This window comes from Trifolium pratense, linkage group LG4 (genome assembly GCF_020283565.1).
Source record: "Trifolium pratense cultivar HEN17-A07 linkage group LG4, ARS_RC_1.1, whole genome shotgun sequence".
Classification (NCBI taxonomy): domain Eukaryota; kingdom Viridiplantae; phylum Streptophyta; class Magnoliopsida; order Fabales; family Fabaceae; genus Trifolium; species Trifolium pratense.
Window position 1 is genome coordinate 52,700,861 of NC_060062.1, and position 60,948 is coordinate 52,761,808.

The following is a 60,948-nucleotide window of genomic DNA, read 5'->3' on the forward strand; positions in this document are numbered from 1 at the left end:
AACTTCGACGTGATAAACAACACTCATTAATATATTTATTTTTTAATGTCACACTTATTATATATATATATATATATATATATATATATATATATATATATATATATATATATATATATATATATATATATATATATTTGTTTTAAATGAATATTTTTGCGAGTATGCGAAGGCTAATCGCTCGAACTTTGTAGATTTAAAGTCGCGGCAAACTCTCCTAACATGGTCGCATGCCCAAATTCTAATTTGAACTTAAAATCTTGATAAGTTTTCTTTTTTAAAGTGTCAATCTTTTATCTTTTAATAGTAAAAGGAAGGTTGAATTGCTCACAAGCAAGTATTGTGATGATGTGGCACTCTATAAGAAAAGTTTACAATCTTTATTAAAACCTTTTCATATTTCATATAATAGAGTTACTCTAATAATAAATAATAAACAATAATAATATATTAAAAAAAAAAAACTAACACAATTTATTGTTGTTGAATTGAGACAAAAATGAATTGCAAGCAATGAAAGGTGGAATGATGCATCATGTTATTGTTTTAATTGCATTGCAATATATTATTAAAATATATATTGTATGTTACAATTCCATATTAATGCAATTGAAAACAAAGAATTCTTGGAGACACTAATACTGAATATGTAAATTTAGCTAATTATCAAACACAAACTCTATATAAAGTTAACCCAAAAGATAATTATCACCACCACCATATCAGGAAGTCTACCTTCTATGTTTTAACAAAATTTTAATTTATCTATCTCATGGCAAAAACTCTATGGTTTCTTTGTCTAACATCTCCATGAGAAAAAGTTATGCATCTTCACCTTCCATATCTTAAAGTTACACATTATAGTGTCTTGAATTGATTTAAAAGCTATTGTGTGAATATATATATATATATAGTTACATCATAAGTATATTGGTTTTTGTCCTTGGTAGGTGATGGTGTCTAACCTCATAGAATATCAGGTATGTCTACATGTGATTGATTAAGAAATTGATATACATATATCTGATAGTTGCCTATTAATATGTTTGTAAATTGGAATTTTTCTATTACTCTGAGTTTATAACATCTCTAATCATTTTTTATATTTCTTTTTTAGGTTGGATATTTTTTTAAATATCAACCGGTGTTTTGTTCGATGATTAATTAAACTTTGAGTTGAATCGATCAATATGAATATGACTATTTTTTCATGTGAAGGAAGAGAACAGGATAAAACATACTTCAATTTTTGCTTACGTTGCATCCTTGCTCCTTATAAAGCCTATGAAATGGCACCTCGTGTAAGGATGTGTATTTAACTCTAATGGCAGTTTGTAAACCATCATTTTTTTTAATTGATATAATGTTTGTAATTAGACAACTTTTCTTTTTCATTTATTATTTTATTAGTCTAATGTTTTAGCTTATTTGTTTCTTATTTTCTTTTTCATTTATTATTTTATATAAGGTAGAAGATTTGTATAAAAAATTGTTGATTAATGGGAATATAATTAATTTTTTTTATGTGAATAAGTTGAAGAGGATAAAAGAGACTTCTATTTATTGATTTTGAAGTGCCTTAAAATTTATATAGGTCGAGAGTATATTGATGTTGGAGGCATTCAATTAAAAGAGGACAATCCAAATAATTTATAAATATAAATATGTGTCTCATTTTTAAATACTATATTGTCTTCAATGTGTAGGTGATCTACTTGATCTCGATCAAGAGAAATAGAGAAACAAAAACAAAGTAGAAATTAAAATAAGTTTTTTTTTTTGTAGTTGACACTCAAGTCATGCGGTTCTTATAATTGTAATACATGCAAGAAGTTATATTGATTCAACTTAACTTAGAGGTTGTTCAAATATATAATCTTCATGCATTTATCGTATAACACTTGCCTAAATCTGGATGGTTCAATATGAATATATATGAATTTTAATAGACGGTCATATTTTAATCTACGCATGTCATCTTATTCTTACAACCATAAAATGAATCGATGAAAAGAATTGTGCTAAAAACATGTTAGTTTAGAAATTGTGCTAAATACTTTTTCCTCCCACTTAGAATTGTACTAAAAACTTTCTAAATTAAATTAAAAAAAAGACAAAAATTATTAAATAAAAATTGTTGATGCTCATTTGTCAAAATAAATTTTAGATATTATTAAAACCGTAGATGTTAAAATATATTTACATATATTTAAAAAATATAATCACACATATATTTAAACATATTTACACAACTAAAATTCACCGATAATTCAAAAATTATTAATTTAATTTACATAATCACCTACTTTTTGGATAAATTAAGTACATATTCTAAAAGAATGTTTACGTTACGGCTGAAAATAAAATAGTGAAATATTTATAAGAATCAGATGACATTTTTTTAAGCAAATATGAAGATGCCACATGTTAAATCTTATTCATCTATAAGACTTTCTTTACATTAACCAAATAACTAAACCTAAATTCAAATATATAAAATCTTCGTCTAAACTTATATATTGACAACAACAAATATTCAAGTTTATATAATATAATAAGAAAAATAAAATAAATGTTCAATAAAATATTAAATAAGAGGGACAAAAACTAACAATAATTTTGAAGAGACACAAACCTCACCAAGAAAAAGAAAAACAAACCAAAAACAAAAGGACCAAGCAAAAAAAAAAATGTGAACCAAACAATAGACTAAAAAATTGGGACTAATAAAGTTGGAATAAAATTTCACTAAGCGAATAAGTGAGAATAAACTCCAAGAAAAAGAGAGATGAATAAGTAAATAAGCTATTTGAAACCTTAAATTGCATAAAACGTAGTAAGCAAATACGCTATTTGATACATAATTTTCAAAAAATGAGATCACGTGGAACAAATAGTCAAAGCCACCATATATGAATCATATTCTATAATCAAAACTCATTTTAACATTTCTCATGAGAAATATTGTCTACAAGTATAATTAGGTATGCCTCCAACTCTTATTGAAAATAATAAAATAAGGGATACATCAAAAATAAAAAACAAAATGACATTTGACTATAAAATTGTAACTCATATAAAGAAAACTAAAATCTTATATGATTACACTAATAAAATAAAAAATGATATATCATTTCAAACTTATGAAATATTATAAGACATCTATTACATTAAAATATAAACAAACTACGATATAAATTAATAAAAAATCTAATATTTCTAAACAATTTTTTTTTACTCATATACTAATATTAAATATAATCATATTTTAAAATAATATCTATTATTTAACTATATGTGATTATAGTTATCGCAATTATTATTTTTTATTTAAAAAAATATTTTAATTATATATTTTAATCAAACCCGTGCAACGCACGGGTTTGCCCCTAGTGTTAATAGTTAGTAATTAATATTATTAATTTTTATTGTAGATGGAAATTAAATTCCTGACTTTCTTATTTGCTTCCGCCACTAAGCCATCTTATAACTCATCAGCCTAAGATTTTGATGTTAAAAGAGACATATTTTATTTTAGCTAAGAGTGTTCTTGTCCCGTAAATATGCTTAAATGGTAGCTAGCTACCATGAATATTATTAGAGTGGTCGGGATTCGAATTTCAGATTCCACATTTTTTCATATTTAAATGTGTGAAAGTCTAGTCACTAAACTACTTGATAAAATAAAATAAAAAATAAAAAAAGTGTTCTTGGACGACAAGGGGTGAATATCAATTTATACTAGTAATTTTTTAATTAACAATAGCATGCTAGTGAACAAAAAATTAAGAAAAGACTTTTAGTCTAGTGGTTTGAACTTTGAACAAAACAAAGGATGCACAAAACTAATAATATTCACTTTTGATTCGAGATCGAAAGTTAGAGTCTTAGGTCATCTTTTCGGGTCAGGTTGATGGTGTGTTGACTGTGGAGTGTGTACTATATGGTGTCTGTTTTTAGCTTTATCATTGGTGTTCCGCTTATTTACGGCGCCTTTGCTTTGTAGTTCCGTTTTTCCCGGTCTTTATTCGTCTTGTACAGAGACCGATTATTATTAATAATATTTTGCCGTTCAAAAAAAATGCACAAAACAAAAGTATAGAGACAAAATAATCTTGAATTGTGGCAAAAGGAAAGTGAGTCTCTCTCTTATGTGGCAAATGTGGTGTGGAGGAAAATTATATTCTATGTTCAAGCAAATGGAATTCACAAAAAGAGGTGTGATTCATTTGGCTTCCTTTCCAAAAGTCATACAAACATTTTTTAAATTCATAAAAGGGATATAAATTAATAAACTATTGGGCCAAATGAATCGTGTATAAAGTTTGGTCAAAACATTAGAAAAGAAAGTGACCTTAGAAAAAGATATCGTTAAGTCAAGCAACCGACGAAACATAGAATCCTTCAACCGAAAGCAAACCACCTAACGACCAACCAACTGCCTACAACATAAAATATATAGAATAATCATGCTTTTGTATTTATAAAGATTTAATTTATATGTAAATATCAATAATGAATTGGTCCAAGTAGTAAGGGTTATGATTACCTTACCCATGTCATCATAGGTTCAATTTTTGGTTTATGCATGCGTATGGAGAAAGTTTGGTTGAAGGGAAGAACCCACTATGTGTGCTCTACAAGTTTTTCGACGAAGATTAGTCATCACTAACGATAGTAAAAACTTCGTACCAGTACTTGTAAATTCAATCAAATTACATCATGTATTAGAAACTAACTTATAAAAGTGACACTATTATGCGATTGTTCGATGGAATGTATTTAATCTGATTTTAAATATAAGAAAAGTATCTCTTTTAAATGAAGAAAAAAAATTAATGTATTTGATTATTGAATGAACTTAAAAAAATCCAAAGGAGTATTTTTTTTTTTTATAAGAAATCCAAAGGAGTATATATAGAAAAAATTCGGTATTAGAATATTGAAAAAAAAATTCTATTAAAAACGAAAATAATTGTTTTTTTATGGTTTATATCTAAAAATCATTTTCAAAGATTATCCGCGTCCCTCCCGTGTTACAATATACTAATATTAATAAAAAAAAAAAATTATCCAGTCTTTTTCATAAATAAAATATACACTTGCACAAACTATTTATATATTCAGGCACTATCTATAAATTATTGTATAGTAATCTATTGGATAATATCATGGTTAACTTATCTTCTTTTTTTGACGTCATGATTATTTCTTTATATGCATGCAAATCATCTCAACGTTAACTCAGTAACTATTTTCTTTATTTACTAAATCTCAACTCAATATCTTTTGTTAATGTCACACATCACAATATATATGATTAATTGTTTCTTATCTTGTTTATTTTCCCTTTTCTGTTAATAATTTTTTATCCTCTTAATAAACTAAAACATTCATGCCTGTAATTATAGATATTAATGTTTTGAGAAGATTAAGATTTTTTTTTGTCAGGTGAGATCATTAAAATTTATTTAAAGACTTGATATTGTTCGTAAATAATTGAGTTGAGGAAGAAAAAAAAAGCACAATCGCAACACAAAATTGTAATGTTGACGGCCTGTTTGGTGCGCAGGATAACATAGTGACAGGATATGATATAAAACAGGATAAGGATAGGATAGGATAACAACAGGATAACAGTTATACTCAGTTATCATATCCTATGTTTGGTGCACACAGGATAACAAACATGATAACTATTATATTTTGTTTTTAATACATACTTTCTCATAATAATATGATAAGATATATAACATATTTAATTGACAAAATTACTCTTGTAAAACAATTATTATTTTTTAAAAATTATTTTGTTATACTTTGAATTTTATAAATAAAAAATATAAATAAGTAATCAAATAACTTTATATAATTTAAAAATAAAAATAATCAAGTTTAATTTTTTATATGAATCATGATCAAATAAATAACTCAATAATATATACATGTTAGATAAGCCAAATAAATATATGATATATCTCATACGTAAATAATAAAACTACTATTGCAAAAGAATTATATTTAATTTTTTATAAAATTTAAGTTAATATCCCTATTTGTCAATTTTTTATTAATCATTTTACTTGTAATTTTAGTAAAATTTTGATTTTTTAGAATATATAAATTATAAAATTATCCCTGTGAGAAAATCACATATATATTTAAAAATTAATTATTTTATTATTTATATTTTATTAATTTTATTTTATGTATTTTAAAATATATTTTATAAAATAAATCAGTAATTTTTTTTTCTTCTTATCCTATCCTGCTGGTAACCCAGCTCAAATTCAGGATAAGAATTATAACTAGAGAGACAGGATAGGATAAGCTTCAGGATTAACTTATCATATCCTGCTGTATCACCAAACACTGGATTGCGGCAGGATATGATACAGTTATCATATCCTGTCTCTTATCCTGTGCATCAAACGGGCCCTGAAATTTTAAAATTGGAGAAAAAATATGACTGTTGTCTAAATTGACAATCAGATAATTATTACTATATGTGAAATTTTTTACAACACATACACTTCTATCAACTTCTCCATCGTCCCTAATACAACCACACACTCTTACAAAGCAAATTAAATATTTAAATTAAGTTAGATATGAACTTAAAGTACTACTGTTGATGCATCTAAAAACAAAAAATCTAGCATTGGTCTCCCCTTTGCTTTATCGTACTAAACAATGCGAGACTTCTTCAATTAATAGCTAATTTTTAACCTCATTTATTTAAGAGATTAAGCAATGTATAACTTGACAATCAACCCCAACAATCTCCATCATGATTGTAAGAGTTTCATCTTCCGCTTGCATTGTCTATACCGACAAACATAACCTACCATAAAGATCAGTACTTCATTAGGATCTAAATCATTCCTAGAATTTCTTCATGTCGAAACTTTGTTGAAAGATTATCGTGCAACCATGTTGGTTTTCAAGAAGTTCTTCAACTATCGACACATCTAACCACACACCTTGCATCAATGCCAATAAATGTCTGTGTGTTGTTTTGAATATGATAGCAATAACTTGTCATTTTGCATGGTATATCGGAAATAAGGACACACTTTCTTTTCTAGATAAGATCACAATCATCTCCCAAAACATGGGAGACGTTACTAGCACTTGCCTCATAGTGTTTTTCAAATACTGCTCACTTTGACAATTTCTCTTTGCATGCCCGGACACACAAAAATCTTTACATCGATCTTCTTCCCATTAGTCCCACTTCTAGTTAGCAACATCGAGATTGATGAAGTGTTTTCATCACTTTTCATCTTCCTTTCTTCATAAATAACTTTAGTTGCAACTTGTTTTCAAAACTCAAACTTTCCTTCTCATGCATTAAAACGGGTTTAAGATCAACATAAGAAGATGGAAGAGACAAAATGAGTCTTAATGCTTTATCTTCATTATCAATCTCAACTTTAATAGACTTCAATTCATAAACAATATTATTCAAAGTACTAAGATTATAAGATATTTTCGTGCCCTCATCCACGCGCAAATTGTGGAATTGTTCCTTCAGCAACAACCGATTTGAGATGTTTCTCTAATATAATAGATTCTGCACATTCGCAAGAACATTTTTTTGTCAAATATAGACGAATTGCACTTGCAGCTCTTAAATCTAGTTCCTCCCACTTGCCGACCTCCAAGTTGGAAGTATTTCCTTTCAGTGTGTGTAATCCTGATATTATCAGAACATCTTGACTTGTACTTTTCCACAAGTCAAAATTGATTCTTCCATCAAACTTCTCTATGTCAAACTTCATAGCGCTTAAATAAGACATAGGAGCTCATGTAAATTGTAAATTGTGCACTAGATAAGTTCCCAAAAAAGAGAGGTAGGTCACAATAGACACGTTTAAATACCAAGTCTTTCTTTAGTCATAACCTCCCTAAACAACATGATATTTAGGGGTTCGAACCTCCCTAAACAAAGGGCCGAAGTTCGAACCCTGACCACATACATTTAATTAACAAACATAATTTTCGGTTCATTTGGTTCATGAACCAAACTCAACAAATCAATTGGCACATCAAATTTCAAACTTTATTCAACTTTTCTCGGTGCATTTCCAACCTACATACTATCATTCATAATTCACATGATTACTTAAAAGAATTATTTGCAATGACATTATAACCTTCCAATTATTTTATCTTTGTATAGTCAAAGTCAATTCTTTCGATTTTTAATAATAAAGATTTGCACTTAATTTTCTCATGAGATATTCTCACCGGAGAAAATCCTTGTCCCATTTTAAGACAATTTTTAATAATTCATCATGTGAGTCGCAAATAACATGAATTATCGATGGTTTCATTTTCACCTTGAGATACATGCTGATGGTTTCATTTTCACCTTGAGATTAAAAAAAGCCCAACCTTTATATCAAATTCTATGGTAGAAAATGATGCTTTAATAAGAATTTGACCATGAGAAATCTTATTAAGTATTGTAAAAGTATACGGTCATTTGGAAAGTCCCTCCGAGGAGGACTCCCATACAATTCTTGCGAGAGCTGGAGAAGCCACTATGGGTAAAGCATCGTATCCATATAAAAGTTTGCCACCTACGATCCGCCATCCATTCCAAGTTTAGGAACCTAGGGAATAGTATCCCGATCAAACAGTTGACCAAGGGGATGAGCGAAAAAGAGAGTCTACTGGACAGGGTTCCACTAGCGGAGACTCTTAGAACAGCTGGAGTCAGAAGTCCCCAAGCAAGCGTGTTATGGGGGACCGTCCAACACATTTGGCAAGGATTGATATATATATATATATATATATATATATATATATATATATATATATATATATATATATATATATATATATATATATATATATATATGGGGATTGTTAATTTACATCCACCAAAAAATATTAAGGTGTAAATTAGCCGTGCATGCCTTTTCTAATTGGGGGTTAGTTAGGTAAAATTTATTAAATGATTGACACTCACTTGCTAATTTACAACCCAAACAATTATAAATATTTACAACCCAAATAAACACATGACAACCTAGGAAATCAAAAAAGGACAAATAATCTATTTTCTAATTTTATTTACTCAAGAAACCACTGAAATTTTCTAAATTAAAACAAAAAACCACTTAATTTTGTTTGTACTAGTAACGTCACTTATTCTTAAGTATCGTTTGACCCAACGTTTTTTAGGTGTATAAGCTATTTTAATCATGAAGCTATAAATAATAGCTTTAAAACTAAAATTAAAGTTGTTTGATAAATCTTACTTTTAAAAAAAAATTAAAAGTTTTTTTTTATTATTATTATTATTATTAATAGCATTAAAAGATATGTTTGACAATATATTATAATTTTTTTTAAAATATAGAAGCTATTTTTTTTTTACAAGAGTTTTTTAAAATTGTTGTTTGACCTAGATTCTTACTTCTAAGGAAAAATAAGAGGAAAAAAAATTAGGTCAAACGCTACATTATATAATTATATAAGAGTAAAATTTAGCCAATTAAGTTTTTCCATTTTATTTTTTGCTTATAATAAAGCACCGAATTTTACAATAGTTTGTTAAGTGTTGTATTGATGTGGCCTGTGTCGTGTTTTTTCTTCACAAGAAGTTTGTTTCATGTTTATAATTGTATGTTACAAACATAAAGATATTTATTAATTAGTGGGTCTAAATTAGAAAGGTAGGTGTACATTATTTAATAAATTTACTAAATTAACCCTCAATTCGTTAGTTTTAAATTATAAAGCGTAATGATTTTTTAGTCTAATTAGAAAATGCGCGCCCCTATAAGTTTTATTAATTTACACCTTCATGTTTTTAAGTGAGTGTAAATTAGCAAGCCCCTATAAGTGTGTATGTATATTATTTATTTTTATTCATTTATACAGTGTATTCAAGCTTAATTAACATCAAATGATCAGTGAACTTAAAATTTTAGTCTACAACTTTGGAAAATAATTTATCTCTCCATAAACTTTTGACATGTAATTTTTTTATGTAGATAATTTTTGTAACTATAGAAAACATTTTTTCTGTAAAAAATATAGGGTCATATCATATGCAAATATATGTTTTTTTAAGAGCATATGCGAATATATATTAACATAGAAATAAGTGAAATTATTACTATTGATGGTGGAATTTATTGAATTATATGAGCACCTTAATTTATCGTCAAACTTCACAATTTTGTACCCAATTTTTTTTTAAGAAAATTAGAAAACTTCATATATAATTGTGATATAATCATAGTCACATCAAAGTTTTTTTTGGATAAACCTGTTATAATCACAAGAAATCAACTCACGCAAAATGCTCCATCTCGCCCCTTTTGAGCTAAACTATATGTATTGAGATATTATCTTTCAGAAACTTTTAGAAAAACCATTGGGACAACTAGCTAATTTATAGGGACATCAATCCTACTTATAGGGCCACTATGTCTCATACAAATGCTGTTGTGAAAGATCATTGTATTCGTAAACTCATTATACATTTATATATAACAATAAAAAATACTTGGATAAAATTCATAAAATCGAAATTATGTTATATTACGAAATACTTTTTATAGACTACATTGAAAGTTTTATTCGTATCTTTTAAAATTTATTTTGGAATTGTATATTTGAAATATTTGGAATTGAATTAAATAGTGGAAGTTTCTAGTGAAAATTTATTTAGTTTAATGTGAAAAATGAAAGGTGTCTCAAAGAATTAGGGTTGAAAATTAGGTAACGGGTTGAAAAAAATATTATAGAAAAAAATTACAAAACTAATAAACAAATTTTCCTTTAATCGACGAAGATTAGTTAACTAAGAATTTTCAAATGTAAAATTTTCCAACATGTGCGGTGCAAAAATTATGCTTATTATAAACGCAAAACAATATTTTTTGCAGCCAAATGTTGATTGACACGCATAAATTAAGAATGTGGGTTGACTTATTATAGGCGCAAATAAATAAAAAATAGCAACCAAACATTGATTGATACGCATAGATTAAGATTAATTGATAGCAAAATTAAGAATGTGGGCTAGCTTATTATAGACGCAAATAAAAAAAAATTAGCAACCAAACATTAATTGATACGCATAGATTAAAATTAATTGATAGCAAAATTAAGAATATGGATCACTCAATAAAAGAGGGAAAAAATGATAATGATGTGAAATAAATTTTTGTCATATATGTGAGGGTTAAGAGATGAGATTCCTAATGTTAATCACAATTGAAGAACATGCTTTAGTGGTCGAAAGACTTTATCGTACGCAAGGGAGGCAGGTTTGATTCCCATTTTAGAGAACTTTGTATTTTTTTTTTAATATAAAGTTGCTCTAAAAAGAGAGAGAAAAGAATTAGGTTTATGGTTAGCATTTCGGAACAAACTTAGAATATAAGAGATGATAAGAATTAATAATATATAGTAAGAATTAAAATATCCGGTTAAAAAAATAACTTTTGTGATTTCTCGTCTATTCTAATAGTATATATATCAACTTGTAACGTTACTATATATTATTAATCCATCTATATATTCTAATACAAATAGTATCTCTTATAGTAACGTTACAATATATATTATTAATCTTTATTTTTAATAGTAATTTCTTATTAGGTCTAGTGGTTAAGAGATGAGATTCATAAATTTAATCACAATTGAAGCAAATGCTCTAATGGTTAAAAGACTTTGTTGTAAGCAAGGGTGGTGGGTTTGATTCTCATGTTTGACAAATTTGTATTTTTTTTAATATAAAGCTGCATTAAAAAGAGCAGAAAAAAAAATAGGTTTAGGGCTAGCTTAGCGGAACAAACTTAGAATATAACAGATAAGAGATATTGTCAACTTCAATTTAGGTAAGCATATATATACACCGTTATATCCGACGTGAAAGAGTGGTTTAAGTGATGCATTATGTAGAGTTTCTCTCTATTCTTATTTTTTGAGCAACATTCTTCTTTTTTTTAACCCTTGTTTAAGGTTAATTTTTTTTACATAAAATCATCTCTCTAATTTTTTTATTTTTTTTTAAGAAATCATATCTCTAAATTGTTTTTTTTTCCTTTCATTTCAATTAAATAAGTTATTTTCACATATATTTAGCCTTTTTCTTTGTGATTTTGTCATTTTAGTACGACGTTGTTTTATATTCCCTTCTTGGTACAATGTTTATTTGGTTCAGACTCACAGATTATATTCGATCCGGTGCATATCCATGATTTTGACGTTGTCAACGTTGAAGACTCGGTGACATGGATATTCTGAGCACCACAATCTCGTCATATTTGTACTTTGTCACATTAGTAAGCATTTTGCAGTTTTATGCTAATAATGTGTGTGACGTGAGTTTGTTCGCATATTTTCATCGTTTTCAATTTTTAATGATTTTTGTATTATTTGATATATTCAACCAATTTGAATGAATGCCCCATTTTAATCCAAAAAAAAAAGTGGTGCATAATGCACAAGTCATGAATAGTATTATAACGAATACAAATTTTGCAAAACTCACCGTCGAATTGAAAGTTTATATCATATAGACCATCCATAATTTTTTTTAAAAAAATTAAAATATTTTATATATTATTTAGACTCATCAAAATTAAGAGTATTCAATAAAAATCCATAAACAGTTAATTTTAATGGTTCTCAATAACATATCGATTATATTTTTGGAGTATTTTTTAAAATTTTAAATTGTATTTCTTTTCTTCTGAGTTATCATATTTGATACTAAGTTTCCATCGCGGTTAACGATGACTAATCTCCTTCAAGGGATCTGTGAGTCACACAAGGTGGATTCTTTCCTCCCAACTGAATTTTCTCCATATGCATAAGCTAAAAATCAAACATATGACCACATACATAAGGGAATCAAGACTCTTATAACTTGAACCAATTTATTGTTGGTATTTTAAATATTATTTAATTTTTATGAATTTTCATAAAAACTAAGTAATACTATTTTATTTTACTAAAAAAACTAAATACAGTATTATTTAAAATCCTTAAAAAATACTCCAAAAATATTTGTTAGCATTTCGCTATCGATAGTTTGGATGTTGGTGACACGCATGAAAGAAGAGGGAAAGGCAAAGGAATGCGGGTGCGAAAGGCATGTTTGAATTGAAAAGTCTATTTGGCAAGTAAAAAAAAACTAGCTTTTAGCTTTTGTTTTATCACTTTATGTCTTATAAGCTAAAAGAACTGTTTGGTAACAGTCTTTTCAGAAAGAGCTTTTAGTTTATTTTACTGACTTATAGCTTCTTTTTCATAAGCTATTTCAAGTAGCTTCTGAGCTTATAGCTTATAACTTTTCATTTTTTCTTCCTCTTTTACCCTTATTATTTTAACTAAAATCCATATTTACCCTTTATAATTTATTACTCCCTCCATCCCAAAACTTTAGTACTTTTAGAGTTTTGCACGGAGATTAAGAAATGATAAAGATTGATAAGTTAAGTCATTTTTACCCTTACTTTATTAAGAAAGATAAAATATATTTAATTAATGTTTTAGCTTTAGTGAGGGTACAAATGGTAAAATATCACTAATTGTGTATTGATTTCTTAAAATGACTAAAAATTTGGGACAAACTAAAATGATAAAAAGACCAAAAATTTGGAACGAATGAAGTATCATTAGAATTTAAAATAAAATAAGTAAATATTTGAGCCGAATAGTATTGTAGATAGAGAGGAAGCAACACGTAACTCTAGGGTACCCATTCAAGGACAAAGACACGGTTATTGTCGGTTATGGCAGTTTCCTATCATGTGATGTGGGTCCCTTTTCCCTATTTTGACCTCCACAATTCTAGTTTGTTTTTTTTTTCTTTCCATTTTTGTATCTATTGCTAGCTTTCATTACTTCCTACGTCATAAAATAAATGACAAATTTTTGACATATTGTACTATTTATATGATTTTTTTAACCTTATTTTTCTGCTAGTATAGGTAAATATTAGCATATGAGATGTTGTTTGATTAGTCTCGGTTGTATTTTCAAAATGTATAACTTTTTATAATTTTTAATAATACATAACTAAAAATATTAACGATTAAATATGTGCATTAACAAACGTAAACGTGGTCAAACATATCATTTATTTTGGGACGGATGGAGTAAGAAAATGATTTATTTTTTTATACTTAAAGGGCTCGTTTAGTGCACATGATAAGAGACATAATATGATAATTGTATCATATCTTGTCTCAATCCAGTGTTTGGTGAGACAGCAAGATATGATAAGTTAATCCTGAAGCTTATACTATTCAGTCTCTCAAGTTAAAATTTTTATCCTGAATTTGAGCTGGGTTACCAGCAGGATAGGATAAAAAAATAATTTACTGATTTATTTAGTTTATCTAACATGTATAATTGAGTTACTTATTTGATCATGATTCATATAAAAAATTAAAATTGATTATTTTCTCATGATTTTTATTTAAAATTATATAGAATTATTTGATTACTTATTTATATTTTTTATTTTAAAATTCAAAGTATTACAAAATAATTTTAAAAAAATTATTATTATTTTATAAGGGTAATTTTGTAATTTAAATATGTTATATATCTTATCATATTATTGTGAGCAAATATGTATTAAAAACATGAGATAATATAGTTTATCATGTTTGTTATCCTGTGTATATCAAACACATGATATGATAACTAAGGATAACTGTTATCATGTTGATATCTTATCTTATCCTTATCTTGTTTTATATCCTATCATATTACTATCCTATCATGCGCACTGATGACAACCAATTATATGATATTTTTAGTAGTAAATTAGAGTAGTTTTAATAGTAATTGAAGCCCAAAAGCAAGCAAATACCGGGAAAAGTGAAGTTACAAGACCCAGAAGCAAGAAAAGTGGAAAAAGCAGCAAAAAATGGCAAAAATGTAATAAGGCAGCGCAACCATCGTACCCACGACGAGTCTCAGCGTGGCGCGATGAGAAGACGGTTTAATTGAAGAAAATCTGCATAAAATCTTTTCAATCGTGGCATGATGGCTTGTCATTGTGGCACGATGATGACTTGAGAAATACGTAGAAAATCATGAAGAAATCTTCCATCGCACAACGATAGGATCCATCGTGGCCACGATGAGGCGAAAATACACGTCATCCTGGCCACGTTGGGTGCGATGGACGCGCAGAAAAAGCTCAAACCCAGCTGAAAAACTATAAATAGAGTCTCCTTCCTCCACTATTATCTTGTTCAATATTGACTCCAGAGTTAGGAGAACTCTAAGGAGGAGGCAAGGAGGCCAAGGAACTCCAAGGCCAATAAAGTTCTTTTCTTTTTGCTTTTGTAATTTATTTTTCCTAGGTTAGGTGGAGTCGAGGAACTCCCTTACGAATGTTTGGTTTGTAATTTATACAATTTAGGTATAATTCAATTGCTTTCTTATTGCTAACTCTTTTATCGTCTGGTTTTATATTTTTTTAATACTGATCACATTAGAATAAAATCTAAGGACTTAGTAGATATCGCATAGGAAACGAAGCTAGTAATCCCGAACGAAGGACGGTATGCTAGGGCCAACATGAGACCATTAAATTCAGTATCTGAGGTCTTAGTATAGGATTAGAACGCACAATAATTTCGACCTTACAGAGTTGCTTTTGGGTAAGTAACTAGTTTTAGGCACACGTGACAGTTTATGACACACGGAGTCACTGAGGTAATGATACCAACGTTTTAACAAAAAAGTGGAACTTTGGGGCGATGATGCTTAAATAGAGTAAGGGTAACATTTAACTAGGCTCTGTATAACTTGGTAATAGAAATAGGAACAGATATTGCTTCAAACCTATTTTCAACAGTCTAAATCCTAATAGAGGGAAAAAATTGAATAACCAAGCAGGAGTAAAGGAGGGATCCAACCACACTTAACCACCCTGTGTGGTCACACATACACACATTTTACTTTCCAGTCATTTAAATTCAGCATTTATTTCCTGCATTTTACTAATTACCCGCAAAGATACCTTTCAAAACAAACAAAGCGAAGGCAACTACGATATTCCTAAGCGAAACTAGTAACCTTGGCACAATCCCTGTGGAGAACGATACACTTATCACTTTATTACTTGATAGCGATTCTGTGCACTTGCAGAACCACTGTCAAGTTTTTGGCGCCGTTGCCGGGGATTGTGTTTACAAAGTAACTAGCGTAGCTTAAGAATTGTAAATATTTCGAAAAAAACAAATAAAAAAAATCAAAAATTTTAAAAATCTGTTCTTGCAAAAATTAAACTAACAGACGATTCTGGCTAGGCAAGATATGATACTTAAGCGATCCTAGTGATTCACCTCTCTTACCTAGGAATCCCTGTGGTTGAATCTTTGCGTATAAGAACAACCAAAAATATTTAAAATTGTGTTGCTAAGGTATCTTCTTTAGTGTATGCAGGAAACAGATCCTGAAATCGTCGAATACGATCCGAAGCCAGAAAAAACTCTAAGAAAGAACCTACGACAAAGAAAAAGAGAGAAGCTATGGCAGCCGAACCTAGAGTAATGATGAGAGACTACTGCAAGAGATCCGACACGGAGCAAATATCTCTTGGTTTCCAACCAGCCGACCTGGTCAACTTGACATCAAGGGTAACGTCCTAACAGGACTGCGAGAGAACCAATTCGATGGGAGAGCTAATAGAGACCCATGGGACCATCTGACCTAGTTCTCCGACACCTGCCAAATACAGAAAAAGCTTCGACTGTTTGCTTTTTCCTTGACAGGTACAACAAAATAATGGCTACAGTGCTTACCCAGTGAAACCATCCAGACGTGGAAGGAGCAGAAAGACAAGTTTCTGGAACGATTCTTCACCCACAACCAGTTCCAGAAGAGAAAGGCATATATCATGAACTTCAAGCAGCATGACAACGAAACACTAGGAGAAGCCTATGAGCGCTTTAACCTACTGAAAAGAAAGTGCACTAACCATAGTCTAGACCTTATGGAGTTGATGCATATCTTCACCGGATGAATGCCCATACAACATAGGATGCACCTTGACGCCTCAGCTTGAGGATCGATCAATGCAAATACCGTAGAAGAAGTTAATAAGCTCATTGAACAAATGTGCCAGAATGAATACAACATGAGCAGCGAGCGAACTTCTAAACCTGCTGGAATGCTGCAACTGGATAATGAAACTGCCTATCAGAAGAAGATAGACCTACTAAAAAGGAAGCTGGAAAAGGCCACCCTAGGGGCTGAGGTGAAAAAGGTCCACGAAACCTGTGACTTTTGTCATGAGAACCATCCTAACGGTTACTGTGTTCCAGAAGGAATCTCTGACGAAGAGTACGCCAAATACATGAGATGACTGAGTCCATACTCAAGCTGGGGTAATCAAAACCCTATGTGGAATCAAAACTCTGCTCAAGGAGCACAACATACCCAACAACCACGAAAACCATCACCTTTGGAAGAGGCATTCAACCAATTCGTCAAGATAAGCCAGACGAACTTTGAGAATATGCAATCAACCGCTGTAAATCAAGGAGCCTCAATAAAAAATATGGAGACTCAGATAGGACAGCTAACCAAACTCATCACGAATTTCTCGAAGGACTATGCTGGAAATACAGTTGAATATCCTACAAAGGAAGAATGTAAGGTTGTTGGAGAAAGAACTGAAACGGCTGAAGAAAAACGGAAGAAGGATGAGAAGGAGCTAAGACAACTTCAGAAGTGGTTCATACAGCTAGGGCTAACTCTGGAGGAAGCATATGGCGAGTTCATGGAGGAGTTAGATGAATACTACGAAGAAACTCTCGTTGAAAGAATGAATATAGAAAATAAACTCCCCATTAACCGGAAAGACCCTGGAACATTTACTATACCCTGATGTTTGGGAAAGGCGCAAGGAAAAGCCCTTTGTGACTTAGGCTCCAGCATCAACTTAATGCCACTGACGTTCGCAAAGAAATGGGAGATTGGGGAGCTCAACACTAACTATGAAAAAGAGATCGTGCTAGCAAATCAGTCAATCATACGCCCAAGTGGGATCGTGAAAGATGTCATAGTAAATGTCAACAAACTACTTTTTCCAGTTGATTTCACAGTAGTTGATATAGAAGAGGATACTGATGTCTGAGATACATTGGACCCTATCAGATAATTAAGCGTGTCGGTGAAGTTGCTTATCAGCTGGCACTGCCTCCAGCTATGTCAGGACTGCATGATGTGTTCCATGTGTCTCAGCTGAGGAAGTTTATACTGGATCCTTACAAGCCAGTAGAATATGAATTTTACAAAATTCGTTATTGGATTGAAAGTTTATATCGTATAGATCATCTATAAATTTTTTAAATTTTTTTGAAAATCATTTGATATGTTATTGAGACCCATCAAGATTTACGTTATTTAATAAACTGTTAATCTTGATGTGTCTCAATAACATATCAAATGGTTTTCAATTTTTCTAAATTTTTTTATGGATGATCTATATGATCTAAACTTTCAATCAAACGATGAATTTTGTAAAATTCGTATTCATTATAATGTTATTCGTGACTAGTCTATCATGGACCACTTGATGAAATGATCCATATTATAATTTACCTTGATTTATGTATGTATATTTGAAGAAAAAATAGGAAAAGAATATGGGTTATGTATGTATATTTGAAGAAAGTATAAGAAAAGAATATGATATGATGGGTGGTTTGCTTAGTCAGATACAACACAGCACATTTAGTTGTAGTTTTCATTCCAACGTAGTGCCACGTGTTTATTCTCTAATTTTCAAGGGTGTGTGCTTTCTTTGACGTGTTTTTTTTTTTCTCATTTATTTTCTACCACGTTACCCTGCCGGCAACCGAATCCAAATCCTCCAACGACCCACTTCAAATCTTAGTACTATCTTATTTCATTTTCAACTTTAATAGTATCATTTTTTTTTCATATGCATTTCTCAAGCATCAAACTTCAACAATATAATTAAGAGACGCAAATCTTATGTCATACTAAGAGCAGCAGCTAAACTGTCTCTAAAAATATGGTACAAGTCTATTCAATGATTTTTTTTATGCTAAAGGTATTCTCCGCGCGCAATTGTAGAAATTAATTATCTTGAGGTAATTGAGATTTATTTAAGGGGTTGAACTCTCCCATCGATGTAAATGAAAATTATTTCAATACCATCATAAAATCCATGGTGACAATATAATTGTGTATAATTTAACTATGTGCAAATGGTTATTAAGTTTTATTATGAAATGTCACATTTAATGAAAAAAAAATCTCTGCATACATTTTTTTTTGTATTGACCCTCTGATTCTTAAGAGAATAGGACTCTCATAATTCAGAGTTCAATCGCAAGATAAGTAAAATCTGACGAAGAATTATTTCCACAAAAAATTAAACATGAGTTCTCGCGAACGTTTCGTCCTATATGAGAAACTCGTTAACCACTTGGTTAAATCTACGTATATGCACATTGTGATGTATGCAATATAAAACTACTAACACTATAAGTAATTGAATCATAATATCATATTGGTTTGAAGTATTTTTCTCTTTGTCTCCTATTTTATTGAAACAGAACTTGATCAGTCAACCTTTATTTCTAAATTTGGGGTTTTAGTATGCTTGTTTTACAAGTTTTGACATTTTTTCTCATAACTTAGCTTGAGGTTTAGTTTTATAACGTGTCATAATTTCATTAATAATGTTGAAATACATTTGATAGTGTTGCTTGTTAATTTGGACAAGAATCATTAGATTTTAGAAGAACATGTTTATATTTGATCAATAAAACTTATAAAAGAAAATGTTGCAACAAAGTTTTTGATTCATATTAACAATGTTACATCGTCAAATATTCATTAACGAAAATGTTACACTATATAATTAAAAATTAAGTTTGGAACTATATATGAGTAAAAAATCTTGAAAAAGAGACTAAAATGCCAAATTTAGAAATGTAGAATGTAAAGTTTAAATACAGTTAAAATGGAGGATTAAAAGTGCATTTAAATATATCATATATTTTTTTTTACAGAAATAATTTGGGAGAGAAAACGATAACAAAAGACTCGAGTGGATAGCCGAGAGATATTGAAAAACTTGGACATGCTTTTCACTTTTTGACCATGTATGTGAGAAAAAATATAGACATAAAAAAAAATTAAAATTCTATTTTTTGTCAAGTTGTCTAGTAGCTAAAAACTTTAACTTTAAGGTGAATAAGTGAGGTGTCCGGGTTCAAACTTCAGTCCCTACATATATAATGCAATATATTTACTAACTGGGTTAAACTCACGGGAACAAAATTCTTTTATATTGTTCCATAATAATTTGGAAAATAAAATATGAAATAATGTATATGACAAATAAAAACATCAAAATGTATGAATCTCGTATATGTATTTTGTACATTTGTATCACTTCCTTTTCACTACATTTCTATTAAAATATTTTGCCAACAAAACCTTGATTAGGATAATATTTTGTAGTTGACAAAATTAGGAGCATTTGTTGAACTCGAGAAGACCAACATGTTAATTGTCTTTAGAGGATTCTAAGATCAACATGTGATTAGCAACGTGAAAATTTTACATACAATCTATACCAAACAAAAGAAATATTTGGCATAATGTGCCACGAGTACTTATCCTATTGTTTAGCAAATTACATTTTTCCAAAATAAGGAGAGAGAAGTAATTAAATTAAGGGAACTAGAAAATGAAAACGTGTTAAAAAGAAGTTGCAAAAGTGACATATAGTTAGTTGATTCAGTAGTGATTGACGATGAATTTGATAAGGAAATCACGGTTCGATCCTCCACAACTGCAAACGAAAGGGATTGAAACCATTAGATGTCAGAACTGAACTTCGAACCATATTAGACGGTCCAATGCACTGAATACTGTGATGAAAATGCATAAATAAATAAATAAATAAAAAGTTGTAAAAGTAGTGTTGCTTTATTATTATTTTTTAATTATTCCATTTTATCCGGATCTTAATAAAGGAAAAGATAAAAAAGAAAGTCCTAGCAAATTGTTTATGATATACTATATGGTCCCATTGAGGAACAAGAGCGTGATATTGGACTTTCTAACTACCATACCTAACCCTTATATCACATATCACATATCACATATAGTTTGAAGATCTTATACCCTATAAGAGCAATAAGCAAAACCATGTGGTTTTGTGGTCTAATGTTACCCTACCTCGTGCTTTCTGGTCTTATTCATCATATCTCTTTTTTCCTCTCTCTCTTGTTATTGTTAATCTTTGTCATCCACACGTAGGCATGGGGAGAGAACATAGGAAAATGTATTGAATATTTTGAGCCTAGAAATTGATTTGTTCTTTTGTTGTTTTTTCATTGCAACCTACCTCTTAATACACATATGCTATGCTATATGGCCTACCAACATTGTGTTGGGTCCTAAGTAGAACTAGGAGCTTTTTCAAATTAGGTTTTGGATATGAATTTTATAGATGAAAATGTGGTTAAGAAGAAAAACTCTTAAATATTTAAGAGTGTTAGGGTTTTTAAGTGTGAGTGGTTAAGTCTCACATCGACTATGTATGAAAAAAATGTTGAATTTAATTATAATTAAGAGAGTTGTCCTGGAGCATTGACCTCATTGTTTCTCTCGAGCTTCTCCGGACTCCCCAACAAGTGGTATCAGAGTTGTGGTTCAACTTAGTCGGGGAGCGGAAGTCGATTGGATCAACTATAAGATCTGAGAACTCCACTTAGGGGAGATTGTTGGGTTTCAAGTGTGGAAACAATGTTGAATTTATAAGAGAGGTGACCCAACTAACTTAATGCCTTAAGATTTTGGGTGGAAATGTGGCGTCTCCCTCTCTTGTGGCCTTGGAGCATTGACCCTACTGTTTCTCCCGAGCTCCTCCGGACTTCCCAACAAAGAGAAAGGTAAATGAGTTAAGTGATAAAGAAGATGGTTTGATCCCCACTATGAATAAAACATTTGTAATATCGATGGATTAGTCGGTCCTAAGGTCAGATATCGAGTTTTGTAAAGAAAAAAAAATCGGTGGATATATTTGAGGTGACACAAATTGTTTTAAATAAATTAATTCTGTGTCTCCGAGAATATAGCTCAGTTGGTAAGAATATCACATTTTATATAGAGAGGTCGGAGTTCAAATCCAGTATCTCTCAGTTGTTCACTTCAAGAGTGAATTTTTAACTATTAGGCTATACGACAAAAAAAAAACAACATTAATAACTGAGTTATGCCTCACGGAATCTGCTGGTATTTTTCTTATAAGCTAATTAAGATGAAAATGATTTGGTACAACATTCAAAATTTGGCAAGGAAAGCACATGGAGATGCAGGTAGAAATATACCAAACAAAGCCCTAATTAATGCCACTTTTATCTGCAGTACTATTAACTATTAGGCAGACCATATGGTCAAACTCTCATTGTAATAAATTTATGTACTGTGTGTAACAAACTAGTATATAACATAATGTCATCACTTTTTCTTTTTTTCAATATGTTAACTGTTAAGTGTTTGTGTCTCTAAATTTTAATTTGTGTGCATGTTTTTTGCCTCACCATTGAAAGGAAAGAGTTTAGGAAAAATAGAAAAGAATAATGAATGGTATATATGATGGTGGGGAGGGAGGGATATTGTTTTGGTCAGGTTGTTCACGTGATGGCAGTCATGTTTATGCAGAGCAAACACATGGAAGCATATCTTTAAAGGACCAAATTAAACCTCTCTTGTTTTTTCAATTTTCTTACTTGTTTCTTACATATTTTACACACTTCAATTACACAACGTACAACTAATTATAACTGTTTTTTTGTTGTCCCCCGAATATATATAGTTCTTTTATTTTTTAAGACTCGGTATATGATCATATAACTTATTAATCCACAACTAATTTTATCATCTACTAGCGAGAATTTCAATTGAAGTCAGAGTTTTATTCTAGATGATCTGAGCCAATATAGAATTTTAAGTCTCAACTAACATGCCAAGGGTTAAAGCTATAATGGTTAAGTATGAAAGATGGTTTGAAAAACATTAAAGTATGAGAAATGATCCTAAAGAACCAACTCATACTATGCTATAGGATCGTGTATTATATGCAACACAAATAAAGTTTAAGTATAGTAAGGTTTTGGACCCTTGAAATAGATGGATATAAGTTCTATTTTTGACCATTGCTATAGAAAAAATTTAGTTGAAAGGTGATCTTACCTAATGATCAGAGAAGGTGTGACCGGTAAGCGTCTGTAGTTGATCGTCCAACGGAGGGGGGTTTGTATCTCACTCCGATGTTTAAGTTAGTTCAGAGAATGAGACACAAGTTTAAGGTTAGGTTTAGAATTAATTGAATACCTAACCCTCATCTAGAGGTGGATTTTTATAGAGCCCCCACCAGCGTTGGGCCAAAGGTCTCTTTAATGGATCGTGTTGAACAGCCCACTAAGGATGACTGCCAGGACTTCTCCTTGGATGGAGGGAGAAACCGTTTTAGGTCCTCATCCTGAGTCAAGTTGTTCCACTTATCAGGGATAAGGGATATACTTCAAGGAACACACGTCCTCGCGTGGAGGAGCACATGGTAAATGTGATTTGCTGACGTGGAGCGGCAAGGCCAGCCATATCTTGTTGTGTCGTCCTCGACGTCCTAGCAGAAGGGGATTTGGGCCAACTCTAGGCCCAATCCAAAATAAAAGGAGATAACTTATTTTATATATCCCATAAATTCTTCGACGGCCTTGACTAATTAAGGTAAATTTAGATAGATTCATTTATCAAACAAAAATAAAATGTGGATCATTTAAGAGGCAAAAGAAATACATTCATATTTTTGGATCACATGATAAGGAAGTTTCCTATTGCTATTATACATGTACTTGGTAAGAGTTAAGAGAAGTTACAATATTTAGAACGTGATATTAAATAATAGAATGAGGATGCATTACTCAATGAGTCAATGTATTCTTAATAAGTTTTTACTCTTTTTTTTTTTAGTTTTTCATTACAATATCTTACTATACAAATAAAGAACCTATAATATTAAATAATAATATGAGCATGGACATATTTATGAAAAGTATCTAACATCAATAATTACATCCACAATGGAGCTCCATATTTTTATACTTAATTGAGTTTCACGTGTATACATGTTTCATTTAAATAATTTTTTAATAATAATATTTAATAAGTACTTCATTCTTTCAACCTAGCACCTTTAAAAATTATAAATGAGTCTCACAAATAACTATATATCTCACAAAAAATTCTACATCATTATAAATGAGTCTCTCGTAACAATATGGGTCCGTTTGATCTACAAAATATAACTATGAAGGTGTGAAAACACAAGAAGGGGGGGTTGAATTGTGTTTTAGCCAAGTTAAAACTTTTTCAAAGTTCTTAACTTAACTACAACAGCAGCGGATAAGTAACACAATAAAACGAGATAAGGGAGAGAGAGAGATCACACAAGCAATTTATACTGGTTCCTCTCACAAAACGAGAGTAGTCCAGTCCCCTTGCACTTCCAAAGGATTTCACTATAATCACACAAGATTACAAATGCACAAGCACACAAGCAAGAGACTTCACAACAATGCTCAAGCACACAAGCTTAAGACTTCTCACTTAAGCACACAAGCTTAAGACTTCTTAAATAACAGAGATAATAAAGTAGTTAAAAGAATACAACTGCTCTTGTGAGAACCTTAAAAATCAAATACAATGAGTACAAGGTATTTGGACTAAGAGTTAAATACACTAGTTCAGAGGTTCAGAGCTTGTATTCACAAATCAGAGATTGTTCGAGCGCGTGTAAGATTGTTGATTTATTTTGCAACTTGATTCTTCTAGTATATATAGGACTGAGAAAGAGTCGTTGCAAAGATGACCGTTGATGAAGATATCATTTGTCTTCAAGCAACTTGTCTGATGCAGTTTGGTAGTTTCCAAAACAGAGTAAGAGTTTCAGACACTTTGACCATGTGCAGAGAAGACTTTCCTTATTCAGCTAATAAGCCTGATAACCCACGTTCTCCATTGTGGACAGACAAAATGCAAGTAGCTGTTCTGATCAAGGTTGATAGGTCCTTTTCTTCATTGGTAGGAGAGTTGACCTTCAAATTCGAATCTTCACTCTAATCAAGATATACCTCAGAGTTGATTCACTTCATACTTTAGAAAGTTCTGATGTCTTCATCCTCTGATGTAAGTAACTTCTGAACATTCTTATCTTCTGAGTTCTTACGAACTTCTGAAGACTTGTCTTCTGAGCTTTCTTCAGAGCTTGTCTGAAGCTAAGTTCTGCACACTTAAAATAAATTTTTAGTCCTTCCAATTGTACATTAATACTTTGTTATCATCAAAACCTTAATAGATTTAGGGGCAAACATTTTTAAATCAATTTTGTTCCAACAATCTCCCCCTTTTTGATGATGACAAACATAAGTATTAATTGACAATTGTTGTTAAATTAACTTATCATGTTTCTCTTAGGTTTATGAGGTTTGCAAGCTCCCCCTAAGATTGATACTCCATAAAGCCTAAGCTTTAAGTTTTATCCATGATATTTTAATTTAGTATAAGATTTAAGTAGTTTTAGAATAAAAACAAATTTCATGTTTTTCTTCAGAACGAGAGGTTTGCAAGCTCTCCTCCTAAGTCTCATAAGGTTAAGTTAAAATTGCACTTTTAACTTATCCTTACTTATGAAATTTATTTTCAGTTTTAAAATACTTAGTCTCCGCATTAAAATAAGTATTTGCAAAAACAACTTTAATAGCACAACAAACAATACAACAAACAATAGCGTGGTTTCAGCTTTTTGAAACTTATGAATTAATGCGTAACTACTCCCCCTTTTGTCATTATCAAAAAGCAAAAAGTTAGAAAACCAAGATAGTCAAAGATAGAAATTGGTTGTTACAAAGGTGAATTTATTTCAAAACAAAAAACAAAGCGCCAAAAACGCTATAAATAGAGAACAAGTTTGACAAACATTCTTCACAACAAAACGCAAACAATATTCAGAAAAAAGAAAAAAAAAATCAAGAAGAATGAAAAGATTTAGTGCTCGTTTTGCAGAGTTTCGCAAAAAGAAAGATGAAGAACGTGAGAGGGATGATAGAAGGAGAGAAGAAGACAAGAAACCACAAGAAGCTGAAATCATCATCATCTCGTCAGATTCTGAAGCTGAGGAGGATGAGATAGATGCTGACTATGCTGAATTCCTGGCAGGATATGTTCCTGAAGAGGAACAAGAAGAAGAAGAAGAAGAAGAGCAGGACCCAGAGCCTATAGAGATATCTTCAGATGATGCTGAGGAGAAATCTGAGATTTCTTCTGAGTACTATCCATCTGAATAGGATTAGGTCGTCTTTTTCTTTTGCCAATGTATTCAAGCATATTCAGCTATTAATAAAAAAAAAAATTCTTTAAATTCTGCTTGTTCTTGTGTTTCTGTCTATTAAGAAGGTGTAACAAACAAAAAAAAAATTATGAAAAGATAAGAGAACCAAAGCATAAACACACAATAAAGACAAGAACATAATAAACAAAACCAAGATTAAAACCATAAAAGTTAAAACCAAATGTTCAGAAGTTGAGAAACAAAACAAACAAAAATAATTTAAACAACATATAATAAGTGCTTAGAATCCTAGGGTTTCTTGAGGAGGGCTATGATGATGTCGAATTTGTCATTGAGATTGTCCACCTTAGAATCCAGCTTGTCCACTTTGGATTCCAGATTCTGATGATCAGCCCTTTGTTGCTCAATAGCTTCTTGTAAAACCCGTAGTTGATCTGCATCCACTGGAGCCTGTGCTATATTGGAGGAAGATCCACCATCCTCTGTATAATCAATCATGAAAACATCTTCCTGATGCAGTGTTGCAGCCTCTTGAGCAATGACCTCAGTTGCTTGAGCAAGTCGTTCAGATTCAATCCTCTGAGCTTCTAAACTCTTGAACAACTTAGAATCTACCCAGCAATTCTTAAACACATTCAGCAGCACTTCATCAGCAGTTTCCCTAGCAGTTTAAGCAGCAATCCTGGCAAGCTCAGTTTCCTCATGATTAAACATGGTTAACCTCTTTCGACTGACCCTTGCAAGACCTTCTCTCATCAAATTAACAACCTCCAGATCCCTTTTACCAATCACAGCCTTAATATCCTTACCGATCGAATCCAGATCATGACAAATCTTTGCCTTGATAGCAGAAACTTCAGCATCCACATCAGAAGGACATACCAAAAATCTGTTCTTAATTTTAGACAACCTAAGAAGATCATCATAATGCTGATTGGAAAGGTTACCGAAAAGGTCAGAAGGTGTGGGAGAGATATAGGGAATGGTGGAGTGTTTTAGTGATTCAGAAGCAGGGTTGTCAATGAGAACAACATCTGCCTCTGAAGGGCAGGGAGCACAAGTATGGATATGCTCAGGAGAAACAAGTTCAGCACTTGAGTTAGGGTTAGGTTCAGAAGCTGGTTCAGATGATGTGGGTTCAGAGGTTGGTTCAGGAGATTTGCTGGGAGAGGTTTGTTTGGTGGGAGAGTTAATGGGTGCAGGAGAGATATCTGGTTGAGGTTCAGATGGTGGTAGATTTGGTGGTGATTTTGGTTTGGGAGGTGATGTTGGCTTGGTAGTTTCATAGGAGAAAGAATGGTTATTTAAGGAGTCAGGGCTAAGGTGTTTTTCTAGTTCTGAAAGAGGGTTTTCAGAAGAAACTTGTTTACCCTTCTGTTGAGATTTATCAGAAGAACAAGCAATTTCTTCTGAATTGTCAGAAGATGAAATATTGATGGGTTTGGGATGGATAGTTCTAAGAGGTTTGGTAAAACCTATTCCAATTTCAGCTTCATTAAAAACATACTTAGGAGTCTTACCTTTAGAATCAGGGACTTGTTTCTTTCGCAGCTTGACACCAAGAGTTTCTTCATCAGACTCAGTCTCATCATCAGATTGAGTCTCACCTGATTCACTTTCCTCCTCATCAAGAATGATTGGCTTTTTAGACGATGCTTCAGCAACCTTGTCAGCAGCATCTTCATGTTTCCTCTTAGTCCTCTGTTCAGCCATAGATTGTTCAACTTTGACCTTCTTCAGAGCAAGAAGATCTGGTTGAACTTCCACCTCTTGCACAACAGCTTTCCTCTTAGTCTTCCTAGGTTTGTACATGTTCTGAGGAGCCTTAGGAACCATCTCCCGGGTAACCTCAAAACCTTCATCCTGAAGCTTCTTCAGATAATCCTAAATGACTTCCTCTGCGTCCAATTCAGAGATCAAAGGTTTACCATTTTGGTGCAGGTTGAACCACTTTGGTGTTGATCCAAGACGAACTGAGAATTCTTGTGCAGGTTGAACCACTTTGGTGTTGATCATATGCATCTTTGTCAGAAAACTAGCAGTCAGGACTTCTGGAGTAATCTTGCAAGCCACAAGTTCTGGATAGAACTTCTTCAGATTTTCTATGATGTGGCCTTGAAATAGAAGATCTGATAACAATCTAGGATAAACAATAGTTGTTTTCCTCTGAGACTTGCTTAAGAAGATGGCTTCGCAGATTCTCTCAAAGAAATAATCTCCCAGATTTACTTTCTTTTCAGTCAGAAGAAAGTAGATCAGATGTCGATGAGTCCAAGAGATAGTATCAGTACCACCCACTCTTGGACTGATAGAGGACAGAATGATCTTGAATAAAACTCTGCATTCATCCGTCAAACTTTTAACCTTTCCCTTCAGCTCCATATCCACACACATCCTATGCAGAAGATCTTTTCTAAACCTTGTATCCTTCTCAAACTTGTCTAAGACCAACCCAGAGTTTTCCAAACCCAGTAGGGCGTTGAAATGAATCTTAGAAAAGGTGAGATTGATATCACAGACATTTGACCGAATCTGTGTACCAGTAAACTCCAAAAGACCCATTTCCTTTCTGGTTTTACCCTTCAAGCTAGGATCCCTTTCAATAGCTGCAAGTTCTTCTTGCTTAGCTTCGATCTTAGTAAACACTCTTGCTTTCATCCAGAATTTCTTCAAAAGATCTGGGTAGATAGGACCATTTAGCATCTCAAAGTATCTATCCCAGCCTTGAGCAGAAAAGTAAGGCTACATCAAATCCATTTGCTTTCAAACTATCAAAGTCGACCATCTTCTCAGGAAGTAGAGTTAGTTGAGATTCAGGGAATTCCATCTCGTTCCCAACTATTTGAAGATTTTTGAACATGAACGGAGGAATCTTAGTTGTTGAGGTTGAAGACGAAGCGGCCATGATGAAGTTTAGGGTTAGGGTAGGAACTAACGAGAGAGAAAGAAGATTTTTGTTGGAGGTTTAGAGAGAAATAAAAGTGTAGGTTGTGAGAGTGAAAAGTGTGCAAGTGTATTGTGTAAGTTTATTTAAATGCGTACAGTTAACACAAAAATGGCAAACATGGGAAGTTACGCTTATTGACAAAAATTTGAATATCAAAAGTCATCATTAACCACCCACTACCTGACACACATGAGCCACGTGCAAAAGATTACTTGGTAACTGCCAACTTAGTGAATAACTGTTCAGTAGCGAATACTGAACGTTTTCCACTTAGAAAGGTCAGAGCCTCTGAGTTGAAAAGATTCTATCAGAGTTAAGTACTTCAGATCTTATGTGTTCAGATGTTCTGAACCAGAAGTTCTGAGATACATAACCTCTTACACCTTAGAAGCCAAAAAAAAATTTTATTCAGAGATTGAAAACATGTTCAGATGTTTCTTTATAAAATCAAATCTTTCAACAGGTAAGACTTTAGTAAATATGTCAGCCCATTGATTTTCAGTATCAACAAACTTAATATCTATAATGCCTCTCTGAACATAATCTCTGATGAAATGGTGTTTAATTTCAATATGTTTGGCACTAGAGTGAAGGATAGGATTTTTAGAAAGATGAATGACTGCAGTATTATCACAATATAAAGGAATATTGTGACTGCTTACTTGATAATCTTCTAACTGATATTTTAACCAGAGTAGTTGTGTGCAACACTTAGCTGCTGAAATGTATTCTGCTTCTGCTGTAGACAAAGCTATAGTAGTTTGTCTCTTACTAGCCCAGGAGATAAGGTTTTCACCAACAAATTGACAATTGTCACTTGTGGATTTTCTTTCAATTTTATCTCCGGCATAGTCAGCATCACAAAATCCATTTAGCACATAATCATTGGATTTCTTATAGAGAAGTCCAAGATTAGTTGTTCCTTTCAGATACCTGAAGATTCTCTTTACAGCAGTAAGATGAGATTCTCTAGGATCTGACTGGAATCTTGCACATAAGCAAACACTGAATAAAATATCTGGCCTAGAGGCTGTCAGATAGAGTAAGGAACCAATCATACCTCTGTAGACTTTTTGGTCTACTTTTCCTTCATCTTCTGTCTTGCTCATGTTAGTAGTTGAATGCATAGGAGTGTTCATTATCTTGCAATCATCTAGGTTGAACTTCTTCAGAAGTTCTTTTGTATATTTTGATTGATGAACATAAGTTCCTTCCTTCTTCTGATTAATTTGAATTTCAAGGAAGAACTTCAATTCTCCCATCATGCTCATTTCAAATTCATCCTGCATTATCTTAGAGAAATTCTTGCACAAGGAAGCATTAGTTGAACCAAAAATAATATCATCAACATATATTTGAATGATTAAAATATCTTCTTTGGTTGTTTTTCTGAAGAGTGTGCAGTCAACCTTCCCTTTCTCAAAACCCTTTTCAAGATGGAAATTACTGAGTCTATCATACCAAGCTCTTGGAGCTTGTTTCAGACCATACAGTGATTTCTTCAATCTGAAAACATGTTCTGGGTTTGAGACATCTTCAAAACCAGGAGGTTGCTTAACATACACTTCTTCAGAAATAAAGCCATTTAAGAAGGCACTTTTGACATCCATCTGATACAAAGTTATTCCATGATTAACAGCATAAGATAGAAGTAACCTGATAGCTTCAAGTCTAGCTACTGGTGCAAAGGTTTCAGTATAGTAAATCCCCTCTTGCTGACTATAACCTTGTGTAACCAGTCTAGCCTTGTTTCTTACCACTTCACCTTGTTCATTCAGCTTGTTTCTGAATACCCATTTTGTTCCAATAATGTTCTTGTGTGAAGGTTTGGGCACTAGAGTCCATACATCATTCCTTTGAAATTGATTCAGCTCTTCTTGCATTGCTACTATCCAAGCATCATCTTTCAGAGCTTCATCAATCTTTGAGGGTTCCATCATTGAAATAAGACCAACTAAAGACTCCTCATTTCTCAGTTGAGATCTTGTCTTTCTTGGACTATCTTTGTTGCCTAAGATCAGTTCCTCTGGATGTAATGATTTGTATTTGAAAGTGTTTCTAGGGGGTTCATCATCTTCAGATTCATCAACAGCAGGTTCAGCAGCTGCTTCATTCCTTTGATGTTCAGAGTCTGTAGGAACTGTACCTATTATTTTTCCCTTTTGATTGCCTCCAAAGCCAACAGATCCTCCTTCTTTTAGAGTCAACTTAGAAAATAGTTGTTTGTCACCAGTCATATGCCTTGAACATCCACTATTCAGATACCATGAGTGATTCATGATACTTCCTTGAGTGGTAGGCTGTATGAGAAACAACTTTAATCATTGCGGTAGAATTCTTCATCACAGTTAATGATAAAGTCATCCCAGTATTCTTCCTCTTCATTTCTCAAGTTCTGATTGGAAACTTGAGAACCTGTCAGCCATTTGTCTAGGATATAAGCCCTTCTTCCTTTTCATTGGACTTGTTTCCATGCTCTAGGCAGGACATATCCTTTCCTAGTAGGTAAATCTGAATGGTACATTATTTCAGCTTTTGGTACCCATCTTCTGGGTCCACGCTTGTTAGTCCACAAATGCTTACTATGTTGTTGAGTGTTAGAGAAAGATTTTGGTTTGGAATAATAACTCTTTTGGAACTTTTTCTTTGTTTGAGAGTTGTTATTATTCCAGGATTTGGATTGTTTATGATTCCAGAATTTGTATTTATCACCAATCCTTTGTTCTGATTGGTTATATCTACTGACTCTAGAATCATAAATAATCTGAGTCCTGTATTGCCTCTGAGATTTGGAGTTTGAATTTTTTCTTTTAAAGACTTTTGAGCTTTTAGATTGACTTGAGTCAGGTACTGAAGTTCCTTTGGTTCCAGAAGTTGAAGTCTCAGATTTTGAAGTTTTCAGAACATCTGAACTAATATTCTCAGGTTCTGAATAACTTCTATCTTCTGAACTTTTCTTCCCAGATCCTGAAGAACTTGGTTCCTCTGAGCTGTCAGCTTCTAATTTTCTCAGATCATCATCCTCATTTCCCAGAGTACCAGAATTCTTTCCCTCTTCACTTTGTGGAACAACATAATAAACCCAAGATTTTCCAACCTTTTTGGCAAAGGTCTTTAGCTTTGAATATGTTCTACCATATTCATAGCCAAGTCCTTCTCCTCTGTGTCTCATGACATTATAAACCCAATTTGCAGCCTTGCTCTTCCCAAGGTTGAGATGCACAAACTGTTGAAGAGCCATTTCCTGCTCATCAATGGGTTTGTGACACACAGCACAACCCTTTTCAAGATCATTCACTCTGTTCAGAGTTTCTTGATATAGACCTTGAAAATGACCTTCCTGTTCAGTCAGAGTGTTAAGCTTTTCTTGTAAAGCTTTTTGTTTACTTAACACTCTGAGATGTTTCTCAATGACCTTGTTAAGCGCAGTTATAAGTTGAGGTTTAGAACAATCAGAAAATACCTCATCTGTAACTTCTGAATCTGATTCTGATTCATCCTCTGAATCTGCATCTGAGTCGGTTGAAGCCATTAGGGCTAGATTTGCCTCTTCCTCTTCCTCAACTTCTTCCTCAGATGATAGCTCCTCAAAAGTAGCCATCAGACTCTTTTTCAACTTGCTCTTAAATTGTTGCTTCTTTGAGCTGTATCTTTTGCTTTTGTCTTTGGCAGACATTTCTGGACAGTCAGCAATAAAGTGTCTTGGCTTCTTACAGTTGAAGCAGTTCTTCTGATCATCTTTTTTGCTGACAAAATTTCTTGAGCTATTTCCTCTGAAGTTTCTTTTGTTAAATTTGTTCCATTGCTGAAACTTAGTGAATAAGGCAAACTCGTCTTCACCCATTTCCTCCTCTTGACCATCTGCAGAAGATTCCTCTTCAATGTCAAGAAGCTGAGTCTGTAAAGCCACAGACTTGGACTTCTTCTTAGCTTCTGAATCAGCATTCAGAACCATCTCATGGCTTCTGAGATTGCTTATCAGAGCCTCAAGACTCAGAGTCTTGAGATTTTGAGCTTCCTCTATTGCAGTGACCTTAGGTCTCCATGCAATAGGAAGACTCCTCAGAATCTTCTGGACATGGTCATAGGTGGAGTAACTCCTCTTAAGAGCTTTAAGACCAGATACAAGGATTTGAAACCTTGTAAACATAGTCTCAATGCTTTCATCTTGTTGCATGGTGAAGAGTTCATATTGCCTTATCAAGAGACTAGCCTTAGCCTCTTGAACCTTTTCATTACCATCATAGGTAGCACACATAGAGTCAAAGATAGATTTAGCTGAGGACTTGTTTTCTATTCTGACATAATCTTCATGTCTAATAGCACCAACAACAATGTCCTTTACTCTGTGATGCTTGGTGTAGGTTTTTAGGTTAGCTGGTGAGAGTAACTTTCTGTGCTCAATGGACAATCTTCCATGTTCATTTAAGTTTTCAAAAGTTACCCCCAGCTCAACCAAATCCCACAACTCATGATCAATAGCAATAATATTGCTATACAGTCTTTCCTTCCACCACTCAAATAATGATGCATCACCATTGAATATAGGGGCTTTTCTATTGCCACTATGTTCATGTGATTCATTACTTAAGTAGTCAAAACCAAAAGCATTTATAGGACCACCACCAGCACCACTGGCCTCACCAGTTGTTCTAATACTATCGTCTTCTCTAGACATAGTGTTTTCACAAGATCTTTACTGTCTCACTGTAAAGTGAAAATAACAGACCAGTGCTCTAGATACCAATTGAAGGTGTGAAAACACAAGAAGGGGGGTTGAATTGTGTTTTAGCCAAGTTAAAACTTTTTCAAAGTTCTTAACTTAACTACAACAGCAGCGGATAAGTAACACAATAAAACGAGATAAGGGAGAGAGAGAGATCACACAAGCAATTTATACTGGTTCCTCTCACAAAACGAGAGTAGTCCAGTCCCCTTGCACTTCCAAGGGATTTCACTATAATCACACAAGATTACAAATGCTCAAGCACACAAGCAAGAGACTTCACAACAATGCTCAAGCACACAAGCTTAAGACTTCTCACTTAAGCACACAAACTTAAGACTTCTCAAATAACAGAGATAATAAAGTAGTTAAAAGAATACAACTGCTCTTGTGAGAACCTTAAAAATCAAATACAATGAGTACAAGGTATTTGGACTAAGAGTTAAAAACACTAGTTCAGAGGTTCAGAGCTTGTATTCACAAATCAGAGATTGTTCGAGCGCGTGTAATATTGTTGATTTATTTTGCAACTTGATTCTTCTAAGTACATATAGGACTGAGAAAGAGTCGTTGCAAAGATGACCGTTGATGAAGATATCCTTTGTCTTCAAGCAACTTGTCTGATGCAGTTTGGTCGTTTCCAAAACAGAGTAAGAGTTTCAGACACTTTGACCATGTGCAGAGAAGACTTTCCTTATTCAGCTAATAAGCCTGATAACCCACGTTCTCCATTGTGGACAGACAAAATGCAAGTAGTTGTTCTGATCAAGGTTGAGAGGTCCTTTTCTTCATTGGTAGGAGAGTTGACCTTCAAATTCGAATCTTCACTCTAATCAAGATATACCTCAGAGTTGATTCACTTCAGACTTTAGAAAGTTCTGATGTCTTCATCCTCTGATGTAAGTAACTTCTGAAGATTCTTATCTTCTGAGTTCTTACGAACTTCTGAAGACTTGTCTTCTGAGCTTTCTTCAGAGCTTGTCTGAAGCTAAGTTCTGCACACTTAAAATAAATTTTTAGTCCTTCCAATTGTACATTAATACTTTGTTATCATCAAAACCTTAATAGATTTAGGGGCAAACATTTTTAAATCAATTTTGTTCCAACAAACTACTGTATAGAACAGTACAAAATAGTACAAGACAAACGTTTAAGATATTGAACAAACTTTGTTTTGATAGATGTTTGGTGGACAATAGGATATGCTGGTATTTTAGACAACTTGTGCAGAGAATAAAAAGTTGTCTCGTGGTTCTGTGGGAAATAAAAATTTCAATTTTCGTCCTATCCTTTTGCCCCCAGTTTGTCCAGCACCAAAAACAGTTTTAAAATCAAACACAATATAATAGAAATTGTTCTATCTAATCCCTTATTTTTTAGTAGATAAAACATTAATATATTAATGCTTATTTATTTAAGAAACTGATACTTATTTGCGTTTTGTTCCAATAAAGGTACCATCATACCAATGCTTTAAAAAATATATACCCACTATTGGACATGGTTCGTTTAAGCGCATTCGTTTCCTGTGTTTTCCAACAGACAGAAGCACGTTGCATACATTTGTAATATTCATATAGCAACAAAGGTAAAAAACCAAAAAAAAAAAGTTTATGCAAGACACCAATCTAAAGTGATTAATGAGTTATTCTAGAATAAACCGTTCGAAAAAATTTGAATTCGTTTTTTTATAAACAAGTTATTGGCTAAATTTTATTTATTTTGTGGCCGAACTCTGTATTACCTGAATCCATTCAGCTGTAAACAAAAAAAGTACAAGAATTTCATTAAAATTTATGCTTAAATATCACATTGATCCCTGTATGTATGCGCTTTTTGGTTTTAGTCTCTGTATTTTTATTTTTTTTGAAAAGCCACTAAATGTGCAAAGTAGCTAATTCGTAGTTAATTAGCTACAAACGCAGTCATTTTTTAACATGAGGGACAAAAATCAACAAGATTTGCACATTCAGAGACGTTTAGAAAAAAAGATACATGGATAAAAACCAAAAAAACGTGTACATACAGGACCAATATGATATTTAAACTTTTGTTAACATATATATGCATTTTTAATTGTTAGCATATGCATAGCATAACTAACTACTCAATGTGTGTCGTCAATTTTTTACTTTTTTTTATATGTTTTTCATTTCAATATCTTACTAAACAAATAAAGAATATTTTGTCAAAATAAATAAATAAAGAACATAATAGTATCAGATAATATATATATAGTAGGAGCATTTACATTTTTATTTTTATGAAAAACATATGACCTCGTTTCCTATTTTTCCATTTTTAAACAGACAGAAGCACGATGCTCTTGTAATATTCATATATAGCAACAAAGGTACAAAAAATTCATTGAATCTTATCATAACTAATTGGGATTTCTAGCATTCTTGATTAAAATTTAAAACCATAGGAATATAGCTGCATAACTGCTATAATACTCAATTTGTCAACCTTTTCAAAAAAATAAACGCAATGTGTCAAATGTGGTAAAAAACAAAAAAACTACTCAATTTGTCTACCAATTTCATTGAAGATTAGTAGAAATTCTTAAATATTATATTACATCTAGTATACGAATTTTTTATAGAACAATTATTGGTCAAATTTTACATATCTCACGGCCAAAATTTAGATTAACGTGACTCCTTCTCCCGAAAAGCAGAGGGCTAATATCATAAAAATATTAAAATCTAAAGATAAAGAATTCCAATTTTAAAAAGTCATGTAAATAAAAAAGTGTTGTCAGAGACATAAAATACGTCAGAAAGTACTTTTAGGCAACAATTTACACATGTTGCATAAAAAAGTGTTGTCAGAGACATAAAATATTATAGTGTGATTATTCAAAATTAGGAACTTAAAACCTAAATTTGTATTCGAAAAGTAAATAAGAAGCATATTACTTGCAAGATTTATAATGCTTATAGGAATATTTCAATTTTTCATTAATGTTTATCTAAACTTATTACAAAAAACTAAATTATCTATATTGATTTAATTTTAATGGTTATACATGTGCTAGTGACTTTGACTACTTGAGTTCAAACTTTGAATATTTAGTATAGAAATTTTATTATTTTTTAAATATATTTGCTACATATATAGATACGTGATGGCACATCATGAAAAGTACTCTCTAGAAGAAAAAATCACATGATGCAATCAAATCCAGTCCCAAAAATTTCATACCACAAGTTGAATAGAAGCCCCTTGTAGTCCCCTCCATATGTTTAGCAAAGACAAGAGACTTTTGATTGGTCAAACATATTATAATACCCATCAAAGATAATTTATAAAATTTGGAAATTAAATGAATTATAATACATATTAGTCCCAAGATATGAAATTTTATCACTCTAGTCATGGCTTCATTCATGCAACTAATTAGTCAAGTCTTTTTAAGGATTTAACATCTAGCATGCATGGTTCCATAGTATGAAACATATTCTAGCAACTATATATTATAGCCAAGTGGATGATTTATTATCATCCATCACTAGTACATAGTGCACTGTTACACATGTTTTGCTACCCGTGCTTTTCAAAAATACTATTACTGATAAATTCTAATATGAGCTATTTCATCAAGTGGTCAATGATGGACCAGTCATGAATAACATTATAACAAATACAAATTTTACAAAATTCACCGTTGGATTGAAAGTTTATATCATATAGATCATCCATAGAAAAATTTAGAAAAATTGAAAATCATTTGATATGTTATTGAGACACATCAAGATTAACGATTTATTAAATAACGTAAATCTTGATGGGTCTCAATAACATATCAAATTATTTTCAAAAAATTTTAAAAAATTTATGGATGATCCATACGATATAAACTTTCAATCCAACAGTGAATTTCGTAAAATTCATATTCGGTAGATCATTTGTCCACGGTGGACCACTTGTGAATGTGGTCCACCGTAGCATTAGCCTTACTTTTAAACCATTAAATTTGATCCATCGATGAAAATTTTAGATAATATACATAAAGTTTTAAATTCAAACCTAGTTAGCTTAATAAAAAATGCTATTACTTTTATGTCAAAAATATTTTCAAAAAGATATTCTCGAAATAATTAAATAATACATGTGGTGATTCATAAACTATAGGTAGTGAAGTCAGAGGAGGCTCGCATGCATGTGCGAGGTGTGCGACGGCATAGGGCCTCAACTCAAAATTTTGAGGTCCTATAATATTACTTATATATTATTTATACCTATAAAATATCAGATGTATATTAATAGATTAATTTTTAGGCCCTAAAATAATAGTTATATATTGTTAATGTTCATAAATATCATGAGTATCAATATATTAGTTATCTATACTCGTAAATATAGTTCTAGTCCATTTTAATCTTTGCATAAAATTTAATCTTAGATTATGATGTTCCTTTTTGACGTTATATTCAAAGATGATTATTTTGTATTTCTTGTTTCATTTAATTTAATGTAAGATTTAATATTGATAATTTATATGTTTACAAGAATGTTTTTTTTTTATATTATATGCAATTTAAATCAATAATTTTTTTTTATTAAGGGGCCACTTTTATATTTTGCACAGAGCCTCCTAAAACTCGGAGACGCCTCTGAGTGAAGTCACTAGATTTTTTTAAGGTTGGTAATGGGATCAAATTTAAAATCTCATACATACTACCAAACTCTTTCACAATTAAACTGAACCTAATAATGGTGTAGTGGTGGCAAAAGTTTAAAACATACATATAATATATTGCGTTAAAATTAAAATGGCGTTAAAATAACAATACAAGTCTCTTATAACTAAATTAAAGTATTGAATTTGAACCTAAACTTGGATGTACAACTGCGTTAGAATTCTTAAGAATTTTCCATCTATTTGAATTTTAAGATTTAAATGATTAGTCTCAGACACTGGTTTTACAAAATAGAAGGGGAAAAAAAAATCAGCTAATTTAATATTATAAATTGAGAGAAGTCGGCACGCTTAAATAAACATGAAATTAATTCTTTTTTGTAAGTTATTTCACATTCAAATGTCTCAAACGTTATCTTATCTTCTTTGTCTAAACCCTCTATAATATGAAATCAAATTAAACCTCGACTAATCCAAATCAAATCACATAGAATTATAATTTGTTTTTTTTAAATTAATTTATAATAAAACTCAAACTTTTACAAAAGAAAAACCAGTTTCGTTGTGAACTGAACCTACCGACGTAGAAACAATGGGTCCAAGTTATGTTTTAGAGTCCCCACATATTGGTTAAGTCCTTGTTTTATGGCATCTTTATTCCAATTTACCTACCCAACAGCGCACTATGGTTAGTATTGATTTGCTTAATTTGAAGATATGAAAGGGAAACATAAAACTAAAACAACTGAACTTCATTGAATAAACAAATAAAATCCAATTCAAAGATATTTAGTTTTTTTTGCCACCGGTATCCGACTCACTAGATCGTCTAATCTGGTTCAGGGGTAGTTCTAGCATCAAGTGGTTTCAATCCTCTCTCAATCTCGATTGCAGTTGTGGATGATCAAATCATGGTTCTCCCTACCAAGTTCAGCGTTAATCACCACTAGATCAACTAACAATTGATATTTAGTTTTTTAATTAAATTGGATAGTTTTATTTAATCATAAGCACCAATTAACATGCCTCACACAGCCACATGAGCTCATATAAAAATGTAATGGGAGTTGGACTTGTCAAACACTATGATGTTTTCCCCCCCTATCCAAAAGAAAATAAAAAACAAAGCTGCTTTTATGTCTCTTGATGCATATTGATAAGTGAAAACTAAGTTTAGAAGTATATTAAATTTATGATACTATACTATTGAAGCAAACAATTTTATATACCATGGGTATTATATGGCCATAAAACAAATTAAGTACATTCTCTTGATATAGATAAATTAAACTAATGAGAAAGAACACTAGCAAAGGAATGGATGCTATTAATAAAGAAAGATAAAATGATTAACGATGTATGAGTCATGAAAATGGTTTGTTACAAACAAGAAGCGGAAGTTGAAGTCATTTTCATGTCATGTTATAGGTAAAACCAACCAAAGAATGGGCCTAAGAAACTTACCCTTTTTTAGATACAAGGCCTAAGAAACTGACTTTACTTGTGGGTGTTTTCTTTGATATTAGTATCATGATATAGACAACCTTTTATTTTTTATCTCTGTCGAAAAATTTGTGGGATACAATGTAACAATAATTAAGGATTAAACTCATGATCACTTGTTTTACGGTTTAAATTATTTACCACTTGGACCAATCGATTATTGATACTTTATTGTGGATTTTAATCACTATTATAATCATATTAAGGAAATTAAGGAAAATTATTATGATATTACATATCCATACCATTAATTTCTCGCTGAAAATAAATTCATGCATTTTTCATTTTTTTAAACCCAAAGACCTCAAATTCCTTTAACTCCTACCTCAAACCTATACAGCCCACCCTGCATTTTTTTTTTCATTGTTAATCTCCATACGCAATAAATGGAAAATAGCAAACCTACACACACACACCTTCAATTTCTACCTCCTCGCAAAGTAAGATGCGGGTGTGTAAATAGCAAAATTTGTGCCCCTGAATGCGAACCTATCTTTCACCCTTTTTTCTAGATTTTCTGCCCCTGAGTTTGCTACTTAAGTAGCGAGGGGGATATTTTTGAAATTTTCGAGGGCGAACGAAAATATCTAGGGGCGCAAAAAGAAGTCTACAAACAATTGTTATGTGTACAATAACAATAAAAATGTTCAAATTCAAATATACAAAAGCCACACATTGGTTTACGTTGTCTAAATTAAAACTTTTTGGTCTTCTAGCAGTGCAACCCACGCCACATGTTATTGCTATCTACACCAATTAACACTCAAAAAAATTTACAATTACCTTCCTCCAAAGGCAGTAACAAGGCTCGAACTTGAAACCTCTAGATTTAATACATGTCTTTACCACTAGACTATACTCTAGAAGTTTCCCCTTGAAAATTTTACTACTCAAAAAACACCCCATTCTCCACGCAATATTCAAATATCTCCTTCCTCTTCGCTTCCTCCATCATTATACACTCTTCGACGGTATGACCTCCCCTTTCGACCACCTACCTTATTTTGAAAGCTACCCTCTCTTCAAAGACCACCCCCTCTTTAATACCATAATTCTTAAAAGAAACTTAATTTTCAGTGTAAATTTGTTGTTTTATATGGCTTAAGTTTCTCTAAGTTATGATAGGACTTTTAATATACAGAAACTCTGCTTTAGAATATTAAAAAACCCAATGTAATATCCAAAACTTGAGTTTCCATAAACAAAATTTCCTTTGAGAATTTAATTTCCAGATGTTAATATAAAAATGTAAACATTTGAACCTAGATTCCCAAAGACCTATGAAATACAAAGGGAAAAATCGTACAAACCCTATTCAACCGAGAAGGTGCCAGAGAACTATGACTACAAAACATTGTGGTCATAGATGGGTACATATGCCGAATAAGTTGTCGCATCGGAGTGGTGTCTCTCTAGAAAACAGAGGAAAATGGGAGTGTTACTTTGCTCCGTTTACTACCCTCCATTTTTTGTCCATTTATTAGAGAGATAGACACAAATGGTAGATTTAATGAGATTCATTTAATAAGTAGATTCCACTAATAAGCCCCACCCAATGTTTTATTTGCCACTATCTCTCTCATAAATAGACAACAAATGGAACAAAGCCAAACTCAATGGCTAGGGTTCTGTCACTATGAACAAAGGAAATGGAGGAGGTGTGCATGCTATGGGGAAAAGTGTTGTATAAAATGGGAAAAGTAAAGGGGAGGGGTATAGTAGCAAACATTGGGAGGTGTAACAAGCACTGCCTTGATCTTTTCATTTGGCAAAGCACTGACTTGGTCTTATAGTTAACAAACTTGTTAAGCACACTTTGATTGGTCCTAAAAAATGAGAATTTCTTTTGCCACCCTACTTAAGTAGCAGAGGGGTAAAAATGAAAACGTGCAGGCACGCAAGAAGTAGGTAGGGGGGCAAACGAAAATCTCCTAAAAATTGGTCCTTGAAAATTTGGTGATTTGTCTTCCTAAGATTATTCCGCAAAAAATGTATCTAAATTAACTTATTTTGAACTGAAAAAAAGAAAGAAAGAAAGAGAAAGCATTGTGGTTGGTAATTAGACGAGATTTTACAATAGGACATTATGACAACATTTGATTTATGTAACTTATCCTACAGAAAATATTTTGGTGGTTATTGTACTAGTTACTTCAACAAGATAATTAGTAATTCTAACAATAGATCAATAAAAATCATATTCTATTGAAAGTTACCTGAATTTCACCCTGTGAAGTTGATTGATTCCTTCAGAATTGGAACCAAAATTTTGAACATTCAGGTTTTGTCCGCGGAGTTGATTTATTCTCATATACTCATTTCAAAATACAAAAAAAATGGTGATATAAAAATATAACTAAAGAAGTAACCGAAAAAGGCCAAAAATAGAAACAAGTAATCCACAAAGGAGACATAGTCTAAGAACCTTCTTCCTCTTCCTTGGACTTAATGAAGTAAAGTGGGATAAAGTTGCTTCCAAAATAGATTCACCATCCAGAAAATACACCTGATAATAGCATCATAATCAACGGAAAGTTAACAATAGAAACAAAAACTGGTCTCAGAAGTAATGCATCAAAAAGCTTAGACACACATTATCCATCTCTTTCAATCTTTGTTACTCCATCAACAGAAGCAGTTTCTAGGACACAAACCAATCATTTTCTTTGAATTTGCAAGGGAGATGAAACCAACTGAATCACAGTTTCTTATAATGGTAATGTTTAAATTAAGGACATAAATGAAATGCAAGAGTTGCATTCCCTTCCACTGTGCCTTCTACTAAGTATTCTAATATCAATGCCCGAAAAGTATTTACTCGAGGAGTATTCAGGAATTATATAATGTAGAGTGGCCTATATATGCATAAGTTATGCCTTCTTAGTTTTGTTACTAGCAACATGAATAGGAAGTAACTGACTTCAGTAACTATCAGAAGTCAGAACTACTTATCTAGTAAAATTTTCTCGCTAGAACACTACAACCTCATTGACTTAACCTTGGAAATAACAAAAACAAAAAAAAACACTTTCCTTGCATTATTGTAACATATATTCCTTGAAGGCCTATTGTTTTCCTTAAATAGAACCCAACTTATTTATTTTTAACCTACAAACCCCAACTCCTTAATACCATCCTGCTTAACTCACCATGCAGCAGGCTAACTGTATTCTCATAATCTATTGAACATAGATTAAGATCTTAAGTTGTAAGGTGGGAGAGGGTTCAATCTCCACCTCCAACATATACTAATTATACCAACATTCGCTCTTTTAGAAGAAAAAATTCAAGGTCTGAAGTGATCAAACAATTAAGCTGCTCAAACAAATGTTTTCAAGTAATTGCTAATTGCTCCATTGTTTTATTTTTCTATATATATATATATATATATATATATATATATATATATATATATATATATATATATTAATATTTTTTATCTTCATTGAACAGATTTCTGTCTGTGGTGAAGCTATCTTTTACCTGTTATGTTAGATGTCAGTAAATCAAAATAAAGCATTAAATGAAACATCGAATAAGATTGTATACATCTATGGATAATTTACACTGCTAATGCACATATCAAGAACCAATGCTTGAGATAATGCAATGCCTAATATAAGAAGTTCATCACTTACTGGTAAACCATTGAGAAGAGCCAGAGCTAGAGAGACATGGAATGTCCATATTAAAATTCTTTCTAGAAAATTTGGAAAATATGCAACAATATTTGGTCCCCAGCGAGGCTGATATGATGTTAGGTGAATTGAATGTGCCATTGAGATAACATCACCAGCAAAAATAAATGTAGCACCACAATTAGTTTCCTCAAGGTCAGAAGAATTGGAAACTGGTAACCTGTTTTCTTCATGCAAACATTCATGCGAAAGACTTGAATATGTGATCTCAACCCATACCATTCCAGGCTCCTGAACTGGAGCTAAACAAAACTCATCCTGTGAAAAATATCAAGTGAGTCTTCAGTATGCATTGTATCTTAGTGTCCAAGTACAACTTAAGAGCAAGAGGATAAAGACAAACTAGAAAGGTTATTAATATTCAGCTAAATAATCTACCTGAGAGCATGAGCAGCTACTTCCCTTTGATGTAGCTAGCCCCCAGCCATCACCACACTTATCAAGTTTGACAACATCTTTAGCATTTAAGCAGTAGATATTCCTTCTCCCATTTGATAGATCAGTTTCACTCTGACCATCATCCAGTGTAATATTGTCAGAGCATGAAATTTTTACGAAAGTAGAAAGTTCCCTGGGACAAACATGTTGATTTTCCAGCAATTCGGTAATTTTGCTTGCTTCCATCACAAGACTAGGAACACAGTAACCCTTCCTATTATTGAGAACACCCAAGTCTCCAGTGTGCTGGGAAATATTTACATTTTTAAGTTGGGTGTCATATGTCAAAGTATTAAGCTTCAACCACTCTTGAGCATTTCTGATGGGTACATTATCCACAGATATAATAACATCACCAGGAGCCAAATAACCAAACAAAGGTGAGGTTGGGGGTACATCCAAAACCTGTTTCACATATAGCCACCACACATGCAATTAGAAAGATATGTACACCGGAAAATGGTCAATCCAAAATGATATAAAAGTAGTACCATTGCTCCATGACCACTGCTGTATAAGGGAAACAAGAGCAAGGGAAGGAGGAATAATGTCAGTCCGCAAGCTGCACAACACTAGAAAAAGGTTGAAGTTTTATAAATGCAATAAGCAATCTGGACAGTGTAAAAATCTAACACTAAATATACAAGCACTCATATACACATCAAGGTTGTTGTGATTGAGTGTTAACTCATGGAATCGTATCACTCCAGGTAACCAAACCAAGCTGAAATGAATGTGGAAATGTTTCTGCACTGACTGGAGTGAAAATAATATTTAAAAATTAAAATTCACACGAAATTGCATGTGGGGTGATTTTACGAGTTTGATTTTGTTTTCTAAATTGGCCCAAACACACGATAAACCCCTTCTTTCATTTCATCATTGACGTTGTTTGTTCTTCCTTCACATTTGAAACAGAAACAGCACTGGAACACGGATCTGAAACGCGTGGGAAGTGAAACTGTTCTCTCCAGCAATACACAAAGACATACACTCACTCTAGCAGCGTTCACTGAAACATGACCTTCACAGGGAATGCGCCCAACACTAAAAAGCAAACCTCCTCTCTCTGGCGACCTTCCCTGCAACGTGCACAGCACTGAAGCACGACCATCACAGTCACAAGGGACATTCACTTGCTCTTAGTATTTTACGCTGTTGTGTTATTTACTGAAACATTTGTGAAATTAGATACCTTTATAATCTGCTGAGTAACTGCTTTTGCACTTTACAGAGCATCCTCTTATTGAGTTTTTGTAACTCGCGTTTATAAATTTATGTTGCACAGGTTCAGTATGTTACAATTTGATTATTGCATTTGTGGGGTGCTGTCATCAAAATAACATTCCATCAAAATCAGGTTTTAAACGTAGTCAAAATGACATCCCATAAAAAAAGACAAAAGCAAGTTCTAAAAGTAAACAAAATAAATTGCACAAAAAGGAAGGAGAAGAACGAAAACAAAAACAAACCAAGAAAGAAGAACTCAAACAGAAACAGAAAGGAAGGAGAATATAAGCCTTTGCACAGAAACAGAGCAAGGAGAACAACGATGACAGGACACGAAATAAAGAAGAACTCAAATGAGAGCAAGGCAACAATGGAAGGATTCAAACTCAAAGGAACGATGATGGCAGCACGAAGAGAAGAAGAATGAAAAGCGGCCAGAATTGAACAATTGAACACGACCCTCAACAAATTAAAAATAATTTCAAAATGTAGGTTTTTGAGAATTTGCCCCCAAAATTGCAATAGCGACCATCAAAGTGCTATGATACCGGGATTGCACCGCTTTTCAATCACTAATAGCGGCCGCTATTTCCGCTACTCTCAATAGCGCTTTGCGGGCCTGCGGCGGGACAGTAGAGGGTCGCACGCTACACCGCTACAGCGTGCTATCGACAACATAGGGATTTCTAAAATATTTTGTTTAATATTAGGTAGACTCTTATGATCAGAGTGTACCTAGCAAAACGGGTTGACCACTTGACATAGAATCTCAAAGTTTGACAACCTTAATATGCTTAATATAGACTGAAGGAAGGGGAGAATCCTTATGGAAAACACCCTCTCCCTTGAACCCGGAGTCAATTCAAAGAGAATATAGAAACATGAAATGACCACGAACCTTGGAGACTCTGTTCTCTTCTACCAACTAATTAATTCCCAATTATTTTCCTTTTGCCCTATACTATTTATAGCAGTATAATACCCTACACTAACTCTCCCATTTACACAGTCTGTCACTCTAATTAACAGCAGTTGGTGCACATGAACCGGATCTAAGCCCACAGCCCCGCATGAAATAAGCTTAACTCTACGTCTACTATACACCGCATTAATTAGAGGTCTAACAATATCCTCCCCTAAAAAAATAGTTTTGCCATTTCCTCAAGGTGATACTCAGGAACTTCAGAGGTAAGTAAATCTTCCAATAAATTAAAACTGTGATACCGCATTAACTCCATGTCTTCAAACAGGCAAGCATTGGGGAACAAGGGTGAAACAGCCTTCTCCAAAAGAGAGACATCAAATATGATGTGATAGAAGTAGTTGTAAATTGTAATTGATAGGCCACCTTTCCAATTTGCTTGAGAATTTGGTAGGGTCCACAAAGCACCATAGTTAGCTTCAAGTTCATTTTCTTGGCCAGAGACTTAGGCCAATAAGGCTGTATATTGAGAAAAATCCAATCTCCAATTTGGTAATGCACCTTTTTTTTTTGCATTTATCAACTGGCATATTGTGCCAATATCTATCTTGTGCTTTAAGTAGATTAACCCGTAACTCACTTAGGATAGCAACCCTCTCCACAATCATCTGATTAACATCATTTACCGCAGAAGGGATAGTTGTATCTCTTGATTCTTGATAAAAGAGGGAACGGGGTGGTCTATTCCATAGAGTACCTTAAAAGTAAAAGAGGGGACGGGTGGTCTATTCCATAGAGTACCTTAGAAGGGGTAAGCTTTGTAGAACTATTGTATTTGGGATTCAACTAAAATTCATCCCAAGCAAGCAGCCATTAAGGCCATTTTTTGTTGGAGTTACAGGATCAGCCGTTTGTTCTTTTGGATATAGATGGAGAAAAAGGAATACACAAAATAATAACTTATATTATTAATGTAAATAATCTATTTGACGTTATTATAGTATATCTTATATGCTAATGTGAAAAACAAAATTGCGTGTATATATGTGAGTTATATTATGATAAAACTGTGTAGCAAATATCCTTTTGTTATAAGTGGTTATACATCTCAATCAAGTTAATTACAATTAACATTGTAAGCCCTAGACGCTTATATTGCACGTTATATTATCCCTCGTTTATTGTGTTGCCTCTCTTTCTTTCCCTTGTCTAAGATGGACATATTAGTGTCATTTTTTCCATAAAATATGACATGTGATCAGACAAAATCAAATTATAGCTTGTTCGAAGACAACCAGTGCTGGTAAGGAAGTTAATGGGCTGTCCTCACATTACTGATAATCAATGTATGTTTAAAGCTTATTGAGTAACAGTAGTGTCAATGGATTCTATTTTATATTCAACTTACAACTGCATTGTGCCAAATGCCAGCAGAATATACGCGGAGGGCAGTCAAATGTTGTGAAGCTTGCACCAATTCATCATTGAAGGCAACCAGAGCACCAGGAAATAGAACTGCCATGAAGATGGCAATGTACTCTATTTGTATTCCCTCACTGCTTTCCATTGAAAAGGTGCAATAGCATAAGGAATGAGAATCTAGCTTTTGACATTTCAAGCAAAACTAATTTGATATCCTTGATATCTGCATAATCACAAAGTAAATAAAACTATAAAAGAACAATAAAACTCTACTGCTGAAATGATCATTGGAAATACACCCTTGTTGTTTTTAAATAACATGCTGCATTACTGATGCTGAAATATATGATCCCACATTTTTACGACCATACTCGGGTCGCTATTGATCCATAGTCCAACTCACGATTCAGCCCTTTAAGGCCTCCAAGAGGAAACTCGTGATCTTGAGAACATTACTTGGGAGTCTTTCTTAGTGAATCTTACTTAAATTCTCCTCTAAAGCTATGTTGAGTTCACCAATTTATTAGTAGTTTAGTTAAATGTTAAAATTAGATGAAGTTATTCTCACTTGTTCATCTACATTATGAATTTACTTCAACTTCAAATTAAGTTATGGAAAAGGAGTGCTACTGATGAGGCATTCAGTAGGAAATTTATCAAGAAAAAATGCATTCAGTATGAAGCATGTCTACTCACATAATGGGCCCGTTTGTTTAAAACATTTTTATGGAAAAAGGATCGCTTAATCGTAGCAAGAGCACGAAAAATTGAAAATTTCTTATCACACCTTTTTTCATAGCAGAAATATTTACCGGTTCCCCAGGGAAATATGTCGGTCTAGCAGAAACAATTAGAGTGTAGTTATGTTTATGTGTGGGTTATTCTCAAAAATCATTTTCTTGAAAGGACAAAACTTATACACTGTTCCATACCTACAGTTTTTACTGTTCTCTAATCAAAAGTTGACATTTGTATTGTTTTATCCACGTAAGCTATAGGAGTTAAACGACGTGAAGTTTTATCGTTTTTCCGTAATCACCGCCATCACTGCCATCCGTTTTTGGGGAGCACCACATCACCACCACCGCCCTCATTTTGTAATCCATAGTCAAAAGCATGACAGACGATCCTTCTAAATCAACGTTGGTCAAATCAACTTTATTGTATTTTCCTTCATCTTCCCAATAATCGATGTCGGTTATTGCTTGTCGGTTCTTGGCATTTCATATACGTTGTGGGGGTTGGTATCACGCAGCAAGAAAGCTTGGAGATTGATTAAGAAATTGTGTTGTGTGAACTCATCGGAACAGTCAATTATATGAATAGGGGTGCTATTAAATTGGAGGTTTTTTTTGTGAATTATATTAAATTGGAGGTTGATTAAGGTTAAGGATAACATTCAGAGTGAAGGGAGTCTAAGAAGAACAATGGCTGATTCTGTAATTAGGACGGTATGATGGTGTGGTGTTCGTCAATAAACGGACTGCGCTTAATTGGGAAAAAAATTAAAACTTCACGCCATTCCCCTTATAGTTGACGTGGATAAAACAATACAGATGTCAACTTTTGATTAGAAAACAGTAAAAACTGTAGGTATAGAACAGTGTATAAGTTTTGTCCTTCTTGAAAAATGATTTTTAGAAGTCTCCAAAGATTAATCTTTTAAGCTATTTGTATAAAAAGTGAAATTTAGAGAATCTAAAACAAATGAACCCCTCTTATCTAATAAAAATAATCAAACATCAAGATGTTTTAACATTTAGGAGCAACAAACAGATGAGTGTGATCAAATCCATTCTAAAGATTCTTCTAACAATAGCTTAAGATATAACTCAACTAAGCGAAACCTATATAGTCTTAGAATTGGGAGTTGAACCTAACTAAACGCTACAAAACCAGCTTGTAAGGTGAGGGTTGCTTCGACTTTATAAACTCTCACATCCGATGCGGGACTTCTTAACATATAGCACTGACACTTAAGATTGAATGTATATTTGTTGTTTAACACCGACAAGTGTGATTACATTTACATCCACCAATCCAATTACTTCCATTTTTCAATTTATTATCAATGTCGACGTGTAAAGTGTCAATGTTGAATAACAAAGAAAAAACAACTGACCTAGCGGCGGCGAGTGCATGACCAAATTCATGCAGAAAAACAGATATAATGGTAGAAATACATATATATCCAGCATCAGCAAACGATAAGGTGAAACCAGACAACAAATTCGGGAATCCAAATAGCAATTCACTAATTAAACTTCGAATCTCATTGCTTTCCCCACATAAATTCAAAGCTATTGCTAACTCCCAAAGCATAATCTAAAACAAAAACAAACAAAATCAATCAAATTGAACAGAACAAAATATAGTAATTAGTGACCATAAGCAAAAAACCGTTACCAGAGTAACACCAAGCATGGCAGAAAGGGCAAAACCAAGGCCAATTGAAAACCATAGTCGGAAAAAGTTGGAGTATTTGCGACCGAAGTTGAAAAGGGGTTTATTGAAGGAAGTGAATTTGTAATCGCAATAGAAGAATGAAATGGTGTTGGAAAGATGATTGGAGGAAGATGAAGGTGTTTGAAGTGGAAGAAGAGTGTTGTTGCGTCTTTGATGACTCACAAACCTTCGTATTCGTCTCGTTTCCATTTCCATGGTCGATCAGTGTGTTGAGGCAAAGATCGCCAGTCCAGGCCAGTCCACCAAACCCTTAAAATAAAACATATTACTACTACTAAAATCTTACTTTCTCCGTTTTTTAAAACATTCATCGAGACAAATTGAACTCTTCTTATATGCTAATATTTATTTTTATATGTTAATAAAAAAATTATGATCAAAATAGATTATATGAATAGTACGCACGATATATTTGAAAAAATGTACAAGAATATTGCACCCTACTATCGGTGAAAAAATGGAAAAACATTGAAGATAAGTGAGAAGAATATATATATTTGAGAAGAAGTAGCGTTACTAATCAAGCAAAAATAGGGACAAAATGGTAATATTAAAAGTCTCATTCCATTCCATACACCCCAAATTGGGGGAGAAAGAAAAATACAAGGTTGGATGGATGGAATGAGATGAAATGAGTTATTCATTAGGTTTCATTTCACTCAATTCAACTTTTACAAATCCAAACAATGGAATATGATTAGCTATCACTCCACTCTATTCAATTTCATCCTTTACCACCAATCCAAACATGCCCTTAAACTCATCAACACAATCCGGTGTTCTGAGCTTGTATCCGAAAGAAGTTGTTCAATTTAGTTATATTAGCGGAGTAAATATCCATGATGTGTAAGTGAAATCTTTTATCATGCATGAGTTTATTTTTACATCATATGAGATGTGATGTAACTTATTGATCCAATTGCGAGACATGTTGATTCAATGATGTAAACAAGTTTGTGCATGGTAGCATACTTGTTTAGCTTGTGCATGTTAGACAAAGTCATATCATCATTGTCAATTAAACTAGATCCGACTAATTTTGCAAATTGTGTCCTTCAAATTACTCACTATATTTTACAAATTTGCAATTTCTTCTATGAAATTATAACGTGTCAATTGTCATAGAGTAATGTATATAATATGATGTGACGCTTAAGTGAAGATCTAACATTTAACATGGACTTTGTTTTCGCAACCACATCTAAAAATGGAAGGGTCACATCTCCACACCACTTGAGGTGATTTAAATCAAATTTTAGTTAGAGTAAAAATATTAGCAAAAACTTCTAACTTGTTACCTAACAAATTATAATAGGCAATTTTCTCATTAAAGACGTAATAAGTTATGTGGGAGTCCAAATGAACTATCGCATTTGATTTAATCTAATGTGACACGTTGATTATTTAACTTATTTGAATGTCTTTTCGATTGATGTGTTTCAATATTTGTACGAAAATAAGTTAAAAATCATTCTACGACTATTCACGTATGTAAACACAAGACATTTACGATATGTGAGTTACTTGATGAAATGCCTTGAAAGGAATTATTAGAGTACTCTGAAAAATGACTAAAGTAAATACATTGTTTGCCCTAGAATTGATTCACCCTCTGATGTCTCCTAAGTGTTTTCTTTTATAGTCCATTATTTTTTTATTAGAGATTTACTTTTGTCATCCTACCAATTTCTCGCGCGCCGTGCGAGTTTCTAGTTTTACCATTCCGCTACTTAAATAGCGGACATTATAAAAATGATATATTTTTAGGAAAAAACACCCTACATGAAATTCAAGTTTTTTACCAACCCTCTACTTAAGTAGCGGACGTTATAAAGATGTAAAATTTGAGAAAAAAAATACCCCATAACATGAAATTTTATCATTTACTGTCCGCTACTCAAGTAGCGGACGTTATAAAAATGAGATTTTTGAGAGAAAAAAATCCTCCTCTCATTTACGGGGGTATTTTGGTAATTTTGTAGGGCGTGCAAGGAATGAAGTAAGATGACAAAACTAAATATCTATTTATTGACCTAATGGACCTTTCCCTTTATATAGTTCATCATTTATTAACCTAATGTCCAAGCCCGATAATCTATTACTCTAAGATCCATGCGCGACTCGTCCATACTGGATAGGTGGAGCTGAAGCACGTGTAGCTCACATCACTTGTTTGTGTAGGTCGCATGGAGTTGGAACATGTGTATCTTACATCAATATGTTTGTACATGATGTGTGGCAGACCATATAGAACTTCTCTTGAGGACCAAAATTTTCCTTCAAGGTTGAAATGACTTGCATAGTTCAACTAAAGGTGAAACTCAACGTGACCTGATAGATCAAACTTAGCTTGACATCCTGAAAGTGGATGTCAGTGGATATTCATGGGCGCATATAGTATGATATTCGTGTCCACTCCATTAGATAAATATGATATCCGTATCCGGTCCATATCCGAGCGGGTATCCACTAAGCGGGTAATCCACGGGATTTGAGGTATCCGCGAATATTAACAGATATCCATGGATGATAATTTTAAAAAAAATATTTTTTTTTTCTAATTCCACCTAAAATTTCCTAAAAGATATAAAAAAAAATATCAACATATAATAATATTCATACATTTCACTTTCAATTTACAACAATGTCACCACATTCATTTTTCTTCTTTTTACCAAAACTTAATATCATATCCATATATTTCTCTTTAAAAAAATAATATAAATACATTTCTAACTAAAATAAAATTCATCATAAAGTTATGCGAAATATAAAAGCCTCTTTTGTATTTAACTAGTTAGGAACCCGTGCAACGCACGGGCGAGAACGATTATATTATCTGATTAAACCAACACTAATTTATGCGGGCTTATAAATAACAAAACCATGAAATTAACAGCAGCTAAAATTGTCACAAAGCAAACCATCAAACCAAAACTCCAAAAAAATAAAATAATCATAAATGGGTTTTTTGAAATTATAACAAAACAAACCTATAGAGTGCAGGGAAATCACTGCTATCTTCTCAAAAATGGCAGGAAAATGAACATTTTCGCAGACATGCATAATTATCATCACATTATGAAGGCCTCTTCATCTTGCAAAACCAAACTCAAGAGTAAAACGTCAACAAACATCACTACTGAAGCAATACCTATTTTGGCATAAAAGATGACGGGCGAGGATGCTTGAAATATCTGGTTAAATACAACAATTAGACAAATGGTTGTTAACATAATATCATCATGTTAAAAGATTCATTCAACAGATGTTCGAGACTTCGATTGGCACCAAATTCAAATAAATCCTAATTAATACATATTAATCACAAAAGATTTTTTCCTACTTGTCACAAAACTTAATCCTAACAAATTAGCTACATGACATCGATCAATAAGAATTTGATCAATTGCTCATCATCAGGGAGCTTTCAAATATTTCCTTCATTGCATTCTAAACCTGCAAGATTATTGTAAGTGGTGTTATAATAATATAACTTCCAGAAATGAAATTGGTCTCATATATTTGTTATAAACTATAACTAATATTTAACTTAAACTAATAAATATAATCCAAATTATAACAAACTTTTTTAAAGAAGATAATAAGAACAAATACCTTATGTTAACTGCATATGCCAAAGGTTCTACAAACATTCAAAGATCTCAGGATATACCACATTTAGAGTGGTGCTGCACGGCTTCCCATCTTCGTCTAATATAAGGACCTTTAAGCCTCTTTTGGTTGTCACTCTTGAAATAGCTACATAAAGTTGACCATGTGTAAAGACTGGCCGAGGTAAGTACAATCCAACCTTGGACATTGATTGTCCTTGACTTTTATTAATTGTCATAGCAAAACATAAGCATATAGGAAATTGACGGCGAGAAAACTTGAAAGGAAGCCCAAAATCAGTTGGTACTAAGTCCATCCTTGGAAGAAATACCATTTCACCAGCATGTTTTCCATCTATAATTGAAGCTTTTATAATGTTTTTCCCCAAGTCCCTAACCTGCAGTCTTGTACCATTGCAAAGTCCGCTAGCTTGATCAATATTACGCAACAACATAACAGGCACGCCAACTTTCAAAGTTAAGCGATGATTGGGTATCCCGGAACATGTAATATCATTTAAGAACTCATATGTAAACCAATCACTTGGAACTTCATAATTCTCATCAGACTTGCAAGGTGTGTCACAACTTAAATATTGTTTTTCTTCAGAAGGGATCATAGATAGTACAAAATCATTTACCTGTTGAACAACTTCTAAAGTTGGGCCAAGTATTGCTTGATCTTCAAAACATTTTGGCTGGGTATAATTAGTTACAATATTTGGATAAACAAAATTAACCAAATTAAGCAACGGGTTATCTGCTTCTAAACTACGCAAATCTTCAGGAATTTCAATTTGCGCCTCTCCACTATCATCTGGATCTATCAGACCATCTCCAATCTTTAAAATCCAATCAGCAAATTCTTTTAGTTCAGCTTGTTCATTTTCATTTTAACCACTTTTGAGCCTTATGTTTTTTGTCAACTTCAAAACATTGCAATGCTTCCATAATTTTGAGGATCATATTGTTTTACTAACAATATCTCTTCTTGTACCTTTTCTAACAACCGGTAGGATTTGTCTAAAGTCTCCACCTAGAACAACTACCTTCCCACCAAATGACTTTGTTTGGTTGTCTTTATCTACCTTCGACATAATATCCTTCATTGTACGATCAAATGCTTCAAAACATTGGCGATTCATCATGGGAGCTTCATCCCATATGATAAGACTTGCTGCCCTTAACAAATTGGCTCTGTGAGAACCTTGTGTAATATTGCAAGTTGATTTATCATCAATTTTCAATGAGATACAAAAAGTATAATGAGCTGTTTTACCATATTGCTAGAAGCAACATTTAGTACAATTTTGCCTTGAGATCTTAAAGCAGCTGAAAGTGTTCTCCATAAAAAAGTCTTCCCAGTACCTCCATAGCCATACAAAAAGTAGAAATCACCAGTGTCAGACAAAATAGATGTCATAATCTTTGTATAGACATCATGCTGCTCTTGTGTCAATTGTTGTAACAAACTTGCATGGAGAAAACCTAATTCAACTCTATTGTAACTGAGTTCATCAGCTATGAGTTTGTTTTCAAAGTTGTTGACATCTTCATCTAGAGGTTGAGGCATTGTCTCATAATCTTTCAATGATCTTCCATTTCTCATTAACAATTTCTGAATCTCAATTAGGCAAAGATTTTGTAACTCATCTTCAGTAAGTGTCAATTCTACAACATAAAATTATTAAAATTAGAACAACAATTTTATCAACTAAATATATGGTATAAAAATTATTCAAGTTAAGAAATGATTAATTACCTGGAAGATTTAGTTGTCTTCTTCTATAATAAAGAATATCATCAGCTAATAATTTCCATGTAGACATCCATACATCATATGGATTCCTCATTGTATTCATGTTCAACAGTCTAACAAACAAATTTCTCATCTCACTGCCAGTAGCTGTTGCTACAGCTTCTCTAATTCCATCTTTGAATTCTTGATCATCCTTTAAAAGGCCCAGTTCACTGCATGCTTCTTTAAACGTTTGGCATAACTTCCCATCAACTATTTTGATACTTTCGTAACTTGTACAACCCCTTGCCTTTGTCAACAAAATCCTCAAGTAGTATAACTCATCACATCCCACGGGCACATATGTAAGCCTCCCGATGCTAAAACCCTGCTTCCTTGGTTGCCAACAATGTTCTTGAGAATTAAAAACAAACTTAGAAGGGAATTCGGCATAAGTCAGATCACGACCTTCTTCATATTGCTAATTTGCATTAAACCATGCAAGAAACATTGTGTCGATCATCTCACAGTAACTGAGCACATTATGAAGCTTACTACTATCATTAAACCTTACGGGTTGTTGATTTTCTAAATGAATAGACAATCTAATAACTGCTGGAAATTTTTGATGAATGTCGAATGCAAACAGTCTCCAAACAGCCTCAGATGGAGAAAGATACCGACAATCATAAAATCTTTTTATTTCATCAACAATTTCTGCTCCTTCTGCAACATTTTTTCCATTTGAGATTTCCACATGTGACCGATCAGGACCTTTATTAACATATTTAAATAAGTACTTGATGGCAGTAGACTTATTGCAAGCTTCATCATTAATATGAGCTTGATACCTCATCAGCAGGAAAGGATTGTAAGGCACAACATAGCCATTGTCCAGCTTAACTCCCTTCTTGTCTACAACGACTCCGGTATCACGTCTCTTGTAAGACGGATAACCATCTTCATCAATAGTTGTTGCTGACTTGTACTTCTTTGGAAAGAATTTTGAGCAGTGATGACTACCATTCATGCAAGGAGAATTGTGATTGGCTGCACCACATGGACCATGCATCATAAATGAAGCAACAACACCATGGAGTTTTGGATATAATTTAGGATGACGAATTTCAGCAGATATTAGCTTGTCAATATCACGACCAGTATTTATCTTATGATTACCATCTAACCACAATAACATATGTGCGTGTGGAAGTCCTCTTTTTTGGAATTCAACAGTATACATCCCTATTATAATAAAATAACAATAAAATTTTATCAATTAATGAAATAGATATTAACAATGAATATGAACAAACAATAGTTAACAAAATGTAATTGGGCAAAAATGACAACATATTACCTGCTATAACCTTGCCGAATATTTCATCTTTTTTGAAATCAAACATCATTTGATCTAACTTCATTTTGAACACTCTACAAACAATATCCGGACGATCAGATGGTTGAAGACCTTTGGGTTGAATGAAGTCACGTATTTCTGGCCAATTAGCATTACATGTAACTGTAATGAATATATCCGGATAACCAAACTTCTTACAAATTCCCATTGCGTCTTGACAATTATTGAACATATACCTTGGACCTCCGGTGAAAGAATCTGGAACAATGATACGCTTTCCGACTAATGAAGCATCCAGATCACCCCTCTCAACAGCCTCTTGAATCCCACTAAGAACATCTTGACGAATTTTTGATTGGTTTTCTCTGATGAATGATAGGCGCTGTGCTTCTAACATAGTGTAGCAATCAACAACAAACTGTTGAAACAACCTTTTAGAAGAAAGAATATTTCCAAATTCCATGTTTCTCTCTTGAAGTCGAAAGGCAATAAATTCTCTAATTGTAACTCTTTCTCTCTTCTTTTTCTTTGTTAATTCTCCCGCATCAAAACGCTTTATATCTGGTTCCCAACCATTTTCACCACGTGGAAAGAGTAGAGGATATTGCATAGGCAAGAATAGCACATGTGTTTCATGAATCCTAGTCAAACCAAATTCTCTTTCATTGACAATGATGTCTCTTCCAATATTTGAATCGTCAAAATCTCCAATTATCAAACCTGCTACCTCATCAGCCGTAGGAATATTATGCATCCTTGAATCTTTTTCACGATGTCGATATAATCGCAATGATAGTTGAGAATCCTTAAAACTGCTAGATTCAAGTGCATCTTTGACCTTCCTATAAGCTTTGGCAAGTGGATTGTAACTATGTATCATATCTTGTAGGTCTTTGATTAAAGATAGATCAATGGGCTCTTGTTTGGATTTATTTTTATTATCATACCTGATAAAATAAAATAATATAATGATATTAAGTAAAGTAACTAAAAAGCAACTATTTATAAATTCTTAATCATAATAACTGGACAGCATCATAAACCCAAAATAAAAAATTACCTAAAACATTTCGCTCTATTCTTAACTTCATTTTGTGTATCAAATACGTACAATTGTGCAAACTTTGGAGTAGTTCCTGCCTCTGGTAATAGAGAGCCAATTCTATGGTAGTTTTGACCACCTAATATAAACTGAGGAGGTCCACCGCCATTGTTGTATTTATCTTCTATTTGACCACCCATTGAAGTGAAAGCAAACATGCTATTGTAAGCCCTCAAGTTTTCCTTATAATTTCTGCTCCTGGGATCATCACCATTTATTAAATCTAGCAATAGTTTTGGAGGTTTTTTTAATAGAGGTATCTTCACTTCCCCTTTTTGGCAACACATAGAAAATTCAATTTTAACTACATCCCTTGATTTTTCAGACCTTTCCTCATACCACAGTTCAGCAGCGCATTTTGGACATGTAAATTCCGGAAGTCCAAAATTAATGATAGCTACATGTATGTGAGAAACATATTTATATTAATAATGTGCTAACATATATCAATACTTTACATTGAATTAATTTAAGCCAAGCTAAATACATACGTTCGGTTTCAGATGTTGCACACAATTTCGATTTGATATCATCTAGTTTTCTTGCCGCATCAGGAGAATCTGATATTGCATATAAAAAAGGTTAAAATCAACTTAATGTAGCTTACAATATCAAAAATAGTTTATCCAACATTTTAAGTAACATACCTTGTATATCATCTTCAAAATCTAATCTTCCCACACCAATATACTTATTTTTTAGTTTCTTTTTACTGAATAATTGACCTCTTGATTTGGAGGTAGGATTGATAACCCCTGAAGAAGCTGAATTGTTCTCTTTACCAACTCTTGAGGAATTCGTACCTGATCAGATAACATCTCAGAGTAGATTATTTGTTAAGTAATTTGAAATACAGTTTCAACATGTAACAAATAATGCATCAACACGATTATAACCTTTTTGATATTCACTCCATTGTCTTGAGTTAGAAGAGATTTCTGTATCGGAATTGAGAGTGTTAATGAAACACGAAGTTGGAGAAAAGTATTTAGGATTTGGAGTTCGGGCTCTTTTTGATTGAATGGTCAAGTTCAAATCTTGAAATATATTTGGAGTCAGAATTGAAGCTGTTAACAAAAATCAAAGAGAGATACTATAAGAAATTTAGTTGCCATAATGATATTGTTTTCATTCTCCATTAGGTTGCATGCAACAATATACATGAACCCTATTTTGTGTATATCTAAAAATACCTGGATTCAAAGGTGATAGAGGAATCCTATCCGCTTTCCTCTTAGTAATTGTGGTGCTGGAGGTAATGTTGTAGTTCTCATTGTTCACCATTGGTTGAACATTCTCTGTATATGATAAAATACCTTAAACCATTAGTAAACTAACTAATGAAAAAATTATAAAGTGACACTTTTGATTAATAAATACCTAAATTTGAGTAAGATAAGCATGAATCTTGTGTCATTGATCTCATTCCATCAAACATTGCATGATTGTTTTGTGAAACATTCATTGCTCTAACATTACCTACTCTCACAAACATAAAAAATATAACCATTAAAAACTTTAGGAATATAAATTCCACCACACATACTTCCAATATAAGTCACACTTGAAAATTAAAAATACCTATATTTGAGTAAGATAGAGGAATCCTTTCAAGTGTCCTCTTAGTAACTGTGGTGCTGGAGGTAATGTTGTTGTTCTCATTGTTCACCATTGGTTGAACATTCTCTGTATTTGATAAAATTCCTTAAACCATTAGTAAACTAATTAATGAAAAAATTATAAAGTGACACTTTAAATTAATAAATACCTAAATTTGAGTAAGATAAGCATGAATCTTGTGTAATTGATCTCACTCCATCAAACATTGCATGATTCTTTTGTGAAACATCCATTTCTCTAAAATTAACTACTCTCACAAAGGTAAAAAATATAACCATTAAGAACTTTAGGAATATAAATTCCACCACACATACTTCCAATATAAGTGACACTTGAAAATTAAAAATACCTATATTTGAGTAAGATAATATTGAATCTTGTGGTATTGAAGTCATTCCATCACTCATGACATTATTATTTGTTGAAACCTCCATTGCTATAACATTTCCTATTCATGAACAAAAAAAAGTAGAACTTGTATATACTTTAGTAACATAAAACCCACTACTCTATAAATTAACGAAATAATAAATAAAATTTATGCATATACCTGGATTTGTGTCATTGATATTAATGGATTGCTTTTTTTGTTTTTGCTTTCTACTAAATCTAGCTAGTTTTGCTTGAGAGATTTCCATTGCTCTTAGTTTAGTAGCTTGTTACATAACTTTGTTAGCTTCGCATCATGTGATTAGTTTGGTAAGTCAATGGGAAAAGCAATGTTGTTTGGGTTTTTTGTGTTGAGAGACAAAGTGGTACATTAGGTTTAATTGTGTGCTTGGGCGCATGATAGGTATATGAAAAATACAACTTTATGAAAGGAAATCCCAACAAATGGTAGTCAACATGGTTGTGTCATAAAATATGTTTGTATATGTGTTGTTTGAAAGTGACTTATGAGTATAACAAACAAATTTCATTAATGTATTACACTAAGAGCAAAACATGAGCACATGTCTTAATGGTATTGTCCATATCAAAGATACATATTTTACAACACCAACTTGAGTTGTCATTTTCAATCTAATAAAGTTAAGTAGTATAAATATTTGTAAAGGTACTTTTGCAAAAAGGTTTGACCATAATATAAAGTTGGTAATAGGTACCTAACAATTT

The 60,948-nt window shown here is 32.5% G+C and overlaps 1 protein-coding gene and 1 pseudogene across 1 annotated transcript; both read right to left on the minus strand.

The window, feature by feature from the left end:
• Positions 1–42,374: 42,374 nt before the first annotated feature.
• Positions 42,375–50,671, minus strand: LOC123924410 (membrane-bound transcription factor site-2 protease homolog). The gene is made up of 7 exons (XM_045977293.1): positions 50,339–50,671; positions 50,055–50,257; positions 47,919–48,066; positions 44,850–44,930; positions 44,299–44,763; positions 43,861–44,178; positions 42,375–42,728 (listed from the first exon to the last, which is right to left on the minus strand). The coding sequence occupies exons 1-7, from the start codon at positions 50,591–50,593 to the stop codon at positions 42,579–42,581; spliced, it is 1,620 nt and encodes a 539-aa protein (XP_045833249.1). The 5' UTR covers positions 50,594–50,671; the 3' UTR covers positions 42,375–42,578.
• Positions 50,672–54,044: 3,373 nt separating this feature from the next.
• On the minus strand, positions 54,045–60,470 carry LOC123922884 (annotated as a pseudogene).
• Between the last annotated feature and the right edge of the window lie 478 nt (positions 60,471–60,948).

Bases quoted from the DNA above. Each gene is read 5' to 3' on its own strand.
- LOC123924410 (XM_045977293.1), bottom strand. From the start codon at position 50,593: ATGGAAATGGAAACGAGACGAATACGAAGGTTTGTGAGTCATCAAAGA. The intron at 44,931-47,918 runs GTAAGTTGAATA...ACCTTTTTCTAG, and splicing joins GCATTTGGCACAATGCAGTT to TGTTGTGCAGCTTGCGGACT. The intron at 44,764-44,849 runs GTACTACTTTTA...TATGTGAAACAG, and splicing joins GCAGTGGTCATGGAGCAATG to GTTTTGGATGTACCCCCAAC.